This window comes from Clytia hemisphaerica, unplaced genomic scaffold (assembly GCF_902728285.1).
Source record: "Clytia hemisphaerica strain Z4C2 unplaced genomic scaffold, Clytia hemisphaerica genome assembly, whole genome shotgun sequence".
Lineage (NCBI taxonomy): Eukaryota > Metazoa > Cnidaria > Hydrozoa > Leptothecata > Clytiidae > Clytia > Clytia hemisphaerica.
Genome location: NW_027103595.1, coordinates 177,759 through 230,194, shown reverse-complemented (window position 1 = coordinate 230,194; position 52,436 = coordinate 177,759). Strand labels below are relative to the sequence as shown.

The window sequence follows — 52,436 nt, the reverse complement described above, 5'->3', positions numbered from 1 at the left end:
ACCGTTCAAACTATTTTTTTTCCATTTAACAGCAAAATAAACATTAAAAACCGAAGAACCACTGCTTAGATTGCTTAGATGCGTGCCGCCCGTGCGGCAATTTGATCAACTTCAGATTCTAAGTCTGTGTTTCGGCTTCCGGTAATTTTGTCGCTGTTCACTGTTAGGGTACACCATTTTGAAACAGCATTTTCCGCAGTCCTAGCTACCAAACCGAGAAAGTTTTCGTGGCTTCAAGACAAACCATTCAAGGTCATTTTGATAAAATCATCGGTTTGAAGATGTGATTTATATAGCAAATTTTATGGCAAATTTTCGCTTGGGATAGAAGTTAAAGGTACGTGCACAATATAGCAAAACTGTTTCGCTCATAAATTCGCTTCGCAAAAATCAGAGTCAGAGCCCTTAATTTTTCCTGGGAGGGGGACAACGGGTAACATGGGCGTATGTAATTATACCCAAGTGCTATTTGACACACCTGTCTATCGAAATCCGGTTGTGGATAAAAATTCTATTCTTTACTTATTTTATAGGATTCGCGTTTTTAGTACATGACTCTTTTCTACGTCACTGCAGTAATCAATTTTTTAGTTGATCACTCTTTTGCGAAAATAGAGGTTATAAGTTTTACAAAAGCAAAAACAATGGAAAAGACTTCATAAATTTCCAAGCCAATAGAATGTTGACAGAAAATCGATTTTTTCAACGTTTTTCTTGTTTTTCTCGAAGTGAAACTGCACAGCTTTCAGCATTTTTCCCTTTAAATTGTACAGGCAATAGCAAAAAGCATGTAACAGATATGCACGAATCCTGGGAAATAGGCTAAACAGGTCACAAAATCCAGTGGGGTTGGGGATGTTTTGAAGCGCAATTTTTTTTCCATTGAATAAAAACAAAGTCAATAATTTTTCAGCGGGGCTGAAATTGTAGGGTATCTTTCCACCGAGGACGAAATTTTAGCCAGATACAGGGGTGTTATTTGCCTGTTGTACGCTCTTTCATATTTGCTTTGTATTGCGAGATTTAACCCGGGGGGGGGGGGCACTGACCTTGACGACCGACGGGGACGTGCCGCTGGAGTTTCAAAAGTCGATCCTGTCAGAAATGAAATTTGATGAAAAATAGACCCTGTCAGAAGAAAAATTCGATGAAAAACCTACCCTATCAGATTCTACTGTGAAAAACCTATACCCTGTCAGATTCTACCTTGAAAAACCTACCCTGTCAGATTCTATGTTAAAAACCTACTCTTTATACACGTTTTTCGCGTTTTTCGTAAAGTATAACGTGATATCAACATTTCCAGGTAAAAAAATACAGCATTGCATAAACATTAAACCTCAATACCTGGAAAACCGACGAAAAGAATCGACGACGAGAGTTATGATATTACAAAGTAAACATATCTTCAATATTATTCAAAATCATCACTCTCTACTTCCACAAAATGTGTTTCAAAGCTAGAAAGGTCATACAATGTTATAGATGTACAAGAACAAATAGAACGCTAAAGTTTCAAAAAACGTAAATAATGAACGTAGATAAATTTCAGATATCCGTTTCCAGGATTACCGTAGGATCACATAAGATTCCGATTCCCGCTCTAGCATTACTGGCGCTTTTCCGGGATCATTCTGCTAGTTTTGCCGGGCATACTGGCAGAAAAAAGTGAATTAATCCAAGCTGGCAAATCATAAAACGCAAAAAAGAAGTAATGTTTTGATTATTTTTATAATCGGCCAACTTGTTTCATTGTTTTCAACTAGTCGGAACTAACTACATCTGTTTTCAAGTGGCAAGTGGGATGTTATAGCAGGAATCGGAATCTTATTTGATCCTACAGTAAGGGTCTCAAAATCAAAACTGATGAAGGTCTAGGTTTGAAAGGATTATTTTGCAAGTATAAGTAAACGACGCTTTTACAAAGACGAGAGGATGTCAATGAGACAAATCGATTTTCAGATTCGATTGATATTCGATTGCGTTCGATTGATGTTCGATTGCGTTCGATTGCGTTCGATCGTCGATTCATTGAACCCCGGATTGTTCATCGCATAATTTCTACAGAAAATCAAAAACAGAAGAGTCGAGAGTATTGTTCTGTTCTACAGCTGTTCTAAGCCTACAGCGGAATGTCTCAACGATATGGGAAGAAACAAAACATAACAGTTGAAATAAAAAATCTGAATCAAAATCTACAATAAAGTCTTGCAACATCTAGTAAAATCTGTTTGCCCCTCGCAGGGGTCAACACTGAAAAAGGTACCCTGACCAGCGGCACGTCCCCGTACCTATTTTTGCCTAAGGGCCCCCCCCCGGGGATTTAACCTTGGGTTAGAGAACAAATTTCGACAGTATGTCACCAAAGAAACAGGGGTGAGTTTACTTCTTGTTGACGATTCATATGTTATATTTGAAATGATGAAAATAATTTTCGCAATTTATACAGTGAAACTAGTTTAAATACTTTGCAAACATCTTTTGGGTGTGAGAAAGACAATTTGTATCGAACGCCCAAAACTTGTCTATGTTTTTCACTCTCTTCTCGTTTTTTCTCAACATATCACGTTTCCAAAGAGCCTCACATGTTGTACACATTCGATTCTTACTCCCAATTTTGTATTTTTGTCGCCATTCGTGAAATTTGTTATACTCTTGATCATTTTGCGCCAACTTCTTCAAAAAATCTGCCAACATTTTCAAATTCTCGAAATCCAAGATATTGATATAACTTCCGGGTGGTGCAACCTCTGGATCTGACATTGTTGCTCTGTTCATAACGATAGGAACATTTCCACGACTTAAACCGTTCAAGTAAAATTTCTCGGTCACATAATCTTTGCAGTACGCATTTTCCAACGAAAGTGTGAACTTGTACCGTGATTGAAGTTGAATGCATTCTTTCGAATTGAGGGGACAATCTCCTTTTAATTCAGGGTTAACATTATTTTTACATCTTCCATACAAGTCAATATCGATGAATTGTTTCAGTGCTCGGATTAATTTGATACGATAAGAATCACAATGGTTGCTGATCAACGCTATGATCATTTTATCTTTTCCCTTAGCATAGTTTTTCTTCGGGTCTGGTCTTTTATCGGAAGGTAGCAATGGTTTAATCACTCGGTATGGTGCAAAGATTTCAGAATCACGACGATAGGTGCCAGTCCAGTTGAAAATCTCTTTGTAAGCTTCAAAAGAGATTTGATGATCAAAATAAAGAGGACTTTGGGAAGTCATCCAAATCCAAGTCTGTGTTGGTTTCGATTTCAACCTTCGAATCACTTTCAAGTGCGCGGCGGACGGTAGATCGTCCGCGTGGAACAGCACAGCGTCCGCTTTGGAAATATACTTTTTCTGGTCGTAAACAACTTGGCAATGGTTGAACGGACACAAAGAACCATCCAGTTCGGTAAGTGGTGCAAACCGTGGCACGTCATACCAATAAGGGTCTTCAAAAACTTCGGTGTATGATAAAATGATTTTCTTACGTTTCGACTTGATCAGTTGTCGAACTTTGTCCCAATCCTTTTTTCCGATCTTAGATGTGATGCTTTTTGAAACACTTAAATTACTTTTTTTCGTTGTTCGAAACCATGATGGAATTTCACTGGTACTCGGTCTTTTAGAATTCTTCTTCCGACTCGACTTCATTTTTTGCCTCTGTTGATTTTTAATTTTGCTTTTCTTGAGCTTAGTTCCTTTGACCAATTTATTTTTTTCCTTTGTTGAAACAGCTTCGCTTTTCACTCGATTCTCTGCGGTAAACCGAGAGGAGCCTTGATATTTGTAAGTAAAAACTAAAACAGCAATAAGAACGATAACTAACAAAAACTTCCATAAACTGTTATGCGCAGCCATCTTTCCTGACGATACCATTGCATCGAAAAATAAGTTTCTTACTCCAACTATATATACCTCTTGTTTTTTTGTAATCCTAACTTATTCTAAAGATTATAATCCTTTTAGAAACAAAGTCATTAGCTGATCGATTCTATAGTTCTTTAGTTTTGCATAGAGATTAAACCTAATTGCATAGTGATATTGATTAGGATTGATAATTCAATATTGGAAAGAGTAGAGTTGAGGAAAAAAATATGAGTAAGAAAGCTTAGCTACACAACTTGTAATACCCTTCTAGAGACGTTGAAAAGAAGTAGGTCAGGATGAGAGGAAATGAGAAGAAACGTTTCTTCTATATTGGAGGATGTGCATTGATGTTGATATTGACATATTTCTTCATTCACCGAAGTGTACCACCAGAGGTGCCAGAATACACACCTGGTGAAACTGTTAGTTGGAAGGAAAGTGGAAAGGAGCATGTGCAGTATATGAAACATCCAGTGCTGGCGAAAGTTTTCCGAAATCAAAAATCTGGCTTAATTGATTACAAGAATGAACGAAAGAAGATCATTTTGACTTTTGGGGAAGTGATGGGAGACATGTATTGGTGGGATGTTCCTCATGATTTTGACTTTACTGAGTATGACGGAACTCCTTGCAAATACAGACATTGTCAACTGGTTTACGATGCATATTCTTATATACCAATAGCTGATGCTGTTTTGTTCCACGGGCAAGATCTACCACCAGTTAAGGAGCTGAAGTCGTTTAACAAAATCCCACTGACACAACAATGGGTTTGGATGCCATCCGAAAGTCCTTTCTATTACAAGAAAAAGATGATATCCTTGAAGCCGTACCACAGTGTTTTCAACTGGACTGGTAGCTATAGAAGAGATTCTGACATCTGGACACCTCATTTCGTGGTGAGACCTCGAGCGAAGGATGACCCATCGATCGGGAAGGTTGATTATGCTAAAGATAAGGATAAGATGATTATAGCTATCATTAGCAATGATTGTAAATCATATCGCACTCAATTTATTAAAAAGCTGAAACAGTACATTCCGATTGATGTTTATGGACAATGCAAAAAAGAATTCGATCCCAGTCTCCCAGATTGCAGGTTTGGCTACGAAGATTGTAAAGAACTTCAATCACGGTACAAATTCACACTTTCGTTGGAAAATGCGTACTGCAAAGATTACGTGACCGAGAAATTCTATATGAACGGTTTAAGTCGTGGAAATGTTCCCATCGTTTTGAACAGAGCAACAATGTCAGATCCAGAGGTTGCACCACCCGGAAGTTATATCAATATCTTGGACTTCGAGAATTTGGAAGTTTTGGCAGATTATTTGAAGAAGTTGGCACAAAATGATAAAGAGTATAACAAATTTCACGAATGGCGGCAAAATTATAAACTTAGAAGTAAAAATCGAATGTGCACAACATGCGAGGCTCTTTGGAAACGCGAAGAAGAGCCACTAAGAAAAGCCATCCTCGCAAAAGTAGATGTTGAAAAGTTTTGGAATTATGAGGATAACTGTATATCATACGAGGAAGAACTCTTCCAAAAGTATTTAAGATAGGTCACGTGTTTATTTCCCAGAGGCCCGGCTGAAGCGGGGAGACTTCAGCCTCCCCACTTTTGAGCAAATAAAATTTTTTCTTAAATTCCTGGCGAATTTTATCTCATTTTGAGCTTCAGCCTCCCCACTTTTACCGTTGTTCCGCCGAGACTTTTCGCTTCTTTTCTGTACTTGAATTTTGAAGTTGCTGCTAAGTAGATGCTAACAGTCGATGGAAGATATCTATCATTATAATATTTACCGTTCTGCTGTACATTCAGCTATTTATATATTAAGTGTAGATTTTCAAAAAAATGTGATGAAACTATGTACAAGTAACTACAAAAATAGGACCTTTTATATTATGTATTATTTATGCTATATATGTTGTACAAACTATTGAAATGGAAAAATAATTTTGAGCGATATTTCAATTATCTAAGACGATTATGTGTAAGGAGGCGACTCTAAGGGTACACCTTTAAAAGACGTGTTTGAAAACTCCTCTTGTAGGTAACTCATCAGCAGAGGTTTGGCTCCAACTACAGTAATACTCCATATCAAGCTGGAGCAAAACTCTGATCCCCAAATCAAATATCTACTTTTGCCTTTGATCTAATTTCAAGTTGGCTGCACGTCTCCTCTAATATCCAGCGGCCACGCCTTCTTTTCGAGGATCAGATTTAGCGTATATTTTATCATCATCAACAAAGATTCCTTGAATAATTGCATTCAGTGTAGAATCTTTGATCTCGTGATTTTTAGCCTCTAATCCATCTCTGATAGCTTGTGAGAGTGGGTAATCTTTTTCGTTTCGAATATAGGTTGGATAAAAAGCGTGCTGGGGACGAGCGTCAAGGATGGCATCGGAAAGCGTATAGTTCAACCATAGTTTCTTAATGATAACCTATAGAAGTAAGTGATATGAATTATTGTCATTCAAATGCACCTGAGCACCATTAAGCATGTAATACTAAATTGAGCATTTTGCAGAAGTCTTGAAAACTCTTAAATTTCGTTGTTAAAGATCAAGCAATTCAAGTTCGAGTCTTTTTGTCGAAAATATAATTCCACAATTTTTTAGAGATAAAGATTTTTGCTATTTTTGCTAGAAAACTTATCAGAAATATCATGATAGTTTTCTCGTGTCGAAAGGGACAAAGGAGCGAAGGGGCGAGGGGGGCGATGAAAAGCTTCTTTACTTACCCACGCGGTAGAGAGAGTGATTCTTGTTCCACCTGATCCGCCCACCACCATTTTCACATTATTATCCTGGTCAGTAATCACTGAAGGGCAGGTTGATGAGAGAGGGCGCCGCCCTGCAAGAGGGGCGTTGACCATGGGTTTAGGATAATCGACTACCTCGTTTTTCTCGTTCTTCGTGTAAGAGGAGTTGGTGAAGTAGTCGGCTAACTCGTTATTGTAGATGATACCAGATTTCATAGAACGAAACTTTGCTCCGAACCTAAAAGCAGTATAAAACTCTAGACTAGTATAGTCGTTGAATGAAAACATGAAGAAAAACATCACACCGGAAAATCTTACTAGAGTGGTAAAATCGGGAAACCGTATCTAGAACGACATTCTCAAATTATTTTCCTTCTCTCTCGCGCGCTAATTCCCGTGTGAACGTTTTACCGATTATACCTAGCCAGTACCCGACTCCTAAATTTTGTTGCGCGCGGTAAATAACAGACTTGTTTACAAGTCTATATAAAACTCCAGTCAAATGATTACGTCGGTCGGTCTATATGGCTTTAACGTCCGCAAGTCAACATTTTAAAAACGAGACCGTCGTTTCTCTAATTTAATGTGGCCGATTAAATAATGCACTAATAACGGGAGGAAATAAATTACTTTGAACCATTGACTTTTCTATCGCACTAAAGATTATAGGAAAATGTTAGTTTATCCGCACTAAATTGGAGGGAAAGTAACGAAGAAGAATATTTTTCCATTCCAATTGTTCTTCCATCCTCAAATGTTTCCATCTCTTCATTTTCGATCAATTGCATGTGAAAGTGAACATTCTCGGTTTTAAAGACATATTTAGATTTTTAGATTAAGCAGATTTTTTGAAAGCCATAGTGTAATTAGAGGAAAATATGACCTTTACCGTATCAAACCGATTTTAGATACTTATTTCGTAAGAGAAATACATGCATCTTACAACCTCAGTTTCGATTGAGATATTTTTACCAAGTATGTAATTTTGAGCCTAATGCTTTAATGGAAAAAGTTTCAAGGAGGGGGGGGGGGGGTTAATTCTTACGCATAGTTGATTGTATCCGTAGCTGAAACAGCGTTTCCATCTTTGTCAAGAACAGAGACATGAGTTGTTCCTTGGTCTTCAGTGGTCACGAAGTATGGATCATAATAACTGTTGGGTTGTGTGGATGTCAAATTGATCATGTCACGATGGTTGGTCGCGTTGATGTCGGATAAAATATCTCTCGAATACTGTATAAGTTGAAATGATTGAAAGAAAAAAGTCGAAGAATCTGATTGGGTTCGATATTTTGTTGGCTTAGTTTACAGCGGCATTTGTTAATTTAAGATATACTGCGCAAACTAAATACGCACATTGATAATAGTTCTAATCACACGATGGGTTATTTTTTCTTATTTGGCACGCCCTCAAAGAGAGCATCCTATAGAGAGCAATTAATCGTTAATCACACTCTCCAATGCCGCGCCAATGTTTACAAATTGATTTTAATGTTTTTTCTTACATTTTTTTTGCATCGAACGTTTTAATTGCATTCGAAATTTATTTTGCGAGAAAGAAAATCAAAAACAACAATAAAAGAAAGACATAAAGAGAAGAGAAAAATATAAAACTCTCAGTGTAATTTCTGTAATTTACTTTCCTAACTGGGAAAAAGTAGTGAGAGCCATTGTGCGATTAGCTCGTAATCACATAATAACTCGTACTATTCGAAAATTGCACTCGTGATTTTTTTGTTTCGAATTTTCCTCGTCCTTTCGGACTCGGAAAATTAATAACAAAAAAATCACTCGTGCAATTATATTCGAATTGCACTCGTTATCATGTGATTACATATACAAACTATAAAAATTAATGGGATTTTTTATTTTATCGTCGAGAATGTAAAAGTGTCTACAAACACATTTTCAAAGCGAACCTTGTTGCTTTCTGACAAGGTGGAACTGTTCATCGATACTTACTACTTACCTTCATAAAATTATCTTTTTCGGAGTCTGGGACGAGGTTTGGATCACCAAGGTGGGGTCGCATAGCATAACTGAATTTGAAACTTTCAACAATTTTATGATACATCAATACTTTGTTGCTGATTTGTTCTTCATCAGATGGTGAGAGTTGCATACCTGAGGAAGAAAGATTTTCGGATAAATCAGCAGAAATCCTTTGTATCTTTCACTATATAGTAGTTTTCGAATTCGTACAGGGTAGCTTCTATTAAGGGTTTTGTCTTTTTGTGATATCTTTTGCTTACTCATCAATTTTAATTTACAAGCTTTTTCACATTGTATTGATACGGATGTGGAGTAAGATTGGTCAGAAAGATAGGAAAAGAAAAGCATTTTTTTGTATCAGCACAATATAACAATAGGGGGACACCGTCCTGATATGTAACGTATGTATGATATGAAACGGGAACACTTATGTAAAAATAAAACCTTTAAGAGTAGGAATTATGTGGGCTATGTTGGTATGGCTTGAAAAAAGACCAAAACGTTGTGGGGTGTGGTACAGATTCGTTGTAACATATTAAGATGTACCATTTATAGTTAATGAAAGCTGAAAAGAGGATGATCGCAAAGGAAAAGAGAATAAACAATCATTCTTTCGATTTGAATACCTTTAACCATGTTCAAAATGTGTGAAAGAACAGAACCACCACCGGGTAGTGGTGAAGTATGGAGTGTCAATTGATCAGTTAACTTGATCTTGATTGGTGTTTTCTCCAACACTGTGTAATTCTTCAAATCCTCTGCCGTCATGTTGCCACCTTTTGCATTTACGTCTTCCAAGAAAATTGTTGATAAGTTACCAGTGTTTAGAGCATCATAGTCCGCTTGAATTTGACGTAAACTTTCTGCATATTTGACATTCTTAACCATTGATCCAATAGACTTGAAGTTACCGTCAGCGTCAATAAAAAGCTCGCTATAAAATCAAAATTAAACGATCTGAAAGTTATATGCCCTGTCTGCTAGTGAGAATCCTTCCCTGCTAAACGCATTTTTTTAAAAGCTAAAATGTGACCAAAACCTATTTTAAATCAATTGTCATCTATTCTTACCTCAATCCAGGATCAGCTTTCACTTTTGCTCCTGTGCTACTACTGCTCTTCAGATACTTGCCCATGTGTTTACCAATGACAGTACCTTCTTCCGCAAGATCAATGGACGGTTGAATGAGTTCAGCCCAGGTTAATTTACCGTATTTTTCATGGGCTTTCTTCAAACCTCGAAGTTCTCCTGGAACACCAACTGCGGCACCACCTGTGAAGATGAAACACAAAATTTTGTGTCACTTTTCAAGAGGAGATATTAAAACAACTCAATCTTCAATCCAAACAATAGCGAGTTTAAGAATTTGCACTTTTGAGGATGGCGGAGTGACTGAAGCGATTTGGAAACCTGCAGTTCTGACCCGAAAAATCGAGGGCCGTAAAAATGGTGACTTACCGTCGTTCTCAGTCAGTCAGGATTTAGAGAAATTAGAAGCTTTCTGACACCGCCGCAAAAAAGGCACAGATTTATAAACTTGCTAATGTTCGAGGCAGAGGAGCGATTGTTTCAGATGCCGAATAAATCCCAGCGGGACAAAAAACGTTCGAGAACGAAGGCCAGTAGGGAAAAGCAGGCTCTTTGTTGACATAAGATCATCGGCTAGTTAGACACTAAGGAACGAGTGCCAACACAAATAATCCTGATAAGCAAAGAAAACGAAAAACAAATTTTATAACTTACCAACTTTCGCAGCGTCAGTATTTCCATCAAAAGAAGTGGTGGTGAGACTTGCAGGTCCAGTTTCTCGGTAATCGAGCATGATAGATTCATTTTTACTTTTATCGTAAATAATCATGAAGCCACCTCCGGCAATCCCAGTGGAATGAGAATTGACAACACCCGTACAGATGAGGGCGGCTATCGCTCCATCAACTGCGTGACCACCCTTCTTTAACATGTCACGCCCAATCTAGGTGAAATAACATTCATTATCAGTCAACTGTTTCCAGTACATTTTGCAAGTTAAATAATGAAGATATATGAAAATTCCGTTTTTACCTCGGAGCATTGTTTAGCGTCAGTAGCAACAGCGCCATATTTGAAGAAAGCGTCATTGGTTTGTGTCCCTTTCTCAGCGTCATCATCATCTTTTGTCAAACCAATTCCCAAACCAACTGCAAGAGCAATGACTACCACCAACAAAGCAACAATAACCACAGCTGCAAGCTTCCTGATAAAAAGAGAGAAAATTTCTTTAGAGATAGTTAATCACAGCTCTTCCCCTAATTTTGATCGAATTTGATGGGTCTTTTTTTTAAACCTAAAATATACCAGAACAAGATATATCGTTTCACAAATCGTCCTATGGCAGAGCCAAGCAAAGCGAAACTCTTTTGAAGAAACAGAATAAATTATATGGGCAGATCCAGAGAGATCTCCCCGATTTGTATTCTGAAGGAAATGGATTACTCTCCAGTTGCACATAATACAATAAATGCCATTCTGTTTGAAATGCAGAGAGGAAGAACTTGCGGATAATACATTTTAATCGTGAAAATCTAAGAATTATTTTAGAACGTTTTAAGCTAAAATATCTCAAGCTTTATAATTCACATAAAAGAAAGAAGTGCATCTTCAAGTCTTCAAGTTCCTTGACATGACAGTATTGTTTAAAAGAAACTTCATGGACCGCTATTCAGACTTCATTATGTCTTCTCGCTCGTTAAAAAATGTGGTTCGTATAAAACGTAAGGAGTGAATCGCGTGTCCTTAAAAATTAATGCCTGGTAGCACTTATCAGAATAACCGTTAAATTACTATTTGGTAATTAAGGAAAACCCAGACTAAAATCTAAAACATTTTAACCTGTTATTCATGTTGGAAACTTCCTTGTTCACACAAAGTTCTCTTGTTACTTCGATCGACAGTCAATCACTGAAAGTAAAACAAAACAAAAATATCAGTAAAAAGTTTGGTTGCATCGTCATGGTAACAAACTAAAACACGAAGGTTTACATAGTTTTCGTGGAACGTAAAAGATAATATTAAAAAGCCCTAGCTTTGTAAAAAAAGGGAACGAAGTTTCCATAAATACATAAAGGTAAACAAAATTTTTAAGAGTTTTATAAGGGCTTATAAGTACATCACGCCAATCTATAAAGAGCAATCCACAATAAAATCCTGATTTAGAATGACAAACATTCAAGCGAATAAGTCAAGAAAAAGTTGAAAATATGACACCACCTTTTGAATAGGCTGAATACCCAGCTAAGTAAGAAAACTTTTGTTCAGACAATAAATTTCGATCTCAGATCACGAAAAAGAGTTTTAATACTTTTGACATCTTGGTACAGGAATTTGAAAAACAAATGGAGTATTATTATACAAAACTTTTAACAACTCTTTATAGGTCTAATGACAAGTCAACTAAAAATACGAGGAAGAAATAGCTCACAGTCTAACCCGTTTGACACCTTCTTAACGACCGTCCGTCTAAGACATTCTATATAAAACAGTCTTTTGTGGTATAAAAAGGCTATATGAAATGTTCTATCTTTGCTCAGACATTCATTCCTCAAACTGAGCCCTAAAAACGCTATTTGGTTGAGGGCTGAGCACCAATTATATCAAAGGCTTATAGCTAAACACTTATTAGCATTAACTTCACGCTAAAAACTCCTTGTCAAAAGTTTAATGCTTGAATTGATAGCATTGGTCCTAAATATGTTTATCCCAGCGTGTAAACATTTCCACCAAACCAACCACGATTTCAACAGAGACGCAAAGTTCACCATCATCGAACTAATCAACGAGACAAATATAGAACGAATGAAAAGGATAATACTACAGAGAGAAAACTTCTGGATCAAAGAACTGAGAACCCTCACACCTCATGGATTGAACCAAGAACTCAATCTTCTCCAACCGAGCGCCTAAGTTCTGATTTACACGTTCATTTTAGACCAAATTTAACTTATCAGATGGCCCCATTTACACCAACCCATTTTCAAGCCGAAATCGCCTAAAATGACGTATTTGTCCAATTTGACGTCAAATAATTTTGTATAAAAGCACTTCTTTTCTATAGAAATATCATTCCCTTGAGAACGGACCGAGTCCGAAACATGTCGGGAAAAATCAAAATATAATAGCCGCATTCGTTTTCACCGTCCAACATAAATATGTTTAGTTGATAGAAGTAATAGTCTGCAAAATAGTTATATCCATGTTTCAATGTCTCGATCAGACCAGCTTAGACAGAAACTCAGCCACTTCTGCCATGGAAAACCGATCCCTGACCATTTCGAAATCTGTAATCTCAGTACTATTTGGGTCAACACAAACACCTGAAAGACTGCCCAGTTTACAAAGTGAAGACATAATCATGTTTTCAACAAAAAGACTTTCTCAATACAGGGCTTTATCACTAGTGAACAACGAAAGTCGCTATTATAGTTGAAATATTTAAAGTCGCTTATCAATCCAACATTTGTTTCCACAACTTTCTGCTAATGAGGCATTTTCAAGTACACAATTTTGAGTGCAATAACACAAATAATGGAAAAAAGGGATTAAAAATCGAAACCACCCATGGAGACCTAACTGCGAATACTTTTTTCTTAGATTGAATTAATCGCATCAAGTTCGATTAGATATTCTTCATGAATGGTTACTACTTAAAAGAGAAAACTTTTGTTCAATCAACCGACCTTCTTACCCATAACACTGTCACGTAACTGTACTTCATTGAAACTGGGGATAAGGAAGTCTTAACTGAAAGATATGCAGCTTTTCACGATTTTGTCTTTAAATGATGGAAGATTGAACGGAAAACACTTACTTTTTCAATCCAGTTTGATTCGAAACCAACTATGAACACATCTTCCAATCTGGCTGTTCCCGTTGTTTGGCACGAAGAAAGTTTCCCTCTTCCCTAAAAGCAGTGTTAACAACAAAAAGGATAAATAACACCATTTCATCTTCTTAAGCTTTTTTATAGCTCGCAGTGAGCTCTTTTCAACTTTAAAATTCGATTTTAGTCTTCTTTTTTGAAAGTATTTTGCTTTGAAATTATTTTGCCCTTTCTGTAGAATACTATAATGGAAGACGGGAAAATAGGGTATATGAAAGATCTCGGCGTTTTTAAGGAAAATCAGAAAATTATAGTCCTTAACAAAGCCTATTTTTGTGATTGGAAACCATCTACCTTTCATAAATTTAAGTTCTTTTTTATAACTTGGGGAATTTTAACCAGCAAGGCATGGTTAGCACAGTTTATTATACTGATTTTACGGGATAGAGGGAAATGCTCTGGTCTAGTGAAATGCAAAACAATATCTGTATTTCTGAAAAAAATTTGCATAAAAATTGCATCCTTAAAAGTTGTACTGATAACTCCATGAAGTAAGAGAGCCCGTTAAATACTTTCGACCAACAACACCGAATATTTATCAATAAACTAGTGATAGCAGAAGCAGTGAAATCAATTTTCCAGTATCAATGTCTTCAGTTGAAATCTATTAGAAGAATCTCTCAAAACGTAACGTAACCAAATCCGTGATCCAAGCCACAATAAACTTACAATATAATTAGACTACTTCGAGGGAACTAATTTTGGCGAATTTTACTAAAATAACCCCCAATTTTTGAAGAAATTTCATATAAAAATTCATTTTTACGCAAAAAACTCAAGATTTTATAATTTAAGACTTTAAGGATTTTGGTCGCCAAAATTAGTTTTCGTAAAAACTACAATCGTGGTCAAAACTGGTGTCCGATGACCCTTTTCCACCGGCAAGTCCCCCCTCTCCCCCCAAAATCAATGTTGGAGTTGAATTTTTGCACGTTCACAAGACTCACCATCAACATTGATATTGGGGGGAGGGGTGGACAAACAGTTCTGTCCAGGATTGTAGTTCCTTAAGGCACATAACAATTTCTATCAGTCAAACCTAGATTCAGTTTAGGGACTTAGCACAGTATAGCTTGACTACGGGGCTACTACACTTGCCGACAGACGGAGGTGTGCCGCTGAGCTTCGAAAAATGGACCCTAAAATTTGAGAAAAATAACCCTGAATGAGACTGAAATTACAAAATTTTCTTAACAATTTTCCACTTTTTCCCAAATTCCCCCCAAAAGGAGGACAGATCATTCTATTTTGGTGTTTTGCTACCCTATTTGGTAATCATGGCGGAAAATTTAGGGTCATAGAATTTATTCATAGATATAAAGTTATTTACATGTTCTTCTTTAAAAATGTTGACGTAATATTTATTTTTCTAAAACTTTAAGAGGGTGCTCTGCCCTTGATCTGACAGGTTAATATTGTCAGATGTCAATGTCTTGCAAAACGTAATCATTTACCCAGATGCTTAAAACACTTTTCCGCTAAAGATTCAACAGGCTTGTAACTCTATACAAAAACGTCGGTTTCAGGTCTCAAATTACAATTTTCCCATTTTAAAAGTTATCAAACATTCAAGCTAAGAGGTAATCCATGCGGCTTTCAATGAATGTGGTTGCCACTCAAAACATTAGGGCGGTCATATATATAAGTTGACTGGAGCAGACTTGCAAGTTGAATCACGTAATGCATTTTTAGAAATCAATGGAATCAGTGTACAATAAAAGTTCTGTCATGAAACTCCCCAGATTTTTTTCAAGGCTTTTCTCAAATGCTTTCCAACTTTTAATTTTCGTTTTTTGATTCTACAATTGTTTTCACATCGACCTTTCATTTGTCGACATAGCTTGAAACCGTTCTTGACTAAGTCTTCTATTTGTGTACATTTATTGAAAAGGGTAGTGCACTTCTTCCAACACTCGTGTATCCTCCAGTGACCAGCCCGCTTGACGTGAAATCTGGACACTTTGGAGCACACATTCAATTTTAACATAACCACCAACAGTAAAATAACAATTACCTTTAATCGCATTTTTTATACTTCTAGAATTAAAAGGCTTGTTATAAAGATCAATTACAAAATAGTCGAATGCACACCGTAATGGGGTCATCCCATCTATCGAGTCTCAATGGAAGCAATAGTGAGAAACTAGACCTAAGGCCCAAAAATCAAAATTTGAAATGAAGAAATACACCCAAGATAAAACCAAATTGGACCAAATTTTGAAGTCCCTAGGCTGCACCAAACTATATATAACAGACAGACGGACAGAAAGTCAGATTCTAGTTCTCGATTGAAGAAATGAAGATTCCAAATTATTAATTCAAAGATTTAAGTCTGTCAGTAAGTGAGATTTTCTTCTTTGATGGTCTTATAAATAATAATGAATGACCAAAACAAGTCTGGTAATGACAGAATGATTCCTTTGTTTGAACTAAATAGAAGAAAGCAATTATCTTATGACTAAGATTATGTTTTTCTTTTTGCGACCGTTACCTTCTTTGAAAAACAACGGAATATATCAATTGTGGTTAAATTTAAAACGTTTTTTAATTCCTTTCGACCTTAATTTGTTGGTTTGTTTGACTCTTTGTTGCGTTGGTACATACATTTAGAAACAACCGGGCAATCTTTATATTGTGTTCGTACCAAAATTTCATGGCCCACGAAGACGGTTATGGGTTGATCAAAAATCTTTTAAGGAGTTAAACAAGAGATTGCTTTATAATGTCAAAGAAGCTTTTTAATTCCTTTCGGCCTTAATTTGTTGGTTTTTTCAATATCTTAAGATAATCGCTTTTAATATGGATGATCTCTGTTTCTGGAATATCCGTCAGAATCCAGACAACAGGTAAGGTACGGCTCTTGTCTGCATGTCTTAAATCCCCCTAAACAAGCAACAAATCCAACGACTATTTCAAGCAACGATCTTTTTTAAATACAACCAAGAAAACCGTTAAGGTTTGTTACAAAACTTTATCTTAAAAAAAACGGAATCGAAGAAATAGCTGAAGAGATAAACAAAGTAAAATGCCAAAATTCATCAGGGATCATGCTTTATCATGTCGCGATACACCGAATATAGCATAACAAATTAATTAGAGTTAATCAAATAGAATGTAACACAGTGATACAATTAAATATTTCCTTTTTAAATCTGATAATTGAAGCTCAGCTATCAAAGACACTTTTCAATGAGAGGAATGGGTCTAAAGAACGTCTCTAAATAATCTGCAGCGGAGCGCATGAGATAACGGTTTTGCGTTCGTTGAAAAGACAAGAGCCCACACATGTAACCATAGAATGATCAACCCATTGAACCAAACAAATTTAACAACTTAGAAGTGAAAGATACGGGAGGATAAAAACCAAAGAATCAAAAATCACATCTCTAGAAGATCCATTACACAAAAAAACATTCCTCGTGCATCATGTCATGGTATAAACCTCTCCACTCAACTACTTACACAACTTCGCTATCACAGACAGGAAATTAGCATATTTACATACGACCTTTGACTTTTTTATGATTGCAACAATTTGATAAATCACCTTTTAATATTACATCAATCTTCTTTTCAGATAACTTTCAGATTGAATATTTTAAAAGCATACTTTTTCTTAGGCTTCTGCTCATCCTCTAGCGAAAAAAGCTTCTTATAGGAAGTATATCTATAGAGGTCTGCGAATCAGACTAACTTATTCTAAAATGGATAAAGCCTTTAAATTTGGAGTTGGAAATTAATCAAATCGTATCGGAAACAAATAACTTCAGTCGTCAAAAAATGTTGGGTCCTCTCTAAACGTGTCCGATACTCAAAAAATACAGGCGTCTCAATGGGTGCAAATTTTTTTAAATAGCATCAACTTATGCAAAAGTTCTTATAAATAAAGTGGAACTACTATTTAAAAATTAGTTGAGTGATTGTAAAAATTAAAAATAGACTGCTACAGTATGTGGCCCCCAAAACGTCGATCAAATTTAAAATTTCTCTCAAATCTAGAGGAAAAGAGGTTTTACAAAAAAATTTTCTGCATGAAAAACTTTAACATCTCTACTTTATTTCCCGAAAGTTCTTTTTCAAAATTTTCAATTTCAACAATATTTTTCAATCGCTTAAAGATAGTTAGCTTTTTTCTAATGGCCCCCAAAACGGAGGTTTGCAATTTTAGCGATTTCTCGAGATATCTTTAAGATATTAATACAAAATTTTGACCATAGTTTGGAAATGTGATTTAGAGGGTTTCGGGCATGTTTGATAAAATTTTTACAGTATATCCCTGAATGTAAAAACGCAGGTTTGGGGCCCCCAAAACAGGGGTGTAGTTAAAATCAAATTATTAAGCCCAGTGGTAATAGGGGGAAAAACTATGAACATATTTGTGTTTACCCTTAAATTTACGACCCGATAGATGAAAAATTTATGATTTTTATGAAATATTTCAAGATTTTCGATATTGCAAAGTCCAAACTGAAAATTTAGAAATTTTCAAAATGACAATTTAGATTTAACAATGCCTTAATCAAGTTTCTGAAAATCAATGTCTTTTGAAAATAGTTCCATTCATGTATGGAAAAAGCTGTGAAAATTTCAGAAGAAAAGCTAAACTGAAACTTAAAATATTAAGCTTTAAAGGTATTTTTCTCCTATTATTTTGAAAAAAAATGACAGAATTTCCCGTTTTTGCTGATTGAGCGAAAAATTTTATATATAATGTTAATTTTTTGTTATAAACTACGTATTAACTCAACCTGATAGGAATGGAATTCCAAGATTTTTTGCTGTTTCTCATATTTAGAATTTTCCGTTTTATCAATGCTGATTTTAGGGTCCCAAAATACTGGTTGACCTTTAAGATGCTATATCTTTTACCCATCCTCTAAAGTCACATATGTATCTGCATTTTCTGCAATTTTTATCTAATTTTGGTGTTAAAATATCTCCTTCAGACGCAAATATGTTATTTTGAATCCGTCTCAAACCATCAAAAACATGCTCATTTTTTAGAATAACCATTATTCTTTCAAAATAAACAAAAATCGTTTAATTCTGATAAATCTGCAAGTCAGAATCCTCATTTTAATGACAACCTCCGTTTTGGGGGCCGTCTCCGTTTTGGGGGCCATATACTGTACGCATCAATTTTCTAACACGTGCTAGGTAGTTAAAAATAGTATGATCCTTAATGATCAATGACCCCTTCAAAACAGATGAAGATAGCGTTTCTCTTATATAGGCGCTACAACGATCGCTGTTTTCACCCTCGCGGAGTTAAAAAAGCGCACAAAGTGAGTGTTACTGTGACGTCCAATTCAGATTTTTTTTAAATTTTTGGGTCCACCTAGCCTCTCCAAACTCAGCCTTGAGAGAAATAACTTTATATTTGTATTGTTTTTCTTATATTTAGGACCACCCATCATGGAGGTATAAAGAAAAACAGGAGTTTAATCTGTCGGTAATTGGTCGTTAAAGTAATTTCTTTTATAAAATGTATCAAAAGAAATTCTAAGCTTGCCCGATGAAACAAGACTCTATAATAGAACTAAAGTTTGCTCTGAACATTCTAACTATCAGCATTGAAGATATTAGCCTTCTAATAAACGAGAATTAAATAAAACTTGGCCCCACAGAACAAGTCTATGTTCCATTTCCATTTACTTCTCCTGTTTTTCTTTATACCTCCATGCACCCATAGAGCCAGAATCAAAAGTGAATCATAGCCTAATTATCACAGTCTTCTATTTCCTTTTAAACTTGTAAAAAAATAAAGCTACATACACTTTTTTTTTTATAAGAACAATTTTATAAGAACAATGAGGCTCAAAAATGCCAAAAAATAAGAACAATTTAAGAACAATCCTGAGCCTGGAGTTGCTGAGTTTTAGGTAAAATAAGGGCCAAATTAATGAAATTAGGGTTCAAACCCAAAAATACCCCCAAATTTGCCCTAAAAATAAGAACAGCATAAGAACAATTTGAGGCTCGAAGTGCCAAAAAAATAAGAACAGCCGAGCCTCAACAAAAATTTACTGGTTCTTATAAAAAAAAAAAAAGTGTAATAGGGCATGAACCATTCATAAAATAGAGCAAAACAAAAAATATGGTGGTAAAATTGACGTTCTTCTCTTGGACCCAAATGTCTTTGAAAATTCTGAAAAGAGCACCTATAGGCAATTTGACCCAAAATTAAATTTGCATTTCAACTGGAATTTGTTCTTATTGCCTATGCAAAAAAAACAGTTTTATTTCCGGCTGAAAAATTCATTTTCTTTCATATAGGAAATATCAGAATGAACATGAAATAAAAGTTTGGTTGCGAGCAAAGCGAGCAGAAATTGTTGGGAGTTTTAAATGGTAGGATAAAAGTTTCCTACTTCCGAAAAGTTTACTAGACTTCGCTCTGGACTATTTCCTTCAAATTCCAGATTATTTCCAGACAGTTTATGCAATTCCAGACTTTTAACCAATTAGCAACCCTGATTATAACAAGTTTATAAAAGGAGGAAAAAAGCTATCAAAAAGTGATTTTCATAATCGTTGTGGCTAAGATAATAACAGAATTTTTAGCAGCTTGATTTAATTGGTGCTGTCTGTAAACTTGCTATAAATAATTATTTGTGTAACAAAATTTTCAAGTTGTGTCAATAAGACCTTATTTAATTGGAAAAGGTAGCAAGCGTAAATATCATTTTACGGAATATTTGGTTGAATGCTGGGCGGAGCATATCTTTTTACAACTGATGTGAAAGGAAGCCTCTTTTGAATAAAAAAATAATCTCAGTTTATTTAAAAATAGTCGAAATTGGCCACGGCACTGTACTCACTGAAAGGGACTGTGGGCGGGGCAAGAAAGCTGAATGAAAAGAATCAAACATACCTTCAAGTCTTCACGGTAAAACCACTTAACAAGTCACTGGATGAAATGAAATCGATTGGTTTGCTAAGCCTGTAAATAATCCACATACTGCGATATCAGCTAAAAGACGAAAAATCTCCCCAGTCACGCCTATCGCATAAGATGGCTGTGAGGTTCTTACTGCCGAATAAAAAATTTATCGAGCTTCGCATAAATATTTGACATAGAAAGCTGATAACGTCTCTGTTGGTGTTAGGCTTAATCATTTAAGCAGTTTCGGAGCTCCAATTGAAGTGCTTACAATATTGAACCTGGGATTTTAATCAAAGACCTAAGTATGAATTCCCTAGTTTTTTTCTCTAATAGGGAGATAACAAATACTTTATCTTACCATTATCTGATAAAGGCATCAAGTCCGTTGCACTGACGTTGGTTACAAAATACAAATCATCGATTCCTTGCATGTTATCTGAAAGAGAAAATACTTAAACTCTTTTATCGAAAAGATGCAGAGTGAAAAAGAGAATCGAGAATCTTTTGGTCATTCGTCAAAAGTAATATAATTCACTCTGAATTTGCCATCAATTTTTTCCGAAACACTTATTTCTCCTTCTTTTTCAGCTCAAGTACTTATGAGTACTTATGGAGTACTTATGAGTACTTATGGATCACTGAAAAAAAATTAAATCTAGTCATATTCAAATCAAAGGTTTTATCTTAAAACAAAGTAAGTAAATTCTGCAACATAAAATTCCTTCCCTCCAAAGCTTGTTGATAAATACTGCTATTGACGATTTTTAATGTCCCTTCCCCAGATGAATATACTTGGGTTTGAAAAACTATAATAGAAATTCCGGGTGCACCAGAAAAAGTATACAGTTTGTCAAGAGATTGCGAGCTTATGATTACAGGTTTTTTAATTGATTTACTTATATTCTAAAGAGGAAGGCTTAACTGAAAATTTGGTATATAAAACTTTGGTTCACTCAATCAAAAGATGTTAAAAAAACTGAAAATTTTGACCTGCCCAAAATGACATCGTCTTAGAACTTAAATTTTTGTATTCTATTTTTTTATATCTTTGTCAAAATTTGATGGAAACCCATCGTTATGATAGCTAGTTAGACAAAATAAGGTGATAAGCTTGAAAATGTAACATAAATTCACGAGATTTCTTTCCAATATAAAAATTAAATATGTCCAATATCTTCTGTACAATAAAGGTCATCTTGCTTCCAAAAAAAATTATTAAAAAAGATTCTTAGCAAAAAAACTTATCAGCTTTTTCCTTCTTCATTCGGTTGAGTATTCGTGCTTTCATTTTCATTTTTGAATTCCATGTCTAGCCTCTCTTTCGCTCGAAAAACCTGAAGATGGAACAAAATTACTCGACTGTAGAACAGTGAACTTTTTAGAAATTGCAAAAATGATACATTCAAAGAAGTCGTAGAAGATGCCAACCAGCGCTTATGCCTCGTTTTAGTGTAAAGCTAACCCTGAGGCCCTCCCCTAAAAGCTAAATAAGTTATGAAAGTAAACACTCCCAGTATTCGCCTAAGAATCAAATTTGATATTCATATTGTTCAGTAATGAAATCTTTGTGCAAGCAAATCGGATAATGAGGGTACATTAAATTGTGAAAGGGGTAAATAGTAGAATGAGGCAGATGGGAAGCCTTTCCACAATTATGCCTATACCTTCGACTGCAGGTAGAATGATCCTCCAGCCTTTTTATCGTTGATTTTGAACAAGTAATCATAACTCTAAAAGAAGGAAAAACATTTTCAACCATAGGAAAATATCAAATAAGTTTCCGAAAGTTGGATACATCTGGGTAAATTTAAACGCGAATTAGGCCTGAAAGAAGTTTTTACAGCCAAACCGACAAAGGTTAGGAGCTTTGCCTACAACGTCAGTTTTTTGTCCATAAAAACTTTTGCCATGCCTTAGTCACAGGCCCCCTCTCAAAAAAGTTTCAAAATCCTATCTACTTTTGAAAGTTATTGCGTCACACGAAAGATTCTACGGATCCTAAGGATTTTCCCCTTTTCTTTTACTACCTTTTGTACTTCCTCTGGATTCAACTCCTTGATATTCAGAATTTGTTTGGCTTCCTAAATGAAAAGAAGAAAAATTATTATACATTTGGAAAAAATTCAGGTTTTAAAGTCGAGTTTCATTCATATCAGAAAATCCATTTTACACGACAAATCATTTACCCAGTCAAAGACAGACAATCGTTGCTTTTTTGGCAAATAGAACAACCATGAAGCCATGAAATAAATAAAGTCTCATTAAGTAGATAAAATTCTTAAAAAAATGTCATTTTTTTAAGAATTTGTCTTACATCAAGTGAGATGCCAGTCGCTGCATTGTTGGAGGCTGCTTTCTTTGTACCTTCAGTAGAAGCTCTGGCAGTTTGTCGAGCTCCAGCTAAAAAGTGATAAAGGTTTAACAGAAAATTAGAGTTATGTAAGATCCAAAAAGAAGAAACGGAGATTTACTTAGAATCTGGAACTCATTACTAGTCGTTAAAATTAACTAACGAAGAGGATGGCCAACTACTCAAGTTCTCATACCTGCAAACTCCTGTTTGAGTGCTTGTGCAAATGCTTTCCCCACAATTTGTCCACCAAGGACGATCATTTGAGCAATGAATTTTGCCTGAAAATTAAATATTTGGAACTTGATATAGCCAGATAGTAGGGGGGCAAACTCTTAGACCCGTGATATCTTTTATTCGACGCAACCAAACCTGTTACATTTCAAAGAATGAAGTATTCTCAGTAAATTAACGTCAAAACTTACTTTTTGACATCATTTCCGGTCGATTTACTCGAGTTACGTTGGGAAATCAATTTTTGTTCACTTAAAAGTCATCTACATCATTTTTGAGAGCTTTCGATCGGTATAAGTGGTTTCAGGTTTTATTGAATTTGAAATTTTGTCAATTTTTAGGGGTCAAGGAGTTATGCTTGTAATCAGTTTTTAAGTCCTAAAAAATTTTCCTAGGCTTTAGCACAAACCCCCCTCGCAAAAAACTCTTTAAAGACTTCATTCTTTGAAATGGATCAGGTTTTGTTGTGTCGCATAAAAGATGTCATGGGTCCTAAGGGTTAGCTCCCTACTAAGACATTCATTCATTGAAACTAAACTTGCCAGCATCAATATGGCAACAATAGTTTCTCCCCTCCCCGGGCAACGAGTGATTTTCAATATTCATTTGATGGCGAGGAAAAAAAAACTTTTTATGAGAAATGGGATCGATAAAACACTTACCATTCGGTTTAATTTGTGGGTCTCCTCAAAATGCCATTGTCTGTATTTTTTCTCACTTTTTAATTTCTATTTTTTCACTATAAATAACATTGAAAGAATCGTGTTTTATTAGAAATAGATTTTTCGATAGCCGTCAAAGGGTCAAAGAGTCGCTCTGTTTATCTTGTGAGAGTTAACGATCGGGGAACAATTTCGTTTGCAGAACTAATTTTCATTGTTATGAGCACCTTTGGTAAATCCGGATGGAAAGCTTTCAATTGGGATAGAAAACTAAGTAAGAAATCTCCCCTATTTCTACAGGTAGAGAAGTTGCAACACTGAACTCTTGTCGTTTACTCCTTACTTTATAATGAAACTTGATCAGCAATCTACAGTTAATTATCTGGTATGAACCTTAAGATTAGCATGATTACTATAAAATTTTTAGCTCTCAATGATAAATACGATTTGTCTTTCAACTCCATTTAACTGATTACAATTAAAATCTTGTACAACTTGATTATAAATAACTGCAACTGTTTATAACCTGAACACTGACTGTAAAAATTCAACAAGGTTTTGAAATAAAAAAATAAAAAAAGTTATTTACATAAATTAGTTTTAGTTAACGTATTATTTGTTGATAGATATAATTCATTTTTAAGATCAAATCCTACAGAAATTGGTCAGCAAAATCTCGCTATACCTATTCATTAAACACGAAAGGAGGAATTGGATTCGATAGAGAGAAATGGTATAGAAAAGACTCTCGAAACTTTTTTGATTGAACTATTACTTGATTGTTTCCCGATGCAGTGCACTTACTTATTAGTGAATTATGTTCTAGTTAAAATCCATTAACACCATTAATGTTCCTAACATTAAAATTCAGCAAGTAAATTTATGTATTGGTAACGAAAAAATGAATCGAGAAAGATAAATATTTTACTTATTGCTCCGGCCTAGGAGCCTTAAATTCTCTCTCGTCCGACGACGACGACGCTCAAGACATTTTTTGTTTGTTTATCTAATCCGATGATCTATTCCGATTTAATAAAAACGGATTACCTGATTCAAATAACACTGTGATTTGATTGGCCGAAAGTATTTAAGAAAAATATGGCTGCCGAAAGTGGACTAGTTGACTGTGTAGCAAATACTGGCAAATCTCAGTGAAAAATTGATCATTTTCATCATTATTCATGATGTTTTGGACATGATTTATGAGAAGTTTGATGCATACTGGCTCTTTAACAATGTGGAAAGACTTTGGAGAAATTTTGGCCATGAATCGTCATCTGATCGAGTGCTTAAAAAATCTTGCATATGGCTAACCATAAAAAAATTCTGTTGGTAACTTGACAATGAAACTTTCAAACACACATCCATTGGAATTTAAAAGAGAATACTAAAATTACTACATTACAGTGAAAATTTGAAAACGATCTGAGTAGTTTTTGTGGTGTTATGTTTATGGCTGAAAATGATCCTGTTTTGTATTCATCATTATTATTGTTGACTGGCGACCGTTCCTTTTGATTCTTCAAACCCGACACATATTTTTTACAAACATATCACTATAAGAATTCAATAAAGGATACTAAAACACAATTCCTGTGTAAATTTGAACAAGAATGGAGAAATTTTCACAGTTTTATGGCTGAAAATGATCGTTTTTGGACTTTTTGTCGTAATTTCATCGCGGCTGGCGACCATTCCTTTTGATTTTTCAAACCCGACACAGATTTTTTACAAACATATCGCTATGAGAATTCAGTAAAGGATACTAAAACACAATTCCTTTGAAAATTAGAACAAGATTGGAGAAACTTTCGCAGTGTTATGGCTGAAAATGATCGTTTTTGGACTTTGTTGTAATTTCATTGCAGCTTGCGACCGTTCCTTTTGATTTTTCAAACCCGACATAGATTTTTTACAAACATATCGCTATGAGAATTCAGTAAAGGATACGAAAACACAATTCCTTTTTAAATTTGAACAAGATTGGAGAAATTTTCAGTGTTATGGCTGAAAATGATCGTTTTTGGACTTTGTCGTAATTTCATTGCGACTGGCAACCGTTCCTTTTCATTTTTCAAAGCCGACACAGATTTTTTACAAACATATCGCTATGAGAATTCAGTAAAGGATACGAAAACACAATTCCTTTTTAAATTTGAACAAGATTGGAGAAATTTTCGCAGTGTTATGGCTGAAATGATCGTTTTTGGACTTTGTCGTAATTTCATCGCGGCTTGCGACCGTTCCTTTTGATTTTTCAAACCCGACACAGATTTTTTACAAACATATCACTATGATAATTCAGTAAAGTATACTAAAACACAATTCCTGTGTAAATTTGAACAAGATCGGAGAAATTTTCACAGTGTTATAACTGAAAATTATTTTTTGGACTTTGTCATACTTTAATCGTAGAAATTTTAGCGAGACTTATTTTAACGTATATTTAAATAGTTAAATTTTTAAAAGCGAGATTTATTTTAGCAAAAATAGGGAGAACTCGCTAAAACGCTAAAATTAGTCTCGCTAAAATTTCTACGAATAAAGTAATTTCATTGGCTGGGGCGACCATTCCTTTTGAAGATTTTTCAAACAGGAAAAAGGTTTTTTCCAAATATACCACTATTTATAACATACACACTAATGTACCATTTTATCCTACTCTTCCAAGTATTATCCCAACAGAAAAAATAATGCTTAGCTCAAAGCCGTGGCCTCTAATTTAGGCTATTTTTCTCCCCAAAATTTTATCCGGACCAATCAAATCAACGGCGCATCATGGCTTCGCTATTGGCAAGTTTAGAAAAAAATTAATTTACAGTATAAGAACTTGGAAATATTCACTTCTAAATATTTTTCTCCTTTAGCTCCAATCTTGAACTTTTTAGTTGAGGATGAGTGGGCGGGGGATGGGCTTGGTTATTTAAGCAAGAAAGTGCATGTGTAATCACTTAGAAGAGCTAAACTTCCAGCTGGTTTATTTATTCGTTAAGATTATTTCTCATACTTGCTCTGCAATAGATTTATTGCTTTGCTTTCTGATCTGTTCTGATGAGTAGTTTGTGGGCAACGTTCGAACACAACTAACTCAACAAGCTCATCTTTCACATCTTTTAATCTCTAAAGCCGGAGCTTCCAGCGCAGCTGGTTTATTTTCTCATTCTTTTAGCTGTGTGATTGGATAATTTCTCTTCGTCACCATCAGCAGATTCATAAGTCAAAGTGTTTTTGGTATTCTCTGGTAAGTGACATTGCAGGAAAATATTATCATCATCGTCATCTTGAGGTAACAAATCCTCTTGGACAATCTCTGTTTCAATGTGTTCCGTATCTTCAAACCCATTGCTTTCATTTCCAATGCCGATGTCTTGGCTTCCATTTTGGATGTCTTCAGTTAGGTTATCATTCTGATTGGTTGATACAACACTAACCATTGAATTCATTCTTTCAAACCACTCGCCATCAAAATTAAAAATATTCTCTGTTGATCCGCCAAGATCGTTTCTGGGTTCAATAGCAAACAACACATAGCGAACACCAGACAAAAGCTTTGAGACTGCGTGTAGCTCCTTTTGGTGGATCGTCACAGTACCTGGTGGTCTTTGTGGGGTGAAGAGACCAGTATCCTTAGCGTAAAAACAGAGTCGTCCACCTACATAAGATTTGTCACTATTCAATGTGTATTGCACCACAGCGCAAGAATACCCTCCATCAACATGCCATGGTAGACAACCTAAAGTTGGTGCTGTTCTACGAATCACTAATTTTAAAGGTATCGCAAGAGGGTGATAGCTTGTTAATTTTTGTTCTATTGTGTTTGATTTCAAAATTCTATTGATAATGCCAGGAAAAAAATATAATTTTGATGTCTTCAAGAATTGACTGGGATTTCCCTTGAACCTTTTGCAAAGAATGGACAAAATCGGCAACACCCATTAGCTTCTGACGTTGAATGTTATTCAATAAATAGTCTCCTGTGTGATGAAGAAGAACCTCCGATTGTTTTGAACCACGGCATTGAAGTCGTTTAGATTCAAGGAGGTCCAGTGGCACTTCACTTCCTCGAATGTCTCCAGTCAAGAGAAATGAAATCAAAGGCTCACTTGAATTGTAAGCTGCAAAGTTTGAAATCATACCACGCAATCTCAAAACGAGGTGCAGCACATCATTGTTTTTTAGCATATAGAACCCTAAAGGATGTTCATCCTTAAGCTGCTGTCCAGAGAAAATCAAGCGTTGTTGGTCAGGAGGAATACCTTCCTTATCCTGAACTTTTAATTTCAAATCATCAACAGTATTGTGAAAGTTTAAGCCTTCCAAGATAATCGTCTTTCCTGTCAGTGTTTTGATGAATATTTTCATTTTTATTATGACTGTTGATTAAAAAAGGAAACAGGGAAGCTTCAAGTGGGGTACAAAATTGGTGTTTGATGTTGCCTTAGAAGGCCAATTTAATTTGTTGTTTTACAGGCCAAGCTACTCAAAAAAGAGGGTCGGTCGGTCAGCGAAAAAATAAAAGAAAAGAAGAATTTCACCTATAAAATCTCCTGAAAAGGCAGCAAAAACTACTACATATCTTAACAAAAAATGCAAAATAGATATAAAAAGACACAAAAAGGTAAAATTCATAGATGAAATGAAAAATTGAACATAAAATTCTTAAAACCTTGGGAAAACTACCAAAACTTTGAAAATATGGCATTCTGTAAAGCAATGAAAATAAAATTGTACTACCAAAATCAATTTTATTTTTATTTCGATTTTTAGAGTTTCAGGATCGGTCTGGCCCGTAAAACAACTGATCAAATTGGTCTTGCCTTATGTAAATGATTTTCTTAGTTTTAATATGCAGATATTGATGAACGATTCTTATAGTAAGAGCTCAACTGTATTCTATAAATCAAAATTACTTTCTGTAGGAGCTAAATGGGTGAATTTAAATTTAACACGCTGTGTGTGACATTCAAAATAAAGTCTTATGCTTTAACAAATTAAAATATATACTATGCTTTAAATAGCCAAAGTTCAAAATATATAAAAACTTTAAAAATGTATCCTATCCAAATAAATAAAAACATAAACAAAAAATCATCAAAAAATCATCAATAATATAAAATAGCTGTTTGGCTAGGTAGGCCTTTCATAAAAATGTAAAAATATAAACTTGAAAGAATAAGAATGTAAATAAAAATGAAGTGGAAACTAATAAAACTGCTAAATCTAAAGAAAACTAAAATATAAGTCAACAAAATTACAAAGTGCAGTTGCAATCATCGACATTATATGTTTAAACCGCAATCCAGCTGATAATAGCAGACAAGTAAGGTGCAATATAAAGTTGGAAGAGTTAGGTTTTCCTGGCTCTTTTAGCAGCTCTAGTTGTGAATAGGGCTTGCACATTATTATCCTCACTATCGCTTTTCACTTCAATGACATTCTTGTTCTCGGCTGACATGAGATTGATTCCAGAATTCATATGATCCATTATCTTTTGGTTGAATTCTATAATATTCTCTTTAGCTCCACCCAAGCCATTTGCGATGTCAACAATGAACAAAACATAACGTACACCACTCAGAAGCTTTGACACACCATGCATCTCTTTATAATGAACAGATAATGTACCAGCTGGTCTCTGAGGCACAAACAAGCCAATGTCATCTGTGAAAAAACATAAACGACCTCCAGTATAGGATTTATCATCATTCAATGTGTACTGGACGACACAAGAAGAATAAACCCCATCAACATGCCAAGGAAGACAACCTAGAGTTGGGGCAGTTCTTCTTAATACAACTTTCATTTGGTCATCTTTTGATGAATAGTGATGGTGACTTTTTAAAAGCTTTTCAATATCATTAGATTGAGAAATCGCTTTGAGAATACCAGATGGTAGTACTATTTTAATATCCTGTAGGATGATTTCAGATTTTCCTTCAATCTTCTGGAGATTGTAATCATAATCTGCGACAGCAATCAGTCTGGCTCTTTGTTTCTCATTCAATAGCTTATTCCCTGTGTAGTTAAGCAAAATTTCAGAATTTGCTGACCCATTAGAATTGCCCCTTTTTTCTTTTAAGAGTTCTTCAGATACATCACAGCCATTAACATCTCCTTTCATCAAATATTCTATCAATGGATCATTAGTATCATAGCCTGAGAAATTTGAGAGCATACCGCGCAAACGAAGCACCAAATGCACTGTAGCTGTATCCTGGATCAAATAGTATGCTAACGGATAGCCATCTAACATCTGCTTACCACTGAAAATCAGACGTTGTTGGTCAGGTGGAATGCCTTCCTTATCTTGTATTTTTTCTCTTACAATTTCGGTAGTGTCATTGGATTCAAGGCCTTCAATGGTGATTATTTTACCTGTCAAAGTTGTTACATAAATCTTCATTTTGACTACTAAGTAAAAAAGAAAACAGTAAAGGGTGATATAAACACACAGATAAGAGATGTTAGCTGGGTAAAAAAAAATTAGCCAAACTGGGTCAAAATAGCAAAATCTTGATAATAGGGAAGGGAAGAGAAATTTTAAAAATGTTTACCTAGAGATCTAATAACAATATTACAATCAAATTGATATTTGGCATGGTTAGTTTATAATGGTATTAGAATTATATCAGAAATTAGTTTTGTGTTTCTCTGAGTTTTCATAACATTTAAATTTAGCATATGGTGGCTTAAAATTAAAGAGCAGCAAAATCAGGGGGGCGTCGCAGGCTCCCTCATTTGAAAATTCCAGGCGTGTGGTCAATCGCACTCCTAAACCATTAATTTTAGGAGTTTCTGGCGTGTGATAAGGTGTGTGATGCACTACTTTTAGCTGAAAACTCAAAATTTAAGGCGTGCGATTTATCACTCTCCTAAGAGGCTTTTAGGTGTGTGTGGAGGTGTGCACGTGCTATCGCACGTCTCAAACGATGCAACCTGGCGTCGATAGTAAAATCTCAGACATATATGAGTAGTAAAAGGATTTTTACGAATTTTTACATACCACCACCCAGACTCTTGGAAGAGGTATTTTACTACCCTGGTAGTAAAAGTTTTTGGGACAATTTGTCATGGAGACCACCTATTTTTCGGTTGCTTTTCGGCTTGATTTTACAGAAAAGTCATCCAAAAAATTAAAAGAATTACAAAAATAGCTAAAATTTGCTAATTTTACCAGTTTTAACTACCCAGATAGTAAAATTTTTTCAACATTTAACACATAGATACCACCCATTTTAGTATTTAACTACCCTGGGTAGTAAAATATTTTTTCACACCACCACCGTAGTAAACGCCATTATGTCTGAGATTTTTCTATCGACCCCCCCTGGCAAAATTATCAAATAAAACAAACTGGGTGCTAATTAGACCTAACATAGTGTGTTCGAGTTATATGATCGAGTTATATGGCTTCGAGTTAAGAAATCTTCGAGTTAAGGCCCGTAACTCGAAATAAAAATGAAGCATTTTTATTTCGAGTTAATTTTTTAACTCGGTTTTTTTATTGACCATTTTCGTCTCGAGTTAAATCAAGGAAAATAACTCGAAATCATTTATACAGCATTTTGATTTCAAGTTAAATAACTCGAAATGAAAATTTCGTCAAAATGATTTCGAGTTATATAACTCGAAATTAAAATGCCATCAAAATGATCTCGAGTTATATAACTCGAACTCAAAATGTTACAATATTGGTTTCGAGTTACGTAAATAGGGTTAGTTGTGTCTGTCAGTAAGGTACATGTCGGATGGCAAAATTGACTTTTTAAATAACAATTTCAGCCGTTTAAAACCATGGAAGCAAATGAATTTTTGCTGAGTAATCAAGCAATGTTGCGGATTTTTGGCCATTTTTTCAGCCATTTTAGGGGTTCTAAACGACGAAGTTTTACAATTGACCCCAGTTTCGTCATCTACTTTTCGTCATAAAATAGTCAGAATTGCCTTTCGAGAACTTTTTGAAAATCTTATTTATAGTAGAGGGCATTTTGTAAAATCGCTCGATTGTTTTGATCAAAACACTTGTTATACATACCCTTGAAAACCGTGTTTTTCAGCCAGAAACAGCTGTTTTGTCCAGTTTTTGCGCTTTTTGAAGCTCAATATCTCGAGTTAGGTACTGAAATCACCTATACTTGCAATATATCTCTAAATGTCTAATCCTAATTTTTTGAGAGCTTTCCAAAAATATACAACAGGTCTCCGTTTTCTCAAGCTGAGACCGTCATATTTGTCCGAAAATCACACCAAAGTGTCCGAAAAAAAATTGGAAACATCGTAGTTTCGATTTCTCTAAGGTTGAAGTTTCCAAAAATGTATAACAAGTGATTCTTGTATTACAGGAATTTGTATTAAAAAGTGGCGTCATCAAAAAATGCCCAAAACCTTATCAATCGACTATGCTTTCTGCATTCTGGTGGTTCTAGAACCGTTAAAGCCTAAGTACCCCCACTCAGGCAAAATGGATGCCGGGTATGTGCGAGCCATAATAAGGGTTCTTTTCAGACGCCCTCGAAAGTTCCTCAAAGAAGTACAAAAACCATTAACAAACAATTGAGTCTCTGTAAGGGTTCCAAATTTACCGAAATAAAAAAACCGACTCCCTCAAAGGGTCATAAATTCATGAATCTTAGACCAAAATTTATGAAAATTCTGGCTGAAATTTTGAAGGAGGAAATAGTCTCTCTTCTCTTAGGGTGAGAAAAAGTCCAAAAATGGGCAGAATCTTCGAAAGGCAGTCTCTCTAAGAGCCCAGGGGGTGTAGTCGGATTTTGGACTAACGGTATGTGCTGGCTAAAAATCGCAGTGGTTTTCCCGAAAAATACACCCTTACAGTGCATTTTTCATCGAATAACCTTACAGTGTAGTCTAGTTTTTGTCCATGAGGTGATTGACAAATAAAAAATAGACATGCTTGGTGTGATTATTCTATATATTTATTTGACTCTACTATTATAAGAAAGCTATAGCCCATCCACAATCTGTGGAAATCGACGACAAAAGAGCCTGTCATTATTAACTCGATGGAAAAATTTGCCTTTTTTCTTTCGAGTTAAAATACGTTATATAACTCAATGAAAAAATTTACCATTTTAATTTCGAGTTAAAAACAACATTTTAACTCGATGGAAAAAATCATTATTTTTCTCTCGAGTTAAAACGAGGAATATAACTCGATGAAATTATTTGGAATAAAAAATCCGAGTTATATAACTCGAGAGGAAAATGGTCAATAAAAAAACCGAGTTAAAAAATTAACTCGAAATAAAAATGCTTCATTTTTATTTCGAGTTACGGGCCTTAACTCGAAGATTTCATAACTCGAAGCCATATAACTCGATCATATAACTCGAAGATTATGTGCCTCCTAAAATTTCTCCGAATTATTTAAAATTTGAAAATAACTCGAAAATTTAAAGGAAGAAAAATAACTCGAAATCTTAAAAGAAGGAAAAAAAACAGAGTTAAAAATCTTGAAATAACTCGAAAAATTAATGGAAGAAAAAAAAAACCGAGTTAAAATCTGGAAATAACTCGAAAATTTAAAGGAAGAAAAAAAAACCGAGTTAAATTTCTTGAAATAACTCGAAAATTTAACGGAAGGAAAAACAACCGAGTTAAAATTCATGAAATAACTCGAAAATTTAATGGAAGGAAAAACAACCGAGTTATAAATTTGAGTGTGACGTCATAATTTTCTGAAAATGACATCATAACTCGGGTTTTCCGTAACTCGGAAAAATTACTCGGGAAAAATAACTCGGGTTTTCCGGGCCTCTTAAGAAATCTTACATCAAGGGAGATGCCAGTCGCTGCATTGTTGGAGGCTACTTTCTTTGCACCTTCAGTAGAAGCTCTGGCAGTTTGTCGTGCTCCAGCTAAAAAGTGATAAAAAGGTTATGTTGATAAGAGAAAATTCAACAGAAAATTAGGGTTATTGTAAGATCCAAAAAGAAGAAACGGAGATTTACTTAGAATCTGGAACTCATTACTAGTCGTTAAAATTAACTAACGAAGAGGATGGCCAACTACTCAAGTTCTCATACCTGCAAACTCCTGTTTGAGTGCTTGTGCAAATGCTTTCCCCACAATTTGTCCACCAAGGACGATCATTTGAGCAATGAATTTTGCCTGAAAATTAAATATTTGGAACTTGATATAGCCAGATAGTAGGGGGGCAAACTCTTAGACCCGTGATATCTTTTATTCGACGCAACCAAACCTGTTACATTTCAAAGAATGAAGTATTCTCAGTAAATTAACGTCAAAACTTACTTTTTGACATCATTTCCGGTCGATTTACTCGAGTTACGTTGGGAAATCAATTTTTGTTCACTTAAAAGTCATCTACATCATTTTTGAGAGCTTTCGATCGGTATAAGTGGTTTCAGGTTTTATTGAATTTGAAATTTTGTCAATTTTTAGGGGTCAAGGAGTTATGCTTGTAATCAGTTTTTAAGTCCTAAAAAATTTTCCTAGGCTTTAGCACAAACCCCCCTCGCAAAAAACTCTTTAAAGACTTCATTCTTTGAAATGGATCAGGTTTTGTTGTGTCGCATAAAAGATGTCATGGGTCCTAAGGGTTAGCTCCCTACTAAGACATTCATTCATTGAAACTAAACTTGCCAGCATCAATATGGCAACAATAGTTTCTCCCCTCCCCGGGCAACGAGTGATTTTCAATATTCATTTGATGGCGAGGAAAAAAAAACTTTTTATGAGAAATGGGATCGATAAAACACTTACCATTCGGTTTAATTTGTGGGTCTCCTCAAAATGCCATTGTCTGTATTTTTTCTCACTTTTTAATTTCTATTTTTTCACTATAAATAACATTGAAAGAATCGTGTTTTATTAGAAATAGATTTTTCGATAGCCGTCAAAGGGTCAAAGAGTCGCTCTGTTTATCTTGTGAGAGTTAACGATCGGGGAACAATTTCGTTTGCAGAACTAATTTTCATTGTTATGAGCACCTTTGGTAAATCCGGATGGAAAGCTTTCAATTGGGATAGAAAACTAAGTAAGAAATCTCCCCTATTTCTACAGGTAGAGAAGTTGCAACACTGAACTCTTGTCGTTTACTCCTTACTTTATAATGAAACTTGATCAGCAATCTACAGTTAATTATCTGGTATGAACCTTAAGATTAGCATGATTACTATAAAATTTTAGCTCTCAATGATAAATACGATTTGTCTTTCAACTCCATTTAACTGATTACAATTAAAATCTTGTACAACTTGATTATAAATAACTGCAACTGTTTATAACCTGAACACTGACTGTAAAAATTCAACAAGGTTTTGAAATAAAAAAATAAAAAAAGTTATTTACATAAATTAGTTTTAGTTAACGTATTATTTGTTGATAGATATAATTCATTTTTAAGATCAAATCCTACAGAAATTGGTCAGCAAAATCTCGCTATACCTATTCATTAAACACGAAAGGAGGAATTGGATTCGATAGAGAGAAATGGTATAGAAAAGACTCTCGAAACTTTTTTGATTGAACTATTACTTGATTGTTTCCCGATGCAGTGCACTTACTTATTAGTGAATTATGTTCTAGTTAAAATCCATTAACACCATTAATGTTCCTAACATTAAAATTCAGCAAGTAAATTTATGTATTGGTAACGAAAAAATGAATCGAGAAAGATAAATATTTTACTTATTTTCTCATTCTTTTAGCTGTGTGATTGGATAATTTCTCTTCGTCACCATCAGCAGATTCATAAGTCAAAGTGTTTTTGGTATTCTCTGGTAAGTGACATTGCAGGAAAATATTATCATCATCGTCATCTTGAGGTAACAAATCCTCTTGGACAATCTCTGTTTCAATGTGTTCCGTATCTTCAAACCCATTGCTTTCATTTCCAATGCCGATGTCTTGGCTTCCATTTTGGATGTCTTCAGAGAGGTTATCATTCTGATTGGTTGATACAACACTAACCATTGAATTCATTCTTTCAAACCACTCGCCATCAAAATTAAAAATATTCTCTGTTGATCCGCCAAGATCGTTTCTGGGTTCAATAGCAAACAACACATAGCGAACACCAGACAAAAGCTTTGAGACTGCGTGTAGCTCCTTTTGGTGGATCGTCACAGTACCTGGTGGTCTTTGTGGGGTGAAGAGACCAGTATCCTTAGCGTAAAAACAGAGTCGTCCACCTACATAAGATTTGTCACTATTCAATGTGTATTGCACCACAGCGCAAGAATACCCTCCATCAACATGCCATGGTAGACAACCTAAAGTTGGTGCTGTTCTACGAATCACTAATTTTAAAGGTATCGCAAGAGGGTGATAGCTTGTTAATTTTTGTTCTATTGTGTTTGATTTCAAAATTCTATTGATAATGCCAGGAAAAAATATAATTTTGATGTCTTCAAGAATTGACTGGGATTTCCCTTGAACCTTTTGCAAAGAATGGACAAAATCGGCAACACCCATTAGCTTCTGACGTTGAATGTTATTCAATAAATAGTCTCCTGTGTGATGAAGAAGAACCTCCGATTGTTTTGAACCACGGCATTGAAGTCGTTTAGATTCAAGGAGGTCCAGTGGCACTTCACTTCCTCGAATGTCTCCAGTCAAGAGAAATGAAATCAAAGGCTCACTTGAATTGTAAGCTGCAAAGTTTGAAATCATACCACGCAATCTCAAAACGAGGTGCAGCACATCATTGTTTTTTAGCATATAGAACCCTAAAGGATGTTCATCCTTAAGCTGCTGTCCAGAGAAAATCAAGCGTTGTTGGTCAGGAGGAATACCTTCCTTATCCTGAACTTTTAATTTCAAATCATCAACAGTATTGTGAAAGTTTAAGCCTTCCAAGATAATCGTCTTTCCTGTCAGTGTTTTGATGAATATTTTCATTTTTATTATGACTGTTGATTAAAAAAGGAAACAGGGAAGCTTCAAGTGGGGTACAAAATTGGTGTTTGATGTTGCCTTAGAAGGCCAATTTAATTTGTTGTTTTACAGGCCAAGCTACTCAAAAAAGAGGGTCGGTCGGTCAGCGAAAAAATAAAAAGAAAAGAAGAATTTCACCTATAAAATCTCCTGAAAAGGCAGCAAAAACTACTACATATCTTAACAAAAAATGCAAAATAGATATAAAAAGACACAAAAAGGTAAAATTCATAGATGAAATGAAAAATTGAACATAAAATTCTTAAAACCTTGGGAAAACTACCAAAACTTTGAAAATATGGCATTCTGTAAAGCAATGAAAATAAAATTGTACTACCAAAATCAATTTTATTTTTATTTCGATTTTTAGAGTTTCAGGATCGGTCTGGCCCGTAAAACAACTGATCAAATTGGTCTTGCCTTATGTAAATGATTTTCTTAGTTTTAATATGCAGATATTGATGAACGATTCTTATAGTAAGAGCTCAACTGTATTCTATAAATCAAAATTACTTTCTGTAGGAGCTAAATGGGTGAATTTAAATTTAACACGCTGTGTGTGACATTCAAAATAAAGTCTTATGCTTTAACAAAATTAAAATATATACTATGCTTTAAATAGCCAAAGTTCAAAATATATAAAAACTTTTAAAAATGTATCCTATCCAAATAAATAAAAACATAAACAAAAAATCATCAAAAAATCATCAATAATATAAAATAGCTGTTTGGCTAGGTAGGCCTTTCATAAAAATGTAAAAATATAAACTTGAAAGAATAAGAATGTAAATAAAAATGAAGTGGAAACTAATAAAACTGCTAAATCTAAAGAAAACTAAAATATAAGTCAACAAAGTGCAGTTGCAATCATCGACATTATATGTTTAAACCGCAATCCAGCTGATAATAGCAGACAAGTAAGGTGCAATATAAAGTTGGAAGAGTTAGGTTTTCCTGGCTCTTTTAGCAGCTCTAGTTGTGAATAGGGCTTGCACATTATTATCCTCACTATCGCTTTTCACTTCAATGACATTCTTGTTCTCGGCTGACATGAGATTGATTCCAGAATTCATATGATCCATTATCTTTTGGTTGAATTCTATAATATTCTCTTTAGCTCCACCCAAGCCATTTGCGATGTCAACAATGAACAAAACATAACGTACACCACTCAGAAGCTTTGACACGCCATGCATCTCTTTATAATGAACAGATAATGTACCAGCTGGTCTCTGAGGCACAAACAAGCCAATGTCATCTGTGAAAAAACATAAACGACCTCCAGTATAGGATTTATCATCATTCAATGTGTACTGGACGACACAAGAAGAATAAACCCCATCAACATGCCAAGGAAGACAACCTAGAGTTGGGGCAGTTCTTCTTAATACAACTTTCATTTGGTCATCTTTTGATGAATAGTGATGGTGACTTTTTAAAAGCTTTTCAATATCATTAGATTGAGAAATCGCTTTGAGAATACCAGATGGTAGTACTATTTTAATATCCTGTAGGATGATTTCAGATTTTCCTTCAATCTTCTGGAGATTGTAATCATAATCTGCGACAGCAATCAGTCTGGCTCTTTGTTTCTCATTCAATAGCTTATTCCCTGTGTAGTTAAGCAAAATTTCAGAATTTGCTGACCCATTAGAATTGCCCCTTTTTTCTTTTAAGAGTTCTTCAGATACATCACAGCCATTAACATCTCCTTTCATCAAATATTCTATCAATGGATCATTAGTATCATAGCCTGAGAAATTTGAGATCATACCGCGCAAACGAAGCACCAAATGCACTGTAGCTGTATCCTGGATCAAATAGTATGCTAACGGATAGCCATCTAACATCTGCTTACCACTGAAAATCAGACGTTGTTGGTCAGGTGGAATGCCTTCCTTATCTTGTATTTTTTCTCTTACAATTTCGGTAGTGTCATTGGATTCAAGGCCTTCAATGGTGATTATTTTACCTGTCAAAGTTGTTACATAAATCTTCATTTTGACTACTAAGTAAAAAAGAAAACAGTAAAGGGTGATATAAACACACAGATAAGAGATGTTAGCTGGGTAAAAAAAAATTAGCCAAACTGGGTCAAAATAGCAAAATCTTGATAATAGGGAAGGGAAGAGAAATTTTAAAAATGTTTACCTAGAGATCTAATAACAATATTACAATCAAATTGATATTTGGCATGGTTAGTTTATAATGGTATTAGAATTATATCAGAAATTAGTTTTGTGTTTCTCTGAGTTTTCATAACATTTAAATTTAGCATATGGTGGCTTAAAATTAAAGAGCAGCAAAATCAGGGGGGCGTCGCAGGCTCCCTCATTTGAAAATTCCAGGCGTGTGGTCAATCGCACTCCTAAACCATTAATTTTAGGAGTTTCTGGCGTGTGATAAGGTGTGTGATGCACTACTTTTAGCTGAAAACTCAAAATTTAAGGCGTGCGATTTATCACTCTCCTAAGAGGCTTTTAGGTGTGTGTGGAGGTGTGCACGTGCTATCGCACGTCTCAAACGATGCAACCTGGCGTCGATAGTAAAATCTCAGACATATATGAGTAGTAAAAGGATTTTTACGAATTTTTACATACCACCACCCAGACTCTTGGAAGAGGTATTTTACTACCCTGGTAGTAAAAGTTTTTGGGACAATTTGTCATGGAGACCACCTATTTTTCGGTTGCTTTTCGGCTTGATTTTACAGAAAAGTCATCCAAAAAATTAAAAGAATTACAAAAATAGCTAAGATTTGCTAATTTTACCAGTTTTAACTACCCAGGTAGTAAAATTTTTTCAACATTTAACACATAGATACCACCCATTTTAGTATTTAACTACCCTGGGTAGTAAAATATTTTTTCACACCACCACCGTAGTAAACGCCATTATGTCTGAGATTTTTCTATCGACCCCCCCTGGCAAAATTATCAAATAAAACAAACTGGGTGCTAATTAGACCTAACATAGTGTGCAGAGGGGTCTGACCCCCCTTCGCATTTATATTCCATCCCCCTATTTTAGATATTTTTCAAACCCGCAATAACTACAATGGTGGTTCACAAACCATTTTAATGGGACAAGCTGGAGTTTTTGTTTGATTTGGTTGGTCGTTAACCTGTAATAAAAGCATTTTTTTGCTTTTTTAAAGAACGCGTCACCTCTATTACTTTAAATGACCAATTGGTGAAGTATCTTATAAAAACTCCATCTCATCCCATTTTAATATCAAAAAATTCAAATTTATATGGTAAGAAAGGGTATGAAATGGCAAAGAATTTGCCAATAACATTGATATTTTGTTGGACTATACCAAATTCTTTGACCAATTTAAGATATAACATATATTTTTACCAAAAAGTTGTTATCCCCCTATTTTTATTTAATACCCCCCTAAAAATTCAAACCCCCCATTTTACTCTTAAAATCTCTCATCACCCCCTATAAAGTCTTTTTTGAAAAGCTGGATCCCCCTGCCTTAAAGACAATTTTTTGAAATTTTCATGCTCATATTGTGTGTCATCCCTTTTTTTTTGTGCATTTTTATCCTTTTTTCATTTCATTCAGTAAGTTGCACTAGGAAATCCAGCCTATCAGAAAAAACAACATCAGTCATCTATAGGATGTATTTGCAACAACAAGGATGAGAGTTACCTCAATCAATTCAAGATCCTGAGACAATTATTTAATTAAAACTTGAAAACTTAAAATTAAAAAAAAAAAGACTGATTGCTAAACGTGCAGCGGCAAGAATCAACCAACCAAACTTAGTCTTTTAATTCCCAAGACAGCGCTTTGGTTTGTTAGGCCTTGAATCTACGCTAAAGTAAAAAAATCTCGCACATGTAAATGGGTCAGTGTTTCAGGTCCAGCATAAATTCCAGGAAATTGTCTATACGGCGTTGTGTGAATCTAGGTGGGTGTCTTCTTAACCGTCAAACTTTTTCTTGGGAAGTTGTTCTTCAAATTAGTTTTCAAGGTTGGCTCAACCTAGTTGCAGGGGTGTATTGTCAGCTTTTTTTATGCTTATTGATAGCGCTAGATAATACCCTGGCATTGTCTACTTTTCGAACGTGTAAGATTACGTAATTCAAAAAAGTGGCATGAAACTGCCAGTAGCAGAATAACAAGTAATACTTTTATGGACCTACCTGGTTATGCATTTAACACATATATAATTGATATCTACGTGAGCATGACCGTTAAACAATCATTCAGAACATAAATAGTGACAATCTATTAAAATTAGTTGTTTGTTTTTTATAAAAAAACGTTTAGAAACCAAAATTTCATACTCTTGAAACATTCTTTCATATTCAAGACTTCGTGAGCAAAAAAAACATCTATCTCATCAAAAAATTTAGTAATTTGACCAAGAACTGATGTATGCTTATTAATAGTGATTCTTATAGATAAAGATGCGTTTTTTTGAGTTGAAAAATTCTTTTTTAACAAAAATCTGCTTTTCAGCCGTTTTTTGGCCCAAATTTGCCCAAAAACATTGTTTTTCGAAAATCAGGCTCCATCACATTCGAGGGTTTATAGTTATGCATCTTTGTGCAAAAAATCATAAAGAATGAAAGAGACAATCTTGAGAAAAGCTAAGTAATTGATGATGTGCTTATAAAAAAATATCGAATTTGGCCAGTTTCTCTATAAAAACACGCCAAACAACCAAAATTTCATGTCTAAACACACATATTCTTCAAAATTAAGCCCTCATGAGCAAAAAAAACATCTATCTCAAAAAAATTGAGTAATTTGACTAAGAACATTGATGTATGCTTATTAATAGTGATTCTTATAGACAAACATACGTTTTTTGAGCCAACAAATTTTTTTTGCAAAAATCTGCTTGAGCCATCTTTTACCTATGATGGTACCCTACTTTGGTGCAAAAAATCAGAAAAAGTTAATGATCTAATTTTTCACAAAGTCCAAAAAACCTGTTTTTTTTTCGAAAATCGGGCTCCGTTACATTTTGGCCACCACCATTTTGCACCTTTGTACCAAAAATCAAAAGATTCCTATGATTCAATCCTGAGAAAAGTTGGTAACAGACGAACGGACGAACACAGGTTAATTGATAGGACCTCCACCCCACTGGGGTAGGTCCAAAAAAGTGTCTTTGGTGACATAGCTCTACTTATCTATCGAGCACTGAAAAAAACTGCAGAAATCCTTACCGTAATTCAAAAACAAAACGTCAGATTTAATTTGTTTTTGGGTTTGAAACCATTGCATTGCAGTGTAACTTTGTAACGTCAGATTTTTTATGACGTATTGTTTTGAGAAGTTCCCCCTCTGAGAAGGGGAACTCTCATCAGCCAACACCAGGGTATTCTCTGGCGGCCATAAGTAACATAAATAAAGCCTGGGATACACAAGGACAAGGTTGAGGTTGTTTCAGTTAAAATTTTTTCATATTATATGGCTCAAACTTTATGAAATTTCGCGTCATAGTTAATGAAAATGTTAATTTAATTAAAAATGTGCTGGTTTATTTTTTCCTGGATCCCTTTAGAAGTTTTGCGGCGCAATTTTTTGCTTGAGAGACAAGTAAACGATATAGCGCTTTCACAGCATTAATCTTCGATACCAGGCCTGGCCATGAATAAAACAGTGCGTGTGCTATGATCGCACACCTAAAATCTTAACTTATATTATGGCGTGCAATAATAGCAAGCCTAAAACTTTTATGGCGTGCTATTAATATTTACTAATTAGGATAAGAAATTGATCAGATCTATATCTCAGAAGGGGTCTACTTGTTGTGGTATGGAGTCTCTCAGGCTAATGCTAACTAACAACTTATTCTCTTTATTATAACGATTGAACAATTTTCAGCTGGCACACAACGTTGTATCAACGTCCATCTAACGTTCATAAAGTCCATAGAACATTAGATGAACGTTAAATCAACGCTGGGACCGAATCACTGAGACAGGGATGTTATAAATATAATAACGAGTTCATGTAAAAATACTCTAGTCTCCAACCACTCTTTAACTAATTTATTATGCAAAGCTTGTGTAAACACAAAGTAAAATATTTTTCTTTCTTGTATACACAAAGAAAGATCAGACATAATCTGTATAAAAGGCTATGACGTCAAAAGTAAAAGAAAACCATCAAATAAAAGAGAAAAGAGAAGCCTTTCACGAATCTGTATGACAAAATCCTATGATGTCAAAAGTTAAAGAAAAACTATCAAATGAAAGAGAAGAGAGATTTGTGGAAAGTCTGGGGCACGAAAAAGGGATTCACAAGAGAGAAGCAAATATAAGCTATTTATAGTTTACCTGCTTTGTTGAAAATAATTTTTATTACGCGCGTGCTGTTATTTTCAAAGAGTGTTTTAGGCGTGCTTAAATTGCACGCCTTGGAGTTTTTTAACCTTTTTAGGCGTGTTATTTTCGCACTCGTAAATCATTTTACGCGTGTGCCAGCGCGTGCGGGTGCTTTCGCACGCCATTCATGGCCAGGCCAGGCCCATTTCGGTGGGACGCTAATGACTAACAGTCATTGTCTTGATGCTGGAGTTTAGCAATATCTAGCATGACATCCTGACTAGTGACTAGCATAAAAGCCCAGTGGAGGGCAAAGACAAAATGGGTCCCGGGTAGGTCCTGGCTTCTTCACAATGGTGAAAGAGACATAACTTCATACTTTTCAGATTCTAGTTTGTAAACTGATAACAGCTGGTCATAATTTGCTTACTAGCACCGTAAACCTCTGAAGGCCCTTGAATATTAACCATCTGAGGAAAACTCTACAGGGAGAATCTTGTTGTGTGTCGGAAAGTCAAAAATTATTTTTCAACACAATTAGGCAACTTTGTTGTCCTGCCCAGTCCTTTTAGACGAGCACGGTCCTTACAAATTTGAGATTGCATATTTGTCAGATTTTTATGTTTTAACCCATCCCTTTAGAGCTTCAGTGTGGTGGGCAGAAAAAAATCACAATCTGATCTCAGGCAGTCTGGGATTCCTCTTAATTGCATGCTTAACTTCCAAGATTTAAACTTGCAATTACATGGCTATCAAAATTGCAGAATTTTTAAGGGTGTAACTACATGCTTAGGCAAATACTTTTTTATTTATTAGTTTACGGATTATTTTTGCCAACATAAAATAAAAATAAAATGGAGATTTAAAAAACTTTTATTTACTTTTTCTCCTCCGACCTTCGAAAAAGTAGAAATAAATAAAAAACCTCTACTTAAACAGGAAAACAAAAGAACAGGAGAGAAAGAGAGGTTAAATGATCTGACACAGCTGCGTCCTATTCTGCCAATGTAAAGATACTTTGATCCTTCTCTTAATGTCAGGGAACTTCCCTATGGAATTTCCCTATCCACAAAAAACAAACTAAATTAAACAAGTCTTTGTGTACACAGTCGATTTTCTTCATCTTTTTTATTTTTTTGTAATTTTTGCTTTTATTTAACGTCCTTTATGTGATTGTTAAATTCAGAAAATTGGGATGGGGGAACCTAAGTGGGAACCCTAAGGGTGAACCCTAAATGGCCTTACATTTACACATATCAGTCTTTATGTTTACATTTCTATGTTTCATTTTATTTTTAGTGTTTTTTATCCATAGACCCTATCTATAACAACATCTTGCACTTTATTCTTTTGTCTTTAAATCTAAAAAATCGTTACTTTAGGAAATTTCATAAAATTTTATTTTATTATTTCCTACCATTTCAGATTTTTTAAAAAGAAAATTAAAAAAATTTATAACATCAATTTTCTTTTTATTTTTTTCCATCCTCCTTTTCAAAACTTTGCCTCGTAATGTCCGTAAACCAGAAAATTAAAAAGTAATTGCCTTATCACTAATTGAATGGGTGCTAATCTTGCAATTGCTTCCTTAACTAGTCTATCATTTAAAAAAACTTTATTTGCTTCCAATTGCTTCATTGAAATCAGAAATCCTTGGATTTATTGTAGAAAATGATTGTGTTAAAAACTTTTGTCCATTTGGCCATGCATGTGCGCTCCACCGTTGTGTATAACATTGTTTGGGAGGTAAACGAACACAGTTTTGCCTGCAAGAAGTTAGGGGAAGTGGGTTTTGAGCTTTTTACTTTTGATAGCAATCTTTGTTTGGCAAAAGATTTTCAGGGTGGTATAATATCATGAATAGAAAGAACATATATAATCTGGCCTGTATTTTCACTTATTGTGAAATCTTTTTGACAACAAATTGGTTTTGATAACTCCACCAAGTTTATCAATCATACTATCTGTCATAGCATGTCACAATAACTTTCACTGATAGCGCGCCCTTTTTAACTTTTATGTTTTCATTCAAAATGACAGACGCCGATTGGCAAATTAGAGATGGCCCGCTAACAAATAACGAGTGTGTAACTCCATCGTTTTGCCACCAATTTGGTCTTCTTTGTTCCAGACGTTAAACTTGTATATCAAGATTACGGGATTTCGAGTACGGGCCAATTTTACTTTCGTTTTGAGTGCAGGGTTTGAATTATAGCGACCCAAAAAGATATCTCAACTCAAAATATGAAGTTAAATTTTTTAAAGAAAACACCTATTTTGCGAAACTTTATTTATTTGTTTGTCTATTGCTTTATAAACTTTCAACCTTGCAACTTTATTTGTTTGTTTATCTATTGCTTTATCAGCTTGTTACTTCGCTACTTTATTCACTTGCTTAACCATTGCTTTATAAACTCACAACTTTGCTACTTTATTCGTTCGTTGATATTGCTTTATAAACTTGCAACTTTATTTACTCTATTGCTTTATCAACTCGTACTTTCTACTTTATTCGTTCGTTTATCCATTGCTTTATATACCGTGAGTGGTCCTAAATCTGACAGCCCTGCCTAAATCCGATGGGGTCTTTCAAAGATACAAACTAAAATAAAAACAAACCTTTCGCTGTGATGCAACGAAGATACCAAAGTGTCAACTAAACTGAGAAATTTGATACACTGAACCAATTGAACCACCAAATAACAATAATTGCTTTTATACAAAATTGTCCGAATTGTTAACGTTAAACACAAGCAACGGATTCAGAGTAATAGAGAGGTATATAATTATTTTTACAACTCACACGTTTTTGATCTCATTAATTGACATCTTGACATGATAGTCATATTGTTAGATGTTTTGTTTCAAGAGTTCTTGCAATAGTTTATTGTTCAACTTGGAGAGGTAATGTTTGTAAACAGAATTTTTTTTCATAACAGTTATTTGGGGGGTCGGATTTAGGCAGGGCTGTCGGATTTAGTACCACTAACGGTACTCGCTACCTCGCCGATTCATTCATTCATTTATCTATTGCTTTGTGAACTTGCTACTTCGCTTTGTCTACAATCTTGCACAACAGTCTCACTTCGCTCTTCTAGAGAAAAGCATTGAAGATATTTTCGCATTTTCTTCCAAACAACATCACAAAATACTAAAAATGCTTCGGAAACAGTGAAAAAAATTTCACCTGCGGCGCTCGTTTGATTTACCTCGCTTCGCTCAGAATAATTGCGAGCTCCTAAAATTTATAATTCGGACCCTGAGTGGTTTTATTTTTTATTTCAAGCCAACATCTTAGCTCGCCCATAGTTACAGGGGTTTGTGCTAAAAACTAAACATAGAGAATTTTCCAAATCCCCCATTTCGATTAATGCAATGAAAAATACTACGGCTCGCATAGTTTATATTTGAAAAAAAAAGAAACGGAGATAATTTCTAAACTTGTTCACAAAATTCCTGTAATTAATTATCTCCGTAGTATGTAGCGACAGAAAGAACGGCCATCTGCAAAAATTCAAGGGCCGTTCGGGCCGTCAAACAAAGAAAATACATTTACATCAGCCCGTTTTTCGGTTTTCAAAACAAACGAAGCGATCAAACAGAAACATGGCGAGAAGTAATATTTGGCATGGAATGAAAAATTGATGTTTCTGAAAAACGTCAACAACCTTTAACCCACCCACCCATATACGTCAATTGACGTTCTTCTAACTTAAAATCGATTTGTGACTGACCCCTAACAATCGATAGGGCGGACAGGCCAAAATTTTCCCCTCAATTTTTAGAAACCAAACTAATTTTATTTGAAAGTCCTTACCTTTGTGAGAAAAATGAGGGGTCATTTATAAGAATTGGTTAAGTATTCCCAAAGTTATTCCATTTTCAAAACACAAAAAATCACCTTTTCAAAGAATCGCCTCCTTACACCACGCCAGCAAGAAATAATTTTCGGAAGCACCAAAATCGCGCCAAAAATGGCGGATGAAATCTAGTCTTCCGTGTGGCGGGGTGTGGGGAGTTTTGCCGCACGGTACGGTCTGAAAATCGGCCCGATGACTGTTAAACTTTAGCTTATCGCTAATGAGCTGGAATTGATAGCTAAAAAAAATTTCACCACTAGAAAGCTGAAATTCTCAGCTTTCAGATGGTGTATGCTGCTTACATGAAAAAATCCGCAATCTTGTTGAAAAATTGCAATTCCTTCTATTTTTTCAAAATTACAGACAGCCTTTAGGTTTTCAAATAAAGCAGCATGTGATAGATTGTAGCCTAATCTTACCCTGGGTTTACTAAAAAAACCGCGATTGAAAAGATGAACCAGCTCAATAGCGACAGCCATTTGTTTCAATGTGGGTCGAGAATTTTCTGGTGCCGTGGTCAGCGCTAAATCGCGTTTTCACCTTGACGTCGAAAAACATGAATATCTTTGGAAAGAAAATAGATACCTGGATGCAGTTTTTTTTACTTGTTTCCCTGATAATTCCTGATTGATTAAAAAAAAAGAATGAACAGATTTGGATGATTCAAAGGTAAGTACTAATGCATTGAAGTTCATTTTTGTAAATTCTTCCTCGTTCCGCGCAAAAAATCCTGACGAGTGCGCACCCTTACAATCGAATCCAATCGATAAGAACGTAAAGTCTTAGTATCGATTGGCTATCGATTGTTTATCGATTAAAATCGATTAATATCGATTGATTTCCCGTATCGATTTCATCAATTGGGTACGCCTGGTGGGAAGCATCAGTGTAGAAGAAACCACTTTCGTTTTTGTTGCAGGTAGGTTTCTATAAAAACTTCTCTCAGGGTAGCGACTCCAGAAGTCATGCAACTTTTGTTGACGTCAAACCAAATGTTTCATTTTTCCGTGAACTTTCAGTGAAGTCAAGTTTAAAAATATTTTGTATTAGGAAAAGCGAGTACTAGCTTACCTTTGTTGTTATTTCTCTTTTCAGAATACCACTTCACATCCAAGTCAAACCATATACTGTCAGCACGCAATTTCTCTTCATTTGACATTTAACAAAATGATAACGAAGCGTTACTCCCTTGAGACCCGACAACAGATTCAGTGCAGCCATCCGAAAATTGTTGCAGTGATTAAGAGCCGTTAATTATGCAAGCAAAACACGTAATATTTATTATGATTTAATTTTTCTGGCAGGGTATACAGGGTGTCCCTAATAAAAGTATCGAGTTTGAACATGCGATTGAGTAGAAAGTTTTAAGTGTGTATTCACAAAATTGTATTTTAAGCTCTCCCTCTTTTTTCTTTGTCATTACGTAACAATATGTGGCACTGATCTGTTTTGTCTCGGCAAAATGGAGCCCATACTATAGTCAACTTTATCTATATCAAACTAACCCGATATTGAAGTCTTTAATGAATATAAAAAGATCACCCTCCAGTCCGTTAAATCCAAGTCCGATGCACAATAAAAGTCATAATATTTGAGAAAAAAGGGAAATCCCCACGAAATTTTATAACCACACACGATCTGGAGCTGCTGGAACTTAGGTTGGAAGGGTGGAGTTTTAACGCTAGACTGAAGACCTTAGGATCTGAAGATCCAAAAGTTCAAGAATGATCTAATAGGGCTTTGAATCTAGGGTGGAAGTCTATAAACCCCTCCCGAATTTTTTAACAAATATGCAAAGACTCGAAACCCTTAAATTGACCAAAACCTACCTCAAACGAATAGAAACGCGGACAATCAGAAAAAGCGAAACGTCTGGAAGGGGGTAACCTAGCACTGGGAATGAGTATACCTTGTATTTTTTATAGTGTTGAACAGTGAAAAGAATGCGGCTATTATAATTTGCATTTATTTTAGCGTTATCAAGAAGAGATTAGAAATCTTGGTCAAGGATCTGCCCGAATACGACGAGGAGCTGCAAGAACTTCTCTCCGACAAAAAGACAAAGAGACCGGCGTATGTCGACTTATATGAACGCGTCGTGAAGCAATCGGTGAGCGCTTCAGATTCAAAGTCGAATGTAGAAAGCATGTGAACAAAGCAGCCAAAAACACTCTTTTTTATACGAAACATAACAGTAAACAGTTCGAAAACAAAAAATAACTTTTCCACAATGTACTTTTGCTCTTTGATCGGGTGACGCCGGGTGGACAACATTATTAAAAACGATTCTTAGTTTATTGTACTCTTATTTTTTATAAGCATAATGTTTACCATTAATTAATTCTTCTCTGCATATTTGTTTTAAAAGTGCGAGAAATGAAAGTTAGACAACTACTGTTTCCACTTAAACACCTTAAAACAGTGACCTTAAATGTAAAACGTAAGAATATGAACAATAGCGTGGCTCAGGTAAACTAATAAATTTCTAAAATTTTTAGTTATTATTTGCAAAGTGCCTAAAATTATAACTCAAAACAAGCTTATTACGATGTAGAAAATGAAGATCGGTTCACCCAATTCCCCGCCCAATTCCTTTTGGTCGAAATATGGACTCTGGCGAGATCTTTGAGAGACTTTTAAGGAATGAGAAAAGGTACCCTTATGCTCGCACATACCCGGCACCCATTTTGCCTAAGTACCCCCCCCCCGGGTCATTGCCTTTGACTAATGCGAGGGATCCAAAAATTATGGCTATTTTAAGGACATGCCATAAATTATCCGATGTTCAGATATTACCATACAAAATTTGAGGCTGTATATGAAAGTTTACTAAGTGTAATCTTGCTAGGAATACTTTATTGAAACGATAGGTTTTTGCATTTCTATTGTTTACCAGAATTATTTTTTGTATATTATTTACCTTGCGGAGAATGATGCACATCCTTCGACGATATTCTTTGTTTCGCAATATATCTTTTCTACGAATAATAATGTCTTTTTTTTCTTTCTTGTCTTTGAAGACTACAAGACGAAAATTTCATAAATTACAGCTTAGGAGGGGCCATTTAAAAAATGTAAAATACACATAGATTGATAAAGGCCGAAGGGCTAGATGCCATGCTTTGGTTGAAAAGTATGCCGAGATTAGGTATGAAATCCTACCTAGGTCATGTGAAATTACAATATATTTTCAGTCCTTGACCAATAAAAAGCTTCGCGGGTTTTAGCAGCAATATTTTTTGCGACATTCATATTTTTTTCTTGGAAGCGGTTAAAGCACGACATCTAGCCCTTCGGCCTTTACAGAAATCTGTGAAAATACCCCTACACTCAAGAGCTAAAAAGTAGTCGACTAGTTGAACTATTCGAATGTTAATAAAAATAGTTCGCGTTCTACCATAGAGACTCAGAGAAATGTCTCTCGTATGAAATGTTTACAAAGTTTCTTGCTAAAAATAAGCACAAGAATGAAATTAAACACTAGTCATACTTTTAGAAGTTGATGCTTTAAACACGGTCTTTCCAACCGTAGAATTCTGTTTGTACCCACAACTATCAGCCATGATTCAACTAAAAGCAAAAATTTGTATATTACACCCCTGTCTCAGTGCCCCGGTAGAACTTTTTCCCTTGCTTTTTCCCTCAGTGGGGATGAAAATTTCAATCAAAATGCCAATGGGGATAGAAAATCTATTGTTTCCAGCTCGAAAATTCCAGTGGGGATGGTTTTGGAGTGCAATTTTTTACATTCAGTTTTCAATGGGGATAAAATCATAGAGCAATTTCGCAGTGGGGTTGAGATTGTAGGATATTTTTCGCACCGGGGACGATTTTTGGCCTATTTTTCCACCGGGTTGGGGGGTCCACCGGGTCTGTGACACAGGGGTGTTATATTCAATGTTTGTACATTCATTATGATATTAGTCATACACAAACCAGATGGCAAATAATTATACACCCCTGTGTGACAGACCCGGTGGACAAACTGGAAAGCTTAATAAAAGTTTCATCCCCTTTAGCATGAAAGCCTTACAATTCCAGCCTCGCTTTCACTTTCATTTCGTCCCCATTCAAAATTCAATATCAGAAATTGCACTTCAAAACCATTCCAACTGAATTTTTAGTTTTGGACTGTTTATTTCTGTCGCATTTAGATTTCCGTAACAGACAAATATATAGATCGGAATCCCGTCTATCGCTTCACTGCGGAAATCTCGAAAAACTCGAATTCCTTGTTCAGCATTTTCTCTTTTGGATGTTGCAGGAAAAAAGAAAAAGGTTAGACAGTGTTTCCTGGCTAACAAATATAACGATCTCCGAGGGGTAAAGTCAAGTCAATTCACGTGTCCATTTTTTGAAATGTCAAAAATAATAAAAAGATGGAAAAATATTTCGAAGAAAACGTAAGTGTTTACGTAAAAAGCCAAGATTAACCTTTTTCACATGCACGTAAAGGCATTACGAAAATTTGATGTTCATTCATTCTCTTAAGTTACGTACATCTTCTTTGACAACGAGGAAAAACTCTACCAGAGGTGTTTTGTAATACTTTCAGTAGAATTTTACGTGCATGTGAAAAAAGCTGAAGCATGTAAAAAAATCAGGTGACCCTATTCTCAATCGATTTACCCCTCGTACGACGTAGACCACGTTTCTTGGTGTTAAAAATCAACATTTGGTACTTACCTAATCGCAAACAGCTATTCCATCAACCAACGAAAAACGTCTTTAAATAATTCGATTATAATGTTCAACACATTCTAACACACCCAAAAATTGATCTAGATATGACATTTTCTGCATTTTTTCAATCAGTACCAGTAGCGGCCTGGCTTAATTTTCTTGGTGGTGCAAACTATGAAATTGGCGCCCCTAGTATTTTTGTCCTTATTTGCGCCCTATACCAGTAAGTGAAAATATTAAACTGGTAAGAGCAGTGACTGGTTGAAAGTAACGCCCGGAATCTCTGAGTTAACAAAGTTTTATTTATACGAAGGTGGTGGTAATGATAATTTGATATCTATTTCCTTGTTATTTCCTGGTGTTACTGTACTCTCCATTAAAGATCAATGGTTGAAAGAGGCCCCAAAAATTCGAAAATTGGCAAGAATAAGGGTTCTTTGTAATTCTAGCGCAGCAGGCAAAAAAATTTGGTGCAAGAAAGGTCAAACACAATCCGTGCCATAATATTTTTGCACTTTTGGCTAATTTACCATTTTTCGAAAATTGAAGTTCGAGCGAGAATGTCAATTTCAGGCCCTCAACTTGATTTCATCGATTATTTCGATCTGGGAGAGATTTATTGGTTTCTAGGCTATATTTCGAGCCCTACTGGACCATTTCTAAACTTTTGGATCCTCAGATCCTAAGGTCCTTAAGTCTAGCGTTAAAACTCAGAGTTAAAACTCTACCCTTCGAACCTACTTTATAGCACTTACAAATCGATTGTGGTTTCAAAACACCCCGGTGAATTTCCCTTTTGTGCCAAGTATTTTGTCCCTGATTGCAGCTTATAAGATATTCTAAAAAGGAGAAATTTAACCCGCATTAGACCACAAAAACCACAGCGAGCAGTTTCGATAAATCTCTCATTTTGGGGGTGAGCATCCTCTTTAAGCCCTGGTGGATACACAACACTTCTCTTGCTTTGACTTTTCGCAATTCAATGTTGATAGTAGT

The 52,436-nt window shown here is 35.1% G+C and overlaps 7 protein-coding genes across 11 annotated transcripts; 1 reads left to right on the top strand and 6 right to left on the bottom strand.

The window, feature by feature from the left end:
- Positions 1-2,454: 2,454 nt before the first annotated feature.
- Positions 2,455-3,861, bottom strand: LOC136801780 (alpha-(1,3)-fucosyltransferase 7-like). The gene has a single exon (XM_067058446.1). The coding sequence runs from the start codon at positions 3,859-3,861 to the stop codon at positions 2,455-2,457; it is 1,407 nt and encodes a 468-aa protein (XP_066914547.1).
- Positions 3,862-4,067: 206 nt separating this feature from the next.
- LOC136801592 (3-galactosyl-N-acetylglucosaminide 4-alpha-L-fucosyltransferase FUT3-like) lies at positions 4,068-5,609 on the top strand. The gene has a single exon (XM_067058232.1). It carries the CDS (start codon positions 4,167-4,169, stop codon positions 5,433-5,435), a length of 1,269 nt encoding a protein of 422 aa, XP_066914333.1. The 5' UTR covers positions 4,068-4,166; the 3' UTR covers positions 5,436-5,609.
- Positions 5,610-5,671: 62 nt separating this feature from the next.
- LOC136801591 (glutathione hydrolase 1 proenzyme-like) lies at positions 5,672-20,468 on the bottom strand. 4 transcript variants are annotated; one of them, XM_067058227.1, is made up of 11 exons: positions 20,423-20,468; positions 13,477-13,569; positions 11,502-11,570; positions 10,695-10,866; positions 10,377-10,605; positions 9,704-9,905; positions 9,260-9,567; positions 8,611-8,765; positions 7,687-7,874; positions 6,621-6,879; positions 5,672-6,321 (listed from the first exon to the last, which is right to left on the bottom strand). In XM_067058227.1, the coding sequence occupies exons 3-11, from the start codon at positions 11,510-11,512 to the stop codon at positions 6,058-6,060; spliced, it is 1,788 nt and encodes a 595-aa protein (XP_066914328.1). In that variant the 5' UTR covers positions 11,513-11,570; positions 13,477-13,569; positions 20,423-20,468; the 3' UTR covers positions 5,672-6,057. The 4 variants fall into 4 exon arrangements, with proteins under 4 accessions (XP_066914328.1, XP_066914331.1, XP_066914332.1 ...); XM_067058230.1 differs by lacking the exon at positions 20,423-20,468 and having other exon boundaries at positions 13,477-13,585; XM_067058231.1 differs by lacking the exons at positions 13,477-13,569; positions 20,423-20,468 and adding an exon at positions 11,971-12,022.
- Positions 20,469-21,554: 1,086 nt separating this feature from the next.
- Positions 21,555-34,505, bottom strand: LOC136801590 (mitochondrial import inner membrane translocase subunit tim16-B-like). Of its 2 annotated transcripts, none has more exons than XM_067058225.1 (6): positions 34,427-34,505; positions 33,727-33,811; positions 33,473-33,558; positions 22,462-22,515; positions 22,099-22,164; positions 21,555-21,768 (listed from the first exon to the last, which is right to left on the bottom strand). In XM_067058225.1, exons 1-6 carry the CDS (start codon positions 34,427-34,429, stop codon positions 21,679-21,681), a joined length of 384 nt encoding a protein of 127 aa, XP_066914326.1. In that variant the 5' UTR covers positions 34,430-34,505; the 3' UTR covers positions 21,555-21,678. The 2 variants fall into 2 exon arrangements, with proteins under 2 accessions (XP_066914326.1, XP_066914327.1); XM_067058226.1 differs by lacking the exons at positions 33,473-33,558; positions 33,727-33,811; positions 34,427-34,505 and adding exons at positions 22,749-22,834; positions 22,981-23,065; positions 23,681-23,759.
- On the bottom strand, positions 28,645-30,123 carry LOC136801588 (uncharacterized). Its single transcript, XM_067058224.1, has one exon. The coding sequence runs from the start codon at positions 30,081-30,083 to the stop codon at positions 29,028-29,030; it is 1,056 nt and encodes a 351-aa protein (XP_066914325.1). The 5' UTR covers positions 30,084-30,123; the 3' UTR covers positions 28,645-29,027.
- Positions 34,506-35,265: 760 nt separating the features above from the next.
- Positions 35,266-36,584, bottom strand: LOC136801586 (uncharacterized). Its single transcript, XM_067058222.1, has one exon. The coding sequence runs from the start codon at positions 36,563-36,565 to the stop codon at positions 35,354-35,356; it is 1,212 nt and encodes a 403-aa protein (XP_066914323.1). The 5' UTR covers positions 36,566-36,584; the 3' UTR covers positions 35,266-35,353.
- Positions 36,585-37,456: 872 nt separating this feature from the next.
- Positions 37,457-38,659, bottom strand: LOC136801587 (uncharacterized). The gene has a single exon (XM_067058223.1). The coding sequence runs from the start codon at positions 38,599-38,601 to the stop codon at positions 37,546-37,548; it is 1,056 nt and encodes a 351-aa protein (XP_066914324.1). The 5' UTR covers positions 38,602-38,659; the 3' UTR covers positions 37,457-37,545.
- Between the last annotated feature and the right edge of the window lie 13,777 nt (positions 38,660-52,436).

What these genes read in the sequence shown, in the direction of transcription:
- LOC136801586 (XM_067058222.1), bottom strand. Translation starts at nt 36,565, where the DNA reads ATGAAAATATTCATCAAAACACTGACAGGAAAGACGATTATCTTGGAA.
- LOC136801588 (XM_067058224.1), bottom strand. Translation starts at nt 30,083, where the DNA reads ATGAAGATTTATGTAACAACTTTGACAGGTAAAATAATCACCATTGAA.
- LOC136801591 (XM_067058227.1), bottom strand. An exon ending in AAAGCTGATCCTGGATTGAG is followed by an intron (nt 9,568 to 9,703) that starts GTAAGAATAGAT and finishes TTGATTTTATAG; the next exon opens with CGAGCTTTTTATTGACGCTG. An exon ending in TCACTCTCTCTACCGCGTGG is followed by an intron (nt 6,322 to 6,620) that starts GTAAGTAAAGAA and finishes TTACTTCTATAG; the next exon opens with GTTATCATTAAGAAACTATG.
- LOC136801780 (XM_067058446.1), bottom strand. Translation starts at nt 3,861, where the DNA reads ATGGCTGCGCATAACAGTTTATGGAAGTTTTTGTTAGTTATCGTTCTT.
- LOC136801587 (XM_067058223.1), bottom strand. Translation starts at nt 38,601, where the DNA reads ATGAAGATTTATGTAACAACTTTGACAGGTAAAATAATCACCATTGAA.
- LOC136801592 (XM_067058232.1), top strand. Translation starts at nt 4,167, where the DNA reads ATGAGAGGAAATGAGAAGAAACGTTTCTTCTATATTGGAGGATGTGCA.
- LOC136801590 (XM_067058225.1), bottom strand. An exon ending in ACTCAAACAGGAGTTTGCAG is followed by an intron (nt 33,559 to 33,726) that starts GTATGAGAACTT and finishes ATCACTTTTTAG; the next exon opens with CTGGAGCACGACAAACTGCC. An exon ending in CATTCTACCTGCAGTCGAAG is followed by an intron (nt 21,769 to 22,098) that starts GTATAGGCATAA and finishes TTCCATCTTCAG; the next exon opens with GTTTTTCGAGCGAAAGAGAG.